The 72089-nt window shown below is 36.6% G+C and overlaps 1 protein-coding gene across 4 annotated transcripts; it reads right to left on the bottom strand.

Annotated features, from left to right (window-relative positions):
• Positions 1 to 32290: 32290 nt before the first annotated feature.
• On the bottom strand, positions 32291 to 47378 carry LOC149217459 (protein CELLULOSE SYNTHASE INTERACTIVE 1-like). 4 transcript variants are annotated; one of them, XM_089392995.1, is made up of 8 exons: positions 47110 to 47378; positions 43990 to 44099; positions 39149 to 42215; positions 35809 to 38353; positions 34155 to 34609; positions 33720 to 33836; positions 33479 to 33618; positions 32291 to 33377 (listed from the first exon to the last, which is right to left on the bottom strand). In XM_089392995.1, exons 1-8 carry the CDS (start codon positions 47140 to 47142, stop codon positions 33353 to 33355), a joined length of 6492 nt encoding a protein of 2163 aa, XP_089249121.1. In that variant the 5' UTR covers positions 47143 to 47378; the 3' UTR covers positions 32291 to 33352. The 4 variants fall into 4 exon arrangements, with proteins under 4 accessions (XP_089249121.1, XP_089249122.1, XP_089249123.1 ...); XM_089392996.1 differs by having other exon boundaries at positions 43990 to 44096; XM_089392997.1 differs by lacking the exon at positions 32291 to 33377 and having other exon boundaries at positions 33475 to 33618.
• Positions 47379 to 72089: the final 24711 nt, after the last annotated feature.

Below are 72089 nucleotides of genomic sequence, written 5' to 3'. Positions count from 1 at the left end.
GCTCTACTGAACTAGTCTATAATCAAGTCACTGTGGGAGATTTGGCATAACTCTTCCCTAGAGAATCCAATTTGGATCAGACTGGTGGCATTTGAAAGAGGACACAGAGGCTATTGCAGGTCACAATTTCAGAACTAGATGATCTGAAATTACAGAGATACATCAGATTCAATACCAAGCTCCTACAAAGTGAAAAAAGGTGTAGTTTTTTTTTAATTTTTGCATAAGCTTGGTTTGAAAAATTAGTTTGAAGGAATTCAAAGGACATAGTAAAGCATTATTATCGGTAATTGATGCCCCGAGGAAAGAAAATGCAAACACCTAGTAAGCAACTTGAAAGCTCTAGCATGACTCATGAAGAAGAGGAAGAAATGCAACATGATATGTCAAAAATATGAGACCAAGTGCAACAAGTGTCACTTGCACAAAAAGTAACAGAATCTAAGATGGATGGTTTAAAGAAAGATGTAGAAGCTAAGATGGATGGTTTAAAGAAAATGTAGAAGCTAAGATGGATGGTTTAAAGAAAGGCGTAGAAGCTAAGATGAATGACATGGAAGCTAAGATGGACGATTTGAAGATAGATTTGAAGACAGACATGGAAGATTTGAAGACAGATTTGATAAAGTTTCTACAAGAAATGCTTACTAATGGTGAACAGGTAGTAAAGGAAACTCATGATGAGAACAAAAGAAATGTTAATCATGATTTCATAGACTCTAATGTTGGACCGAATACCCACCATATTCCAAAAAACGATATGAGGAAGTTTGATGGCAAGGATCTCGAAACATAGATATTACAGATGGAGCAATTTTTCGATCTCAATAATGTGCAAAACACACAAAAGATACGTATTGCAACTTTATATTTGGAACCAAATCAGTTTGTATGGTATCAATGGCTTTGCTCTCGTAAACAAATTATCACTTGGGCAAATTTTACGGAAGAATTGATAGCACATTATGAGGATACAAAAAGCAACACTTTTTTTAGCCAATTGATAAGTCTCAAACAAAAGGGTTCAATAATGGAGCACATTGAGGAGTTCCAAAAATTAAACATAAGGGTAAAAAATATTCCAGAGGAGCATAGGATTGATGTGTTCATAGGGACTTTAAAGGATAATATCCAACATGATGTTCACCTTTAGGAACTTGATTCATTAGAGAAGGCATTCAGGTTAGCAAGAAAAATGGAAAGCAAAATTATGGCAACTAGGAAGCATACCACTCACAACTATAAAGATGGAAGTGTTGTTGCCCCTAGTCTTCCACAACCTATAAGGTTGACACCACAACAATTGGAAGAAAAAAGAGCAAAAGGGCTTTGTTACAGTTGTGATAGAAAATACACTAAAGGTCATAAGTGTGCTGAGAAGAAATTATTCTACATAGATTGTGAAGAGGAAGAAGAAAAGGAGCAAGAAAGGTCAAAAGAAGAGGATATACTCCAGGAACAAAGCCTAGATAAAGAAGAAATGAATCCGACCATATCTTGTAATGCATTGGCTGGAATTACCACTCCTCAAACCATCAAGATAGAAGGACAAATCAAGAAGAAAAAGGTAATAGTGTTGATTGATTCAGGAAGTACCCACAATTTTATTCATTGTAAGATAGCAAAAGAATTGAATTGCTTCCTATATCCAGCACCAGAGTGTCAAGTGATGGTTGCAAATGGAGGAATGATAAATTGCTCTAGAAAGTGCCATAATATCAAGCTATCCATGGGAGAATATGTATTGACTAGCCCAATGCTTTCCATTCCAATGGGAGGTGATGATGTTGTACTATGAGTCCAATGGCTACAATCCTTGGGTACAATAGCTTTTAATTTTCAAGAACTTTTCATGAAATTTTCTGCGGAAGGAAAGGAAGTTGAATCAAGGGGTATTGTATGGAAACCGGGAAAGATAATCAGCTCTAACGGTATGACAAAGCTTCTAAAAAAGGAACAAAGAGGTGTAATTGCAAAATTATGTTCGCTAGATGTTTCCACATCAGAATCATCTAGTTCTCTAGATCTCCTAAAAATCTTGGACAATCATTCCAAGGTATTTGAGACTCCCAAAGGTCTCCCACCTATTCGTGATCATGATCATGCTATTCATCTGATTCCAGGAAATGTTCCTCCAAACATTAGGCCGTACATATATCCCTATGCCAAACAGAGTGAAATTGAACGTATGGTTGCAGCAATGCTAGAGGCTAGTATAATTGAACCTAGTCAAAGTTCTTTCTCTGCTCCAGTAGTATTGGTCCACAAGAAGGATGGATCATGGCGCATGTGTCTGGATTATAGGGAGCTCAAAAAGCTCACTATTAAAGATAAGTTTCTGATTTCGGAAATTGATGAATTACTGGATGAATTGCATGGATCAATTTACTTCACCAAGTTGGATCATCGTTCAGGATATCATCAAATCAGAATGAAGACTGAAGACATTCCGAAAACAGCATTTAGAACTCATGAGGATAATTATGAATTTTTGGTCATGCCTTTTGGCCTTACCAATGCACCTTGTACATTTCAAGGTTTGATGAATTCCATTTTCAAACCCTTCCTTAGAAAATTTGTTAGTATTTTTTTATGATATACTAATCTATAGCAAGTCTTGGAAGGATCATGTTGAACATGTTGATAGGGTGCTACAAATATTGGAGGAGAAACAATTATATGCAAAAAGATCCAAATGTTTCTTTGGAGTACAAGAGGTGGAATATATGGGTCATATTGTATCTCATGAAGGAGTTAAGGTAGACCCTAGCAAAATTAAATCCATTAAGGAATGGAAAATCCCCACATCCATAAAGCATCTGCGAGGATTTCTCGAATTGACAGGGTATTATCGCAAGTTTGTTAAGAATTATGGGAGAATAGCAGCACCTCTAACAACATTATTGAAGAAAGATGCATTTTCATGGACTCTAGAAGCAACAAAGGCCTTCGAACATCTTAAAGAGGCAATGTGCCAAGCACCGGTCTTAGCGACACCAGACTTCACAAAAACCTTTATTGTGGAATGTGATGCTTCAGGAAATGGAATTGGTGTTGTTTTAATGCAAGATGAAAGACCCATTGCTTTTGAAAGTCATCCAATCAAGGGAAAGTTTTTACACAAAGCTATTTATGAGAAGGAAATGTTGGCAATACTACATGCACTTAAGAAATGGCGACCCTACCTAATGGGAAGACACTTCAAGGTAAAAACGGATCATGATAGCCTTAAATACTTTTTAGAACAAAGATTATCCTCTGAAAAGCAACAAAAGTGGGTCACAAAGATGTTGGGTTATGAATTTGAAATCATCTACAAAAAAGGGAAGCAAATTGTGGTGGCAGATGCACTCTCAAGAAAGGATGAGGATGTGGAAGCATTGTTGTGCACCATTTCTATTATCCAACCAAATTGCATAAATGAAGCAAGGGAGGAATGGAAGAATGATGAAGAAGTGTGGGCACTTATTCGAAAGTTACAACAAGATTCCAGTACATCTGATACATTTAACTGGAAAAATGATTCGTTATGGCACAAAGATCACTTATACCTCTATAAGAATTCCCAACTCAAACAAAAGATTCTTATGGAATTGCACACTTCTCCCTTAGGACGGCACTTAGGGTTAAGAAGGAATTTTTTTGGGATGGCCTTAAATCGGATATTCAAAAGTTTGTGGCGGAATGTTTGGTTTGCCAACAAAATAAAGTTGAAACAACTAAGACCCCGGGTCTATTACAACCTTTATCCATTCTAAGGCAACGTTGGGAGGAGGTTTCGGTGGATTTTATCACAAGTTTACCCAAGTATGAGGGAAAGAGTGTCATCATGGTGGTAGTTGACAGACTTACCAAGTATGCACACTTTTGTGCATTATCACATCCATTTAAAGCTAGTACAGTTTCTACTGCATTTATGGAAACAATTCAAAAGCTACATGGAAACCTAAAGATTATTGTAAGTGACAGAGATCCCATTTTCACTGGAAATTTTTGGACAGAATTATTTTCTTGTCTTGGTACTCAGTTACCTCATAGCTCATCTTATCATCCTCAATCTGATGGGAAAACTGAGATAGTAAACAAATGTTTGGAAGGATATCTTCGTTGCTTTGTATCTGATAAACAGACACAATGGGTCAAATGGTTGCCTCTGGCTGAATGGTGGTATAACACTTCCTTCCATACAGCAACAAAAATGACCCCATTTATGGCACTTTATGGATATCAGCCACCATCCATCACATCATATTTAAGAGAAAATTCTAAGGTTCAAGTAGTGGAACATCACATCGAACATCAACAACAAGTCCTCCAACTCTTAAAGGATAACCTCGTGTTGGCACATAATAGAATGAAACAACAGGCAGATCAACATCGCAACGAAAGAAGTTTTGATGTAGGTGATTGGGTATTCCTACGGTTACAACAATATAAAAAAATGTCCCTCAAGCAAGCTAAGAAGGATAACAAATTATCGCCAAAGTATTATGGTCCGTACAAGGTGTTGCAAAAGATTGGTACTATGGCATACAAATTGGAGCTTCCTGCAGCTTCTTGAGTGCACCCAGTTTTCCATGTTTCATGTTTAAAGAAGGTTATAGGCGACAAGCTCCCAGTTCAAACAATATTGCCAGAACTTGACGAGGAAGGAAAAATTATATTGGAACCAAAAGCAATCACAGAAACAAGAACTCGACAGCTACGAAATCGATCAATTTCGGAGTATCTCATCAAGTGGAAGAACTTATCCGCTAAAGATTCCACATGGGAGGATGAGAATTTTATACAAAAGCATCCAGAACTACTCAAGCGTTGAGGGCAACACTTTTTTGAAGGAGAGGGGCATGTTAGGTCCCTATAATACTAGTGATTACCCCATTACTATTGTATTTGTATCCCTTATTAATATTGTTGTGCCCCTATTGTCCCCATATTGTTATTATTGTGCCCCATAGAGTCCCTCTATTGTTATTTTTGTGGCTTTATATTATTATTGTTAGGGCAGTTGGTTTATATTGTGTGACTCCTTAGACTCCTATATATAGAAAGGAGGTTTTGTCATTTGAATCATCCAAGAATTGTTCATTTATGTAATGTAAAGGAGGTTGCCCCCTCGAAGAGGCTGAATTCTAAGGCGTTGATCTATCTTCTCTATCTTTTTCTGAGTCGGTTTCATAACAGATGTAATATTGTATTTTTGTCATGTATAAACAATTGGTATATCTCCACTTGGTTGGGTGGATGAGTCAAATTTGGTATATCCCCATTTGATTGGGATATTGATGTATGTATGAGTCATTGGTGATAGGAAGGTCAAACTCACATAGTTGAGTTATAGAGTCATGTTATTCTTTTGATTCATATCTTTGCAGACTCGGCATGTACTTAGGGGTAGCATGAACAGCATAATGTATATCAGAGGAGGAAAGTTACTTGGTCCGCCCTTTGCCCTTGATGTCAAAGGGGGAGAGTATTTTGGTGTTAGTATTTTGGTGTTGCATGTTATCTCTAACAGTTTCTATAGCTTGCAGTAATCAACACCATCATGGTTGCCATCAAGTCCAAAGGGGGAGATTGTTGGCATTATGATACAAGTGTTGTCCTTGATGGCAACTCACTCACAGGTCAATTCAATTTTGGTAAAAGGCAACTCACAATACAACAGGTATATTCAGAGGTAACAGGGCAGTGGTACAGAAGAACAGGAAGATGGAACTAAGGTCTACTGATCAGAATAAAGAAGGTAAAGGAAAAGGCTGATGAAAAGCAATTTAAGAAGTATACGCAAGTCCACTTAGTCAAAATATTGTATACACGTTGGTCCACTTAACAAAAAGATCGTATATGCATACACGCACTCCCACAGGAAGAAAAGCGCATACATGTTGGAAAACCAAGGTTTTGGTCCGAGGTATTTGATCCATGGTATTGACCCTAGGTATTTGGTCCGAGGTATTTGGTCCGTGGTATTGACCCTAGGTATTTGGTCCAAGGTATTGGTCCTAAGTGGTTTTGGTCCAAGGTATTGACAAAGGATCTAAGTATATAAGGAGGAGAAGATCAAGGGCTAAGTACCGATGTAATGAATATCTTATGAAGTGTTATGTGCAATTGTATGGGTCTCTAAGGAATACTTCTATCTGAAGTGTATTTTATGTTGCAGGGGCTATGTCTGTGATTTGATTTGAAATATTTTGTGCACCTTGAATTCAATATTGGATCAGGATCATGAGACCTGAAATGACTTATTATTGAATGATATGATATTGGGCTAGATATTATTATGTACACCTATTTTATTCCTTAAATATTGTGATCTGGCTTTTTCTGAAGTCCAAAAGTGCAGCGAATTTATGAAGTATTTGCAGATCTGTACGTTGGTTTGCCTTAGTGAAGGTGCATATACACGCTGGTTCGGCTCTTCCAAGTAGCGTATGCAAAAGAAAAGCTTGATGTTCAAGGATGACTAATCTATCAAATTAGTGTTGTTGTTTTAATGTTGTCTATTAATGAAGTCTTCTTAGATCTGAATATAAAACTGAATGAATAAGGAGTTTGATATTTGATATATTGATTGTATAAGTGAGAAGAGGTGATCCCGATTGTTGCCTGTGTAAAGCTCTGTAAGTTGACAGTAGATGTTTAGTATATTGTTGGTTGGTACAGACTTGATTCAAAAGTTTGTGTTTGCAATAGCTTTGGAGGTATACGCAAGTTTGATTAATGGAAGTAGCGTATACACACAGTTTGGGTTCAGCCAAGTAGATTATACAGTCTGATGCATGGTTTCTGAGGTTACAGCTGGTTCTGAATGATAATGCAAGTTTTTGGGTTCAGCACAATGTACTAGTGTCAGTGATCTGATTGTTCAGATTAACTGAATGTTGGTTGATGCAATTTAAGTTTAAAAGTTGTTGATGGGTCTAGTATGAAAATTGGATGAAACATGGCCTTCAGATTGTGGTGTTGTGTTCCAGGAGTATCCAGTCTGAAAATTCATGAAACGTGGTCCCTAGAGGAAGAAATAAGGTCGTAGTCTTCTATAGGTCATTGCCTATGTACTAGTAAACAAATTAGCTAGTACAAGAGCTAGGGGGTTGCATCTCCCTTGTAGTAGAAGCTAGAAAATGAGTGAAGTTTGTAGCCTTCTACAAGTGGGTTCCTGCGTACTGGTGTGAGTCTGCACTAGTACAAGATTCTAAACAGATTTTCTTATTATTAAAAGAAGATAGAGATGATAGCAATAGGTGGTTTTCACCCACATTGGGTTTCCACCTTAAATCTTGGTGTTCATGTGTGTTGCTTATGTGTGATGCTTTATTCTATTTTTATTGCATTGTCTAATATGTTACTGATGCATTGGTTAAAGATCAACACATGATAATTGTCTAAATCACAAGTTCTCTGGATATACGCTGGTTTCTCTAAACACAGTTGTGTGTACACGCTAGTTCACTTCACTAAATTAGCATATATAAATATATTTGGGAAATAAAATTATTGATTTGATAATATTGATTCACCCCCCTCTCAGTATTATTTCCAACTATAGGACATTCAAAACTAATGAATCTACTTGGCATGATATTTTTGGATTGTTGGTGACCAAAAAGAGCAATTCGAATTTGATAGCAACTCTTATTTGATGAGGTGGCCTCCAAGTCACTAACTGTGTTTGAGCTTTTTCCTCCCGAAATTCTGAAAAATAGGGTCTTGTAATACCTTTGTATATCCAAAACCATAATAGTTGTTAGAAAAATAAGAGATATTTTGTAAATGATGATGTTTTCAACAAAAACCTCTTTCAGTTTTTGAAAATTCATTTCCACCTATTCAGAAACCGCATTTGAAAACACTGACTAAAAACAGAAAAATTTAGGAAAATATACCTGCAAGTATTCATCTGAATCTCACAAACCATAATAGTTGTTACAAACTTGAGAGAGGTTTTTGTGCATGAGGATGTTAGAAACAAAAACCTCTTTCCAATTTTTAAAATTAATTCTTAGTTGTTTGTAAACGATGTTTGAAAGTATTGTGTTGTATAGGGAAAAAACATAGTTTTACTTGGCCACGAAATGGACGTATGACGTGGAGGCGAGAGGTGACATGGAGGTGAGGGATAATATGGAGGTACATGGTTGGTGAGAAGGTGATTAGGTGGCAGAATAGGAGTGGAAGATGAGGAGGGACATGGTGGGTGGACGTTGGCGTGGGAGTAATTAGGCAGAGGATACATGGTGGTAGTGAAGTGGCGGTTGAGTGGAAGTGGGGGGTGACATAACCAAGAAGGTGATTTGCAGCAAGGAGTGGATACCGCTTTCGAAGGGGGGTAGAGGCGGATTGTGGCATTAGTGAAAGGGGGTCTGAAATACTCTGGGCGAGACACGTAACAGCAGGGCCCGGGGGTAAAACCACTAATTTCATACCCCCCCCCCCCAACCGATAAAGGGGGATAAGGCAAGGGGGTCTGAATCAGATCGGGTGTCGTCAGATCGGATGTGTGCTAAAGATCGGGCGCGGAAGATACGTGCATTTTAACCACATACGACAAATCTCCTTTATCGTTATCAATTTTACAATAAATTCAAAACTATAGTATTGAGGCCTTATTACAATTTATTTAATCACATTTACATGACGTGATTAATTTAATCTAAACACACTTAATTATTCTCTGATGCTGCATTTCGACTTGCAAGCATATTTTTTTATTTTCTCAAGGTTTTGACCTTTTTTGGAAATAATTTACAACATCGAATATTATTTACACTATGAGATTTTTGAAATAAAATGATCAATCACCTTGAGATCCTATAAATTATAGGACCCTAACACTTCGCATAGTAAAAGTTCTGCACATGGAAACATAATAATATTAATTGGAGAATTATGTCTCATCAGAGCTCCCTCAACTAATCGAAACTTCGAAATAATATTTTTAGAAAATTACTTTTGAATTTATGGAAAAATAGAAATATTAAGAATTTACCTTAAACTTTAGTTAAAATTACAAAAACACAGCGAAACAATGCAAAGTCAACACACTTTGACTGTGAGGTGAATGTTATAGTCCATTGTGCCTATTACATTTTGAATAAAATCTCCTCCGCCGTACATACCCCATCCTCCGCACATCCTTCATTCCGCACAAATTCATAGCTCTATGCAACTGCTCTCCCACATAGCCAAATCTGTAAAAGTTTTAAATGGAAAAGAATAAAGTTCCATCTACACCCTCGTTCTCCTACACATACCCTACCCTCCACACATAATTTCCACACAAATTCACATCTCTATGCAACCCCCGTTGTTAGTGCCAGATCACTTACCGAAGAAACGCCCCACCCCCACCTATGCAAAGGACCCCCTTTCTCTCGCACATACTTCGTCCTCCACACAATAAAATCCCTACACAAGGAAACATATTGGAGATTTGTTCAGCACTCCCAGCCCCCCCCCCCCCCAATCGAGCAGTATAAATGCAATATTTACACCAATATTTAAATTGTCAATCTAGATTGCTAAACTTATAGGCGTAGCACAATATATGCTAGAAGAATACCTCGAGGATCTGTGAAATAAAAATCAAGCTCTTGAAAACAATTCAAAGGCATCATTGAGAAAAAGGAACAAGACTCTTCAAAGCAAAGTAAACACACTGTGAACCTACTTTTGGTTCCTCTTCTAGGTTGAGTGACTCCTGCAGCCATTAGGGGATTTTTGATGTCTAAAATGGGCCTCCTAAGAAAAATGTACAACCAAAATAAACTTTATAAGAACCAATAGGATTCAAGATGATGATGTGAACCATGGGTGATGATTCACCATTTTTGGAGTAAAAAAGTACAAATATTAAAAAATAATAAAATAATAAAACTACTTTTTCAACTTGTATTTTCAATTTATCTCCTTAAGTTTTTACTCAAATTTCGAGTGGGATTACTCGTTGGATGCAAAATTTAATTCTTCATCCAAGGAGTACCCATGTTGCATACTTTTGATGGACCCTACTACACGAAAATGATAAACACATGGAAAACGTGATTGCAATCATGCTTTTCATGTATTTCTCATTTTTCGTGTAACAGGGTCCATCGAAAGTATGCAACATGGGTACTCCTTAGATTATTAATCAAATTCTGCATCCAACAAGTGTTTCCACTCAAAATTTGAGTAACCCATGAGGAGATAAGTTGAAAATACGAGTTGAAAAAATAGTTTTGTCTTTTTTCCCTCTAAAATTTGATGATGTAATCTAATCTTATTTTATTATTTCCACTATTATTTTATAATTTCCTTAGGAGGCCCATTTTAGACCTAAAAAATCCCCTAATTTGAAGTCTACCTTAGTTTTCCAGGGAACAAGGGAATGTAGATTCCACTCAAATTGACAAACCATCCAGGAAATAAAGAATGTGATTTAGTTTTCAAACCCTCGCAAAGGATTACTGGTGTTGGGTGTGGAACCTGATTATCTTCTGTATTCAAATGTCTCAGCCGGATGTATACCCCAGGAAGACTATACACCCCTCCACGCGGAGGGGGTGTGGGGGGGACTTGACCCCCCGCGGGGGTTTGGGGGGGCTAATCCCCCCCACCTGGGGGGTCCGGGGGCCAGCGGTCCCCCAGTGGGGGTACGAGGGCAGCGCCCTCGAAGCTAAAAATAGATCTAAAATTTCCTTGTAAAAGTCTAGCAATTTCTAGTCAATCTGGGCCGTTCATTAAGCGGATAATCTGACGGTAGAAGTTATATTTAATTTAGGGTTTTTTTTCCCTAGAAGGCAACCCCTCATTATATATGAGGGAATTGTATTGCGTCTATGTACATCTGTATTCTGAGTGAGGAAGAGAGAGGAGATTGAGAGTGAAGAGGGTGTTACAGCGGATCTGCTGTAGGTTGTATCTCTTCAGTTTGCTGGATAATATAATAAAGAATGACTAGCTATTGCTCCGTGGATGTAGCCCAAACTGGGTGAACCACGTATATCTGTGTCTCTATTGTTTTATGTGTTTTCTGTGTTTATATTTCTGCAATATTTTATGTGTTCCATAGCTCTGTAATATATAATTTTCTAACAACTGGCAAAGAAGGAAAGCATGAAGTAAAACTAGGAATGAGAAGACAAACTCATTCCCAATTGATTTAAGGCTTATCCTAATTTGATAAAATCATTAAATACTTCCTTTCAAATGTAAAGGTATTGCTTCTTAGAAGGAATCACATGACCATTGTTTCTCTGAAAATAATGCAGTGTTCAATCAAGAGTTTAAGACATCAATTATATCCTTTAACCAAGGGTATTTCTCAAGGAGTTCTGTTGGACACTTTACCATGCTAATGAAACAAGGATAAAATCTCCTCATACTAATCCTGGCATTTAAATTATAAGAATAAATATTGTTCTCTTAAAGCTCCTAAGATCAGTTTTATATGATAATGTAAAGTGTTCATAAATGCTTAAATAATATGGATAATAAATCAAATCAAAACTCTTAATGACCATACCCTGACTCCATGATAAACAACTATTATCTCTATCATTGAACCCCTGCAAACTGAAAGTATATTTGGTTATCTGATAAATTGAATCAAAGTAAATAATGCACTAAGATTTTAATAAATGAAAAATGCAGTAAAAAGACACTCACTAAATATACTACGTTTTCAATTTAAATTTAGGATCTCAATATGTTGAACTGTAATGAATTCCAAGAAAGTAGCCATACCATCAAACTCATCAATCAATATTGTGCAATTTAACATCAAAGAATAAAGGATAATTATGAAATAAGATTACAAACTTCTACTTTAATCACACTCTCACACTTATTCATTGATCAAACGAAACTCAGAAACTCCTAAGAGGTATGGGGCAATGGACTGAATGGTGGACCCAAACCACCTAGCTCGTTGCCCTTGTAAAGGCTAAATCACAATCCCAGCAGATTTAGAAGAAATGCAAACACAAAATCAAATTCCAGATTATATTAATACCGAAATCTTGTTACATAAGCATTAAACAATGTGGAGCTTGGCTCCAGTGGTCCCCATTAGGGATCATCCCACTGGGCACAGACTCCTCCCTTCCTTTCCCAACGAAATCAACCTATGTCTCTCAAAATGAAATTTACATAATACAACTATCTCTCCTCCTACTATACGCAGCCTTCATATTTATAACAACAGCGCCTCTCAACCACCCAGATCCACAGTTACACAATGTATAAGTTTAGAGTCTGCAAATCGATTCTGAACCAAAATAAGGAGTTCGATTACTGACTAGATCTCCATTGGTATGAGGTTCCATATAAGCACAAAAACTGGTATCAAATCATGGAATCCTTGCCATCATGTTGATGGGCATATCACATTGTTATTAAACCTCGTGGCTTCTAGAAATAATTTGACCGCATACTTTGACCATCGTTTTATGAACAATATGGAAGACCTAGGTGTGATCAAGGGAACACATCAGCACATGGACCCTCTGCTCTTCAAAACCCATATGCTTGTTTTCCATCATGACATCTCGATGTATGAAAATCGTGGAGGTGAGAACAAGATTTGCACTATTGGAACAGGAATTGTGCTGTTAGAATAGGAACTGTACACCTACCATAAGGAGAGCCTACTATTAACAATATTTTCACATCAAATCTTTTTCAAATTAAAAACCCAAGAAGAATTCATAGATCAATAACTTGTCACCTCTGAATGCCTCTAGATAATAGCCTAATATTGCATAAAAAGGATAATAATGACTATAAACATCTAGTGCAGCCATAAGAGTTATTCAGCAAAAAGTATGAAAATATAGACAAAATGGAGGCTCAACACTCCCCCATGCTGATCTTCTTGCACGTCCTCATGCAAGCCAAACCATAGGATGGATTTCAAAATTTCAAAAATGCAAGGTTGTGGCCTAGAGCCCTGCTATATTAATTGAAATGTTCAGGTTCTTTCCCTTTGTGCTTCTGACCATTTTAATTTCACTTTTTAAAATCTTGTTATGGGCAGCATAATACTTATCTCGCTCAATCCAATCCCTGGCCAACTTCCGCAACTTCTCATTCTTAACACTCAGCCTGTTGTTTTTATTATGCATCTTAATACAGAGTTTCTCCAAATCTCTTTATTTCCCTTTTAATTTTTCCTCATGAACAATAAACTTTTGTTGGAAATAATACTAAGAGCAGGGGGTGAATCAGTATTATCAAGTCAAATATTCCCTTTTTCAAATCCAAATAGTATACGCTACTTCAGTTAATTAAAACCGTGTATATACGCAACTATGTAGAAGGAAACCCGCGTATACAATGCAACCTTATAATTTACTTTTTCTTTCAGAAGATTATTAATCTGTGTATCAGAATCAAATAACCAGTAACAAGAGACAGTAAAATAGATCTGAAGACTATCACACACACAAGAACACAAGATATAAGGTGGAAACCCAATGTGGGTGAAAACCACCTGCTGCAATTCATCTCTATCTTCTTTTAATTAGAAACTTCTTTTTACAATGTACTGGCGCAGTCCTTTACCAGTACGCAGGCTGCAACCTGCAGAGAGCTACAACCCTCTCTCGTTCTCCAGCTTCTCCTGGAAGGGAGCTACAACCCCCTTAGCTCTTGTACTAGCCAAGATACTAGTACGTAGGTGCTGGCCTACTGAAGGCTACAACCTTCTCTTTCTTCCAGGGACCTCGTTTCATAAATTTTCAGACTGGATCCATGAACATCAATCAATCATCAAGTATATCTGCATCAAACAATCTCCTTTTCCCCAATTAGCACTGAATCAAGTAAACACTTCTCTGACAGCTGTACCCAGAACACAGTAACAGTAACCACACACCAAATTCTAAACCCAGAATACTGCAGCAATAAATAGAGACAGCTAGATCATAATTTAAAAGATATACGCTACTTCAACAACCTGAAACCTGCATGCATACGCTCTTGTGTTTGGACCAACCTGCATATACGCTGTTTTCATTCGCTGAACCAGCGTGTATACGCTCTTTCACTTCACTGAACCTGCGTACAGATCTATAAACGATAATTCATTCTTTCAAATATTCAGACACTAATTAACCCAGATTGTCATATTTATAGATCAAGCATGCGCTTCATATAACAGATCAAAATCATACAAGGATACTATTATTCAAGCTTAAAGAATATGACCCATCAATAGAACTTATCCTTCTTTATGCGCTAAGGTTCCTCCTTCATTCAGATCCAGATCTGCACCATAACCCCAATCACAAATATTTCAGATCTAGCACTTATTAGATATTCAATTCATTCAGATTGATTGCCTTGCCAAATGATCTCCTTCCTCTTTTATAGTCTTAGGCCTTTCACAATACCACGGTCCAAAACCATAATAACACAATACCATGAACCCAATACTTGGGGTCAACACTTTTGGATGCAATACCACGGACCAAAACCATAGGATCAAAAACTTTCGGACTAATACCATGAGCCAACCATGAAAGTGCGTGAACTTTTCTCTATATGAAAGAAACTTTTCTCTGCATGAAAGTGCGTGAACTTTTCTCTACATGAAAGAAACTTTTCTCTGCATGAAAGTGCGTGAACTTTTCTCTACATGAAAGAAACTCTTCTCTGCATGAAAGTGCGTGAACTTTTCTTTACATGAAAGAACCTTTTATCTTCATGAAAGTGCGTGAACTTTTCTCTACAAGAAAGAAACTTTTATCTTCATGAAAGTGCGTGAACTTTTCCCTACATGAAAGAAACTTTTATCTTCATGAAAGTGCGTGAACTTTGTTGCACTATAATTTATCATCTGAGATGAGTGGGTTGCCATCAAGTACAACATATGTATCATAATGCCAACAATATCCCCCTTTGGACTTGATGGCAACAACAACCAATCACTCTCCCCCTTTGTCATCAAGGGCAAAGGGCAGACCAAGATAATCTCTTTCCTAGATAAACTTTCCACTGCCCATACTCCCCCTGAGTACCTGCTGAAATCTCTGAATGAGCTCCCCCTTTGTATATGCCAAGGTGTACCACTCTGTCCATGCTTCCTCTGAGTACATGTTGAAGTCTCTGCTCTGCTGAAGTGTGCTCTTCATGCTCCCGCTGACTATAAGCAAGGTCTGCAAAAAGATGTTTTACAAGAAGAACATGACTCTATCATAAATGACCTTCCTATCACCAAGGACTCATACATACATCCATTTCCCAACCAAGTGGGGATATACTAGAGTTGACTCATCCACCCAACCAAGTGGGGATACATCAAAAGTTTACACATGATAAAACAAGAACATTACATCTTCATCCTAGGCATTATGGGGAAACCAAGATAGGCCGTTACATGACCTTGACACCATAAAAGAGATACATGACATAGAGACGAAATATCTAGAGCAATACTTATGAAAGTCACCAGTAACTAATAGCAGCAGCATCTGTCAAACACCATTCAGATCAGCAACCATGATTTCCTTCTGTTCTCCCTTTGCATTTGTTCCACCTGAATCCAACAACAGTTGTGAACTAGAACCAAAAGCTTCTGATATAATGCCAACAATGCATCATTATAAGTTTATATGCTCCCCCTGAACCTGTGCTAGATGGTCTCTGTCAGACCCATACCAGATTATCTTCAACCAGAGCCTATCCCTACTGATATCCATCAAACCTCCATATGCGCGACTATCTCTGCACAAACCTGCGTATGTACGCGAATCCTCCTTAGGCAACTCGCGTACCCCCATTTTCTCTAAAACAAACAAGATTTAACGGAAAGATGATGCATCAACTACACCCAGCTTCTGTCTGAGGTATTCAAAAGTTTCCCTGGGCAGTGGTTTGGTGAGTATATCAGCAACTTGTTCCTTAGAGGGAACATACTCCAGCTTGACCTTTTTTTCCAGCACTTGTTCCCAGAGGAAATGATATTTGATAGGTATGTGCTTGGTCTTTGAATGCATAACTGGGTTCTTTGAAATGCTGATTGTGCTTGTATTATCACATAATATGGAGATAAGTGGTGTACAAGTGATTTGAAAATCCTGCAAGGTTTGCATCATCCAAAGGAGTTGAGTGCAACAAGATGCAACAGCCACATATTCCGCTTCAGCTGTAGATAAAGCAATCGAACTCTGTTTCTTGTTGAGCCAAGATACTAATCTAGAACCCATAAAGAATGCTCCACCACTTGTGTCTCTTCCTGTCATCCATGCTTCCAGCCCAATCTACATCTGTATAAGCATGTAGAGTGAGATCTGTATCTCTAGGATACCATAAGCCATAGTTTTGAGTTCCTTGAAGATACTTGAAAATTCTCTTTACTGCCTGAAGATGGGTTTCCTTAGGATTTGCCTGGAATCTTCCAACTATTCCCACTGCATGCATGATGTCCGGTCGAGTACCTGTCAAATAAAGAAGACTTCCAATCATGGATCTATAGGTTGGTTGATGCACTGTTGTTGATTCATCATTTGCACTGAGGCTGCATCCTGTAACCATAGGGGTACATACTGGTTTTGCATCTTCCATGCCATATTTCTTCAAGATCTGCTTGAGATACTTGGTTTGAGACAAAAAGATACCGCCTTCAATTTGTTGGATTTGCAATCCAAGAAAATATGTCAGTTCTCCAAGCAAAGACATTTCGAATTCTTTCTGCATCACCAAGGCAAAGCTTTGACTCATAGCTTCTTCATTGCTGCCAAAGATAATATCATCTACATACACAACAAGTATTAGCAATTTGTCATTTTCAATTTTTATATAAAGATTGCTATCTGCTGATCCTTTCGAAAAACCCTGTTGATGAAGATATTTGTCCAAATGGTAGTACCAAGCCCTTGGAGCCTGTTTAAGACCATAGAGAGCCTTTTTTAGTCAGCATACAAGATTTGGATCATTCCCAAGGATGAAGCCATCTGGTTGCTCAATGTACACTTCTTCTTCTAAGTCTCCATTCATAAAGGCTGATTTTACGTCCATTTGAAATACTTTGAACTTCTGAAAGCTTGAGAGAGCAAGGAACATTCGGATGGCCTCAAGTCTAGCAACGGGAGCAAAAGTTTCTTCAAAGTCTATATCTTCTTGTTGAGCATACCCTTTACAAACAAGTCTGGCCTTGTTTCTAATCACTTCCCCATTTTCATTCAACTTGTTTTTAAAGATCCATTTTGTCCCTATGACATTCTTATCTTTTGGTCTAGGAACCAACTCCCAAGTGTTATTATTTTCGATTTGCTCAAGTTCTTCATCCATTGCCTTGACCCAGCATTCATATTTGCATGCCTCTTTTACATTTTGTGGTTCAGTGGAGGAGAGCAATGCCAAATAGCTTGAGGCTTCTGCAATTGTTCTTCTTGTTTGTACACTTGCCTCTTTCTGCCCCAAAATCTGAGACTCTGGATGATTCTTCTGAACGTACCTGGATGGAGTCTTCTCTTCTATCCTTATCTGTTCCTCTGGTGCCTCTTGAGGTTCTTCTTCATCATCAGTCTGATTTGAAGGGTAGTCTTCATCCTCTTCGATATTTTCATAATTTACTTGCCTAAGAATGTTTCCTTCTTCATCAATCACTACATCAATGCTGTCAACAATTCTTCCAAGTCTTTTATTGTAACACTTATATGCTTTGTTGTGGGGAGAATAACCAAGAAGTATGCCTTCATCTGCTCTAGGTTCAAACTTTCCAAGGTGTTCATCATTATTCTTAATATAGCATTTGCTTCCAAATATTTTGAAATGTTTTACCGAAGGAGTCTCACCATACGAGAGCTCATGAGGAGTTTGAGTGTTGTTTACACGGACATTTGTTTTGTTGAGAATAACAACCGCAGCAAATTCAACTTCACCCCAGAAGGTTGTGGGTGTTCCAAACTCATCAAGCATAGCACGAGCCATTTGTTGAACCGTTCTGTTCATCCTTTCCACCACTCCATTTTGCTGAGGAGTCCAAGCTGTAGAGAATTCCCTTCTTATTCCATGTTCTTCACAGAAATCGAAAAATTCATTTGAGGTAAACTCCCCACCTCTATCAGACCTGAGGCACTTAATTTTGTGATCTGATTCGTTTTCTGCCAAGGCTTTGAACGATTTGAATTTTTCGAATGCTTCGTCTTTGTGCTTCAAAAGTCCTATCCAAACCATCCTAGAGAAGTCATCAATGAATAATATAAAGTATTCTTCTCCTCGAGGTGATTTTGTCCTAGATGGACCACATATATCTGTATGGACTGGTTCAAGAGACCTGCTCACTGATCCTTCCTTCTCAGGGAAGTTAGTTCTGGTTTTCTTACCAAACTGACATGATTTTCATATTGTATTGTCTGGAATTCTGATGTCTAGAAGACCACGAACTGCCTGGTATTTGCATTCTTTCCTTATCTGTGAAAATGTTAGATGCCCCAACCTCCGGTGCCATAACCAGTGTTCATCATTCTTGCTCAAATAGCATTGTTGTTGTCCTTCTTCAAATATGTATAAATTATTTGGAGTTCTTATGCCTTTGATCATTGTTTTTCCTGTATCAAGATCACGAACACTACATCCATTTGATCGAAATATTACCTCAGTTCCTTGATCGCACATCTGACTAACACTCAGTAGATTATGCTTCAAGCCATCAACATACAAAACATTTCCATCTTTGACTTTTTCTTTCAACTGAACAATGCCTTTTCCTTTTATGACTGCAGGGGTATCATTTCCAAAAGAAACTTTCTTTCCCTTTTCTAAAGCACTATATGATTGAATTTTTTCCTTCTCACCTGTCATATGCTTCGAACATCCACTGTCGATGTACCATTGATTTTCTTGTCCTTCTGCATAAAAGGCTATCCCACATCTTTCTGGTTGTGGTTCCTTCATTCTCCATGTTCTGGCACTTGAGGCTTGTTCCTTCTGAGTTGTCTGCCGAAACCTGCTCCTGCATTCAGAATCTTCATGACCAAAGTTATTACAAATAGAACATTCAATTTCATTTTCAAGGGTGGAAAAGTTGTTATAGGTTCTTTTCATAATTCCAGTCATACTTCTTTGTTTTTGAGCTTCTCTAGTCATGATTGTCTTATAGGCAACACATTGAGCTGCTTTGTGGCCAAAGTTATGGCAAGAGAAACATTGGCCATTGAAGAAACTCCTGCGATTATCAAATCGACCAGCCAAATGATTGTAGTTTCTATTGTCATCCATTCTTGAGGCAAATTGAGAATATTTTACCTGTGGTTGGTTGTAGCTTTTGTTCATCCTTAAAGTGGATTGCCCCCGATTTACCTGGTAGTCTTTTTTTATTCTTGATGTAAATTGTCCTTGTTTTACCTGGTGATCTCCATTGGGCTCTTGCTCATTCCTCCTTGCTGCATCAAGATAACTTTTTGAGGTGGATGGTTTCTGTGCTTGAGATGCTTCTTCATTATATCCTAGACCTGTCTTGATTAGTGGGGAACGATACACATTGATAATCTCATCTAGAGTTTCAGATCCTTTAACAAATTTAAGATTAAGAGCCTTTGTTTTCTCAATCTCTTTTCTAAGACCAACAATTTCACATTCTAACTTCTCAAGAAATTTTTCTTTTTCAGCAAGTTGGAATTGCAGAGTATCAATGATCACATTCTTCTCTTCTAAACATACTTTGAGTCTAGAAATATCTTCATAAAAACCATCTTCATCTATAGCATCCATGTAATTATCATCTTCAAAAGCCATTAAAAGTTTATAATTCTTACCTCATTCATCTTCATCACTATTTGAAAGACCATCACTGTCTTCATGAGTGTAGTAACTTTTCTTAGTTACATTCTGTTTCTTGTTCCATCTAACAGGTTCCTTCCCCTTGTCAATCTTATCCTTATGAGGACATTTGGCAGCATAGTGACCGACTCTTCCACAAGCAAAGCATTTGAAAGGCAACTTACCTCTGAATCTTCCAGTACCCCGTTGAAGGTTCTTGACAAAATTTGATTCCTCCTCTTCTTCAGACACGTGTCCTGACTCATAGTAATCTCCTCTGCCTGAAGCCTTGAAAGCAACTTCTCTCCTGTCTGATGGTCCTCCTTTCCTCATTTCATAAGCAATCAGAATTCTGTGCAGCTGAGACATGGTAAGGTTTCGTAGATTCTCTTTTTCTTCTATTGCAGAAACTTTAGATTCAAACCTAGGGGACAAAGATCTTAGAACCTTTTCAACCACAACAGCCTCTTTTATTTCTTCACCCAAATTTTTCATACAATTAACAATCTCATCTACACAAAGGAAATAGTTAGCCACACTTTCATCATTGTGCATTCGTAGATTTTCATACTGAATTCTGAGGGTTTGAAGTTTTGCTCGTTTTACCTGTTCATCTCCTTCATAGCTCAGAACAATCTTGTCCCATATTTCTTTTGCGGATTTATACTGCATAACCTTGACGAATTCTGATTGAGATAGACATCCTAATAGGGTATTGACAGCCTTTGCATTTGTTTCATATTTCTTCTTCTCAGCCGGATCTATAGGAGTTGTTGATGCAAAAGTGTACCCTGTATCTATGATATCCCAAACTTCTATACCAAGAGATTGAAGATAGGCAGTAACTCTTACCTTCCAATATACGAAGTTTGTCCCGTCAAAAATCGGTGACCTGATAGATGCTTCTCTCTCGTAGTTGCTCATGATGATGGATCTTCCTCCAAGCGATCAAGCTTCTTTAGAAGGACCTACTCTGATACCAATTGTTGGAAATAATACTGGGGGGCGGGCGGTTAATCAGTATTATCAAGTCAAATATTCCCTTTTTCAAATCTAGATAATATACGCTACTTCAGTTAATTAAAACCGCGTATATACGCAACTATGTAGAAGGAAACCTGCGTATACAATGCAACCTTATAATTTACTTTATCTTTCAGAAGATTATTAATCTGTGTATCAGAATCAAATAACCAATAACCAAAGACAGTAAAACAGATCTGAAGACTATCACACACACAAGAACACAAGATATAAGGTGGAAACCCAATGTGGGTGAAAGCCACCTGCTGCAATTCATCTCTATCTTCTTTTAATTAGAAACTTCTTTTTACAATGTACTGGCGCAGTCCTTTACCAGTACGCAGGCTGCAACCTGCAGAGAGATACAACCCTCTCTCATTCTCCAGCTTCTCCTGGAAGGGAGCTACAACCCCCTTAGCTCTTGTACTAGCCAAGATACTAGTACGTAGGTGCTGACCTACTGAAGGCTACAACCTTCTCTTTCTTCCAGGGACCTCGTTTCATAAATTTTCAGATTGGATCCATGAACATCAATCAATCATCAAGTATATATGCATCAAACAATCTCCTTTTCCCTAATTAGCACTGAATCAAGTAAACACTTCTCTGACAGTTGTACCCAGAACACAGTAACAGTAACCACACACCAAATTCTGAACCCAGAGTACTGCAGCAATAAACAGAGGTAGCTAGATCATAATTTAAAAGATATACGGTACTTGAACAACCTGAAACCTGCGTGCATACGCTCCTGTGTTTGGACCAACCTGCGTATACGCTGTTTTCATTCACTGAACCAGCGTGTATACGCTCTTTCACTTCACTGAACCTGCGTACAGATCTATAAAGGATAATTCATTCTTTCAAATATTCAGACACTAATTAACCCAGATTGTCAGATTTATAGATCAAGCATGCGCCTCATATAACAGATCAAAATCATACAAAGATATTATTATTCAAGCTTAAAGATTATGACCCATCAATAGAACTTATCCTTCTTTATGCGCTAAGGTTCCTCCTTCATTCAGATCCAGATCTGCACCATAACCCCAATCACAAATATTTCAAATCTAGCACTTATTAGATATTCAATTCATTCAGATTGATTGCCTTGCCAAATGATCTCCTTCCTCTTTTATAGTCTTAGGCCTTTCACAATACCACGGTCCAAAACCATAATAACACAATACCATGAACCCAATACTTAGGGTCAACACTTTTGGATGCAATACCACGGATCAAAACCATAGGAACAAAAACTTTCGGACTAATACCATGAGCCAACCATGAAAGTGCGTGAACTTTTCTCTACATGAAAGAAACTTTTCTCTGCATGAAAGTGCGTGAACTTTTCTCTACATGAAAGAAACTTTTCTCTGCATGAAAGTGCGTGAACTTTTCTCTGCATGAAAGTGCGTGAACTTTTCTTTACATGAAAGAACCTTTTATCTTCATGAAAGTGCATGAACTTTTCTCTACATGAAAGAAACTTTTATCTTCATGAAAGTGCGTGAACTTTTATCTACATGAAAGAAACTTTTATCTTCATGAAAGTGCGTGAACTTTGCTGCACTATAATTTATCATCTGAGATGAGTGGGTTGCCATCAAGTACAACATATGTATCATAATGCCAACAGCTTATTTATCTTCCTTTTCAATCTTTTTATCGTTCTATCTTTCTTCCTTAATATATAACCATCGATGGAGCCTTTTGATCTATGTTTATTGGTGGAGTGAAGGTCAACAGTTTCCGCTCTACGAGGATTGAATGGGAACTCAAACCCTGATTCCATCTCTGTCATAGGGCTTTCGAATTGAATTGCTTCTTTTACAGGGATTTCTATTTGATCTACTCCTATAATTAGTTTATTGACTCGATCAGTTATCATATTCCTAATCTGGGACATGAATTTCTTAGTAAATTCTTCAAATCTCGGAGTTTATCTCTTTCTCCACCAATGGCACCTGTATGTTCTTTTATTATTTCTTCTTCCTCTGGATCCAAATCAACGATTTGAGGCTCCAAGTTTCAAAAAGGAGGTCAGGTGGTCTTCATCATGCTACGTGTAACCATTCGTTCAACAACGGGGGTTTGAGGTTCACATGGTAATGTTGCAGGGACAGTGGTGTTTAGCTTTCTCCGTCTCGACTTCCTGGGATGTGAGGAGAGTATATCGTTCATTCGATTTTCCTCTAGAGTATTCTCTACCTCACACAATTCAACAGGAAGATGGGTGCTTGATTTTTCGATGCCTGTTATAAACCCATTCTACTGAAGAAATTCATCCCAGCTATCATTTCTTATACCTAGCTAATCCACAATCAATATTTTGATAAGCCCGTAATGATAAAGGCTTGCCCTAGGGTTGTTAACAACTCTACAGACTCCCTGTGACATTTTTTGTAGTCTTTTTAACAAGAAATAGGGGACATTTATCTTTTTCTCTCCAGTGAAATGTAGTAGCAAACCAATATGATATAGGAAAGTTGTTGCACACCTGCCTTCACAGGTCAAATATTTTTATAGGATGAACAAAGGAGCGCATCATTCATCTCTAGTATGGGAACGTGGTATCCCTTTTTCCCAGTTAACATCGTGGTGCCCTGCTTTGAGAAATTGCATACTTTGTTGTTTATCCACTCTTTTGTTCTTGAACCACTTAATTCCTTCCGACGGTAATCCAGTTGCTCGAGCAATAGTTCTCTCATTCACTTTCATAGTCAAATCCCCAATTCAAGTTACCTTTCCATCGAACCCTTGTGTAAACCTCAATGCAACCTCGTCTTCAAACCCATGAAACTTAGCCATGAATTCATGCCATCCTTCCTTAACCAATATATGTTTGCATGCATTGCATTTAAGGGTTTTCTCAAGCTCTTCTATGGATGTTGGCTCGTGATGGTCATATTTCATTTTCTTCATGTTTTGAGAATCAATATACACTCAGGGGTAAACAAAGAAAGGAAAAAAACAACCTCAACATGCTCCAGTAACGTATTTAAATAGCATATGAAATCAAATTATCAAAACTAGGCAAGTCGATTCATTTGTTCATTAATAAACATAGCTACTTATGATGGACACTCGATAAGATGTGATTCACCTAGTACTTGAGGGAAGAACGTAATAATTGTATGGAATGATGGTGACACAATCCAAGAATGAGTTTCATCATAAAAGTGATTCCGGACAACCTCCACACCATAATTACCTTAATCCATAAGTGTTATATGTGCATGTGTAATATCATAAACATTCGACAGATATTCTGAGAGAGAAATCATAATTATAAAATTAGGGTATCTCTAGCACAGACACTTGTCATCAAAGTAACAGACACATCAAAAATATCTGCGCATATACCATTATCTTTATTGAAAGTCTAAGGCATGGAGTACCGAATGAAAAATCATGGAAGATGGCAGGGGGGGATTACTTAAAGATTAATAATCAGCAAGACATTGATACATCCTTTTAAAGTTTTCATCAAGTCTGCAACATAATTATAGTGTCTACTAAACCGTGTTACAGCCCTTATGTAAGCATTGAGTGCAAGAATGATGAAATTATCAAGAAAGCAGTACTTTGTACAAAACATTATGGAAAAAATATTGCACCATTATCATAGATATTACATACCTGTTGTCCTGTCTCAAATGAACTCCCTGTTTGTCATAGATTTATTTTCATAATTCTGTTATTTTCTCAGAGTCTTATTAACATATATATATATAAATAAATAAATAAACTAAATCTTTTTTGAAAATGTGAAATTTCAAGCAGACTACCACAATATTCTTGCACCTACTGTAGCAATCCTGTACTTAGGCTACGTAGTGCTTATTTAGAGGAAGCCGCAATCATCACACATTGTTTCCCATCAAAACCTTGTGATTAATCATCACTGAGTAATGCATCACTCTAAATACCATGAAAAATTGAAGTGAGTTATGATACCAGAAGAGGGAAACAAGATGACGCCTTCCTGGATCAATCAGTCTTCACTGGACACTCTAAATTTTGTTTTCATCCAGATGCAAAACTAAATTTCTTCTTAATCCGGTACGAAGAATTACCTTCACTAAGGGTACCACATTCATTAAAGATTCCTAATTTTCGAAAAAATAGAACTCAAAGCATCATGCTCAAATCATCTTAAAACCATTGTCCAAGAAATAAAATGATGAATTTTAGGGAAAGAGAAATATAACCAAGTAAATCATAGTGTGAAATTAACTTTAATACCACAGACATGGCCTTACTGCCTGCAGGCGTCTATAGCCTCGGCAAGGATGTCTTTTGACCTGGTGAAATGCATGTGTCCCACTTACTAGATATAGATTCAAAGTTATCTTATTTAATTTTAAAATTTAGATGAAGGCCACTGTCCTGGCTTGGTAACCAACTGATGGTAGTGCCACTCACAAGAAGTAACATGGATGAACAGGCTGACTCATGATGAGACCTCTTGTCTTCTAGATTTTCAGTTGAAAGCCATTACTCTGGCTTGGTGACCAATAGCAGTAATTTCATGCATGTTAGATCTCATGATTGTGGTAGGTCGGCTCATCATGAGACCTCCTATCCTCCAATCAATCCTTTGTAAACTCTGATTATGATTAACTTCAAAGGTTACTTAATAAGTGGGGAGGTAGATCTACTCCTTAAGAGTATGGGATGGCGTGAAAAGTTTTAAATGACTAATCATTATTGGCTAGTTCCTCTACCCTAAAGATTCATTTAAATAAGATGTCCCAGATAATGACTGAAATATTCTTTGAGTTAATAATGCTATTGTTCTCATGAATGGCTCATTATGATCTTTACAAGAGTGGTCCACCATAGGAGGTTTTCCAATGATACCTTCTAAGGGAAATTGAAAATATATATCTTAGATGAAAACTCATTAGAGTGATTAATCATGGTCACTTTTGCAAAATCATGAGGTATTAGAGTGAATCATACTCAACAAGACTTACCACAGATGTGTGTGTTAACAACCAATGTGGATTAAAGCAGTTTTAGTGGCCATACTTTGGAAGTCAGAGCCCTAATAGCATTGTTGTAACATCTTTATTCATGGCATTGATTTATTCTTCTATCCTACTCTACCCTAAGAAGCAGAAGACTTCCTCTTAAGTATAGGAGTACTTCCAATGCAACCATGTGTGCAACAAGAGGATAATCTTACTCATGTTCAAATTTGAAAAGTATATTCGAGAAAATACCAGAACATGAGGAACCAATTGCATTAACTGATGTGATGCTACAAATTGTCAAATGATAAAGGAGGAGTGGATACTGATAGTCATTTGAAACCAAGATTCAATGGGATCCATATACTCTTGGTCATCATGCAAATCCTCCAAATTTATTTGTTTATCCCCTGAAGTGTAGGCTAGATCAGATGGATGTTCTTTAGTCTCTGCTTCTGATGGCTTCTCCTCATCAAGCATGATCCATAACTTCTCATTTTCCTTAGGAAAATCTTTTGGATCTTCAGGAGTCTTTTCTTCCAAGGGAATAGACCTATTTCTAATTGATGCCAATATGTGTTCTTTCTGTGAAGCAGAGACCCCAGCTTTTGCTAGGATTTAAGATAATTCTCGGAATAGCATCACACTTCCTGGCATTCTCCTGCTAGCTTAAAGGTCTTTTTAGCAAATATATTTAGAGTAGGGGGTTCTTACAGCACCAGAAAAATAAAAACACCTTAACTTAGAAGTTCAATTGTAATTAAAAGAAACAAACCAAGATTGTCAGCTTAGCGAGAAAGTCACCTAAACGCTAGTTTGCAATTAAATAAACCAGAAATTAAAAAACTCATTTACAGTGAATAAAATCACACTAAAAACTTGCTTGCAGTAAAGGAAAACAAACCAGGCATCATACTTTGTAGTAGTAAAAATCACTCTTAAAAACTCAATTGCAGTAAAGGAAAAAAAACGCAATTGCAATAAAGAAAACCTTGCTTGTGAGCTCTCTGGCAATACAGCCCAATATGCTCCAGCAAGGAAGGGGAATCTCATTAATCTAAAAATTCATTTTTAAAGGAAATGGAAAAGCATGACAAATCGTTGAGGCCTTATCCTACAACGTCTCCTCGGCAACGGTGCCAAAATGTCGAGCGATATAAATGCAATATTTACACCAACATTTAAATTGTCAATCCAGATTGGTAAACTTAGAGGCATAGCACAATATATGCCAGAAGAAGACCTCAAGGATCTGTGAAATAAAAATCAAGCTCTTGAAAACAATTCAAAGGCATCATTCAGAAAAAGGAACAAGACTCTTCAAAGCAAAGTAAACACACTGTGAACCTACTTCTGGCTCCTCTTCTGGGTTGAGTGACTCCTGCAGCAAGTCTACCTCAGTTGTCCAGGGGACAAGGGAATGTAGATTCCACTCAAACTGACAAACCATTCAAGAAATAAAGAATGTGATTTAGTTTTCAAAACCTCTCAAAGGATTACTGGCAAAGAAGGAAAGCATGAAGTAAAACTAGGAATTAGAAGACAAACTCATTCCCAACTGATTTAAGGCTTATCCTAATTTGAGAAAATCATTAAATGCTTCCTTTCAAATGTAAAGGTACTGCTACTTAGAAGGAATCACATGAACATTGTTTCTCTAAAAATAATGCAGTGTTCAATCAAGAGTTTAAGACATCAATTATATCCTTTAACCGGGGGTATTTCTCAAGGAGTTCTGTTTGGACACTTTACCATGCTAATGAAACAAGGATAAAATCTCCTCATACTAATCCTGGCATTTAAATTATAAGAATAGATATTGTTCTCTTAAAGCTCCCAAGATCAGTTTTATATGATAATGTAAAGCGTTCATAAATGCTTAAATAATATTGATAATAAATCAAATCAGAACTCTTAATGATCATACCCTTACTCCGTGATAAACAATTGTTATCTCTATCATTGAATCCCTGCAAACTGAAAGTATATTTCATTATGTGATAAATTGAATCAAAGTAAATAATGCACTAAGATTTTAATAAATGAAAAATGCAATAAAAAGACACTCACTAAATATACTATGTTTTCAATTTAAATTTAGGATCTCAATATGTTGAACCATAATGAATTCCAAGAAAGTAACCATACCATCAAACTCATCAATCAAGCTTGTGCAATTTAACATCAAAGCATAAAGGAGAATTCTGAAATAAGATTACAAACTTCTACTTTGATCACACTCTCACACTTATGCATTGATCAAATGAAACTCAAAAACTCCTAAGAGGTATGGAGCAACGAACTTGCTAGTGGGCCCAAACCACCCAACTCATTGCCCTTCTAAAGGCTAAATCACAATCCTAGAAGATTCAGAATAAATGCAAACACAAAATCGAATGCCAGATTATATTAATACTGAAATCTTGTTACATAAGCATTGAACAATGCAGAGCTTGGCTCCAGTGGTCCCCCTCAGGGATCATCCCACTGGGCATAGACTCCTCCCTTCCTTGCCCAACGAAATCGACCTCTGTCTCTCAAAATACAATTTACATAATACAACTATCTCTCCTCCTACAGTACGCAGCCTTCATATTTATAGCACCATCGCCTCTTAGCTACCCGGATCCACAGTTACACAACGCATAAGTTTAGACTTTGCAAACTGATTCTGAACCAAAATAAGGAGTTTGATTACTGACTAGATCTCCATCAATCTGAGGTTCCATATAAGCACAAAAACCGGTATCAAATCATGGAATCCTCGCCATTGTGTCCATGGGCATATTAGACCTTGTGGCTTCTAGAAATAATTTGACCATAGTTTTATGCGCTATCTAGAAGACCTAGGTGCGATCAAGGGAACACATTAGCACATCGACCCTCTGCTCTTCAAAACCCATATGCTCATTTTCCATCATGACAACTCGATGTATGAAAATCGTGGAGGTGAGAACAGGATTTGCACTGCTGGAACAGGAACTGCATTGTTAGAACAAGAACTGTACACCTGCCACAAGGAGAGCCTACTATTAATGATATTTTCACATCAAATCTTTTCAAATTAACAAAACAAGAAGAATTCATAGATCAATAACTTGTTACCTCTGAATGCCTCTAGATAATAGCCCAACAATGCATAAAAAGGATAATAATAACTATAAACACCCAATGCAAGCATAAGAGTTATTCAACGAAAAGTATGAAAATCTAGACAAAATGGCGGCTCAACACCGCCCGCTCCCCCACCCTTCCCTTCTCGTCTATGCAAAGGACCTGCAACCGCGTCAATTTTGGAATCATTGGACAAAGTTGTAACATAACAATGTCAATGTCAGAACACTCACCAACAGAATGGCCACTCACAAAATCAGATTTTTTTTATTATTATTGAATTGTCAAGCGCTAATAAATACCAAAAATAAAATGCCCTCCACCAGGGGAATTATGTCCCATCAGAGCTCTCTCAGCCAATCAAAAATTAGACATAAGATCTACAGAAAATTAGAAACTTATTTTTGAATTTATGGAAAAATAGAAATATCATGTATTTTCCCAAAACTTTGGTTAAAATTTGCAAAAACACAGCCAAATAATGTAGATTCGATGCACTTTGACCGCAAGGCGAATAATAAATATGGTTGCTATAATCTAGCTTCTATGTTACCATCACAAGCAAACCTTTAATACTCTACTCCAGTGAAATTACCTCTGCAATTTTGAGTGGATTTTAAGGAATAAGAACATATATTTTCAAAGCCACATATTTAATCATTTTCCTTCTTTTCTAAATAAATTTTAAAATTATGGTTGTTGCAATCCATTACATCTGCTATAGGTATAAACATGCCTTTAATACCTCCATTAAGGTTATATCTACAGGCTTCCATTGTGTACCTCATATGCCATTGTAGGTGTAGTAGAGCTCGAGGCTTTGTAGTAGGTGGTATTGCAATGAGATGGAAACATCATCCAAAGATGGTTATGCAATGATTCCACCACGGAGCTTATGAATTAGCAGCCATTATAATAAACTAACACCTATTGTCTCTGCCATAATCATCTGAACTTTATTTATTGATAGAGTAGTCATTATTATAATATTTTGGAAGTTAAGCGCCTAATTATAGCGCTTAAAATATATCATCTTTCCACGTTTATGTAAAGATGGACTCGAACATGATTGAAACTATGAAAAATTAAAAAGGAATAAAATAAAATAGATTTTATGTAAACAAATTTAACTCATCGTTTAAAGTACAACGTTGAGCAGATTTAATTATAAATTCAATTTCGTATGTACATAGATCTCTCACTCAGAATCTGTTAAAACAGGAAGGAAGGACTGATCAACATTTTGAATACTTGTATCATAGCATATTGTGGAAAGTCATGGATGCTTGAAGATCTGTTCACTACATGTATTTGTGTTTAACTTACGACGATGATATATATATATATATATATATCATTTTTGTTCAAATGATAGGTGGGACTTGTCAATGGGGGCAAAAATGTTGACATACTTACATTACGCCTACACATCCCCCCATACTAGGTTGTAGAGCACCTCTCAACGCAATTATCATAAATTACTCAATTATGTAATTTCAACCTCATAATATCTAATAACTTATAACTCTAAGGGTTAGCTCAATTGGACGAGTCCCCGTCATTAAAGCACATTTGCTATTGAGAGGTCACGGATTCAATTCTCCATGGTTGAGGGTTAGCTCAATTGGACGAGTCCCCATCGTTAAAGCACATTTGCTATTGAGAGGTTACGGAATCAATTCTCCATGGTTGAGGGTTAGCTCAATTGGACGAGTCCCTGTCATTAAAGCACATTTGCTATTGAGAGGTCACGGATTCAATTCTCCATGGTTGAGCCGACAAAAAGTGATCCCTTCAGGTGGATCTGCTTAGTACAAATATTTCGTGAATGTCACAGTGATCGATATCAAGTGTCAATGAACCACATAGAACAAAAACATCTAATAACTTATTTGTAAGACCTATGGCGACAAATACAACTATAACAAAACAAAGGCAAAAGGTGCTACTAATATTGAGAATCCCAATATCGGCAATGGTTTTGATGATGTGTAGTTATTGGTTGTACCATGATGTCTTTTAGACACTAGAGGCCATTTAGACCCTCAAAGTTTATGTATCTAGTTTTGGATATGTATTGTGATTCGCACTTGGTGTCATCTTGTCATATCATGCTTAATACACATGCCATATACATGATGAAACTTTGGATATTTATGTCTCATGGTTTAGATAAATCATAAATTTACATATTATGTATTTTTCAATAAAAGGATGCACAAATCAATTCAAAGATCTAATTCAATTCTAATAACTTCACTCATGATAGTGAATAATGAAATACACATTGTTTTGTTTATATAGTTTTGTATTAGTGTTTCATAACATGGAACTTACAACAAATTAATTTAGTATCAATGTGTGATGGCACTTACACATTTTAGATTAGAGTTATTTCATATTTATATGGCAATGTGTTTGCTTGATAGCGTTACGTTAATTGTTTTTTTTAATATTTATCATATCTTCCGCAAGCATGGTATAATGCATCCAATTTTGTCTTTGACTGGGTATTAGTTTGTCTTTGACCAAAAATTTATGACGTTTATCGATAGTTTAACATTAGGAATTCAATTTTTGTTATTTTTCTTATTATTTAAATTTATTTATTTGTAAGGTGATTGGTTGAGGTCTTATTATTAATTGTTTAGTAACTTCCATTTCTATTAGTTATTATTTTTTAATTTTTTTTCCTTTTTATTTGAATTTTTTATTTTTTATTTTCATGAATTATAATTTTTTCACAATATTTTCAATTTGAAATGACTTATTATTATATTAAAAGCATATTTTAATACATTAAATTATAATAAATTATATACATTAATAAAAATAGAACACACATATGTATGTTAATATAAACAATATTATTTAATCATATTTCTTATTTTTTGTTGATGGAATTCAACAATACAATATTTTATCAGTTGCTTTATTTTTGTGATGAAATTTTTATTTTTGTTATTTTATTTGTTTAATTAAACTACATTTAAGCGAAGCCATGTACTACTTACCACATAACCTTTGTTTCCTTTGTTTCTTAGTATAGTGTTAATTGTTTTTTTTTTAATATTTATATGAAGTTTGACCATATTTCCAAAGTAATATAAATTTTATTCCCAATTTCAAATTTACAACTAAGAGATATTTAAACCTATAAATCTTTACCGATGAGGGTTTATTCTTTTTTTCGAGGGTTATTCTTTTTCTGATATCTTTCTTTAGAATATTTTTCGTCAAATATATAAATTTTTTCAATTATATTATATTAGAACATATCCCTTCTCTCAATTAAAAAATGGAAAGTCAATTATATTTTTACTGTTATACCACGACCATTTTTAGTGTCCTTTGTGAACGATTACAAGCAACAATTTGTAACATCATTATATAGTATAGTCATTCCTTAAGAAGTCCAATATGGCAAATTTACATCAATAAAATAAGCGATAAAGACACTGTTCGTCAGTCCATAATAATACATTTCCTTTCCTATTCATTGTATAAAGAATTACAACAGATCAGTATTCATTCTTAAAAGCCAAAACCAAAATAGCCACTGAGCCATTTTTCCCCTCACAAGGATTACTGAAGGAAATATGCCCATTGACTTTGGTATTTCTTGAATTCAGAGTATGCCTATAATTCTGAAAGCACCCTGAATGGTTGACAGACACAATGTCAGTTCTGCTCTTTTTCTCAGTTTCGAAGCTGAAGAGTAATCCTGCACAGATTTATAATGTGACCTGAAAATGGGCTTTTACATGGAGAATGGTCTACTTTTTTTTTATTTTAGACTTCAATGTTCAGTCGACTATGCTGTTATAGTGGCTCGAACGACTCATGTGCCATGTTCAGTCGATTCTGCTGTTATAGTCGCTCGAATGACTCATGTATGATGATAGGCCTCAATCTGAAGATATAGGCACCCATGATACAGCAAGGCAAATATTTGCCTCCAGATGTTATTATTATCCAGCATCTATTGATCAAATCTTGCAAATCTCGAAAACACATGCTCGAGCATTTACACTCCTATCCAAGGTTTACTGCTCTACTCTGCAAACATATGGCAAACATATAGCTGTTCTTCTCAATTGAAATCCCATTGTTTGAATCCTGAGGCCTATCCCTCCTCCTTGGTTCTGTTCTTTAACAAAGTTTCTTTGTAAGAAATCACCATACGGCTGTTAAGTAGTCCAGATCCCACATAAATGGGGCAAAATAGATCTAAAAATATGCCACATTAAAATAGAAAAATGGCTTGCTTTGCAGAGCACAAGATCATTCCAAGGACTTTGTACAGAAATAATTCCCTCGAGTTTATCACTCATGGCATCCTCGTGCATTACTAGTAATAATATGGGATGACTTTGCAACCTTAAAACATCATCATCTCAGAAGCAGCAGTTACTGCTGGACAAAGCTGAACCCATTTACGACCAACAATGTCCAAGAACACAAAGCGCTGCCAATCTTTCCTAAGAACCGGAGATGTCGGGATCCCTGTTATGGCAATCACCTGTTAGACCACTGAAATTCTATTTCAAGTATTCGAAAAGTACCATATCAGTTAGTATCAGGGACAAGAGTATACTGGTAATCACCTGTTAGACCAATGAAATTCTATTTCAAGTATTCGAGAAGTACCATCTCGGTTATTATCAGGGACAAGAGTATACTGGCCACTGATTGTTCCAAGCATTACCACTTTGTCAATCTGAATGGTTACTTTACCCAAAGAACCCTGCCAATAGAAAACATAACAATGAGTACCGTCATAAATCTAAATTTCTAGATAAGCCCAGGTTATCATTGAATTTTATATAATAAAATTAAACTATTTACCTTTCCAAAAGTGTTCTTGCTCTTGCAAGCTATGTGCAGTTTCTGACCCTTAGGAGGCATGTCAAAGGCCCATCCAAACCCCTGTTTCCATTCTGGAGATGTGCTGTGACTTACCACCTGTACACAACGCGCATTCATATACCTGATTAATACAATTCAATAAACAAAATTCCAAACTTATTCACTAGTATATCAGCATTCCCAAGCTATGTGACTTTCCACTCGTACAAATGTTTGACAAGGATTTACAGATATTTATTGTACTGGCAAAGAAGCAAAAGAGGTGAATATTTTAATCATTTGCATTTCTCCAAAATTGAATAGATTATAAACCTATTCCTATCTCAAAACCAACAAACTTCAATGATATTACTTATTCACGTGCCAATATGCAGGCCAATAAGACCAAAAATAAAATAGGGTCCTGCAACTCACTTTTGTGAGCCTTGGTGGACCATTACCAAGTGTCAATTTACAGAATGCATTGGTGCTTCCCATAGCCTGCTTCAAGTTAATCCCACGTTTTATTGTTACCGTCAAGCTTCCAGGTAAACATTGTAACAAACTCTCAGCGTTCTCCTGGAAATGAGGTGGGCCAGAACGTATTAGTAGCTGTAATATAGGAATAGCTTCCGCTGCAAGCATGGCTTGTGCCTTGCCAGATTCAGCAGGAATAGATGGCCACGAATTCTTTAACACGCACAACGCATCAAGAGCTGCTTCCTGAGCTGGTTCTGTTCCAGCCTTCAGTGCACCAACTAGTTGTGAGATACAAAGAGTAGCTGCTTCAGAGCCCCGAAGCTTTGAAAAGTTACTGAACAGTACGTGGATAGCTTTCACAACCTCCTCATTGATAGTACCGGTAGCCCATAATTCCTTGTCCAAAGCAACTACAATAGCAAACCATAAATAATTTTGTTTTATTTTGAAGTCAAGCACATCATAAAAAGTACTTTATACATTTTATTAAATCAAAAGTGCTTAAAAAGCCAGTCTAAAAAACAAAAAATAGTACTGTAAAATATTGGTGTATCGCATATAGAAACGCACAGCAAACCATGTGAGCCATGAGTACATAAAGGAGATGAATAAATAAAATCCATCTTGATTCGAAACAGGGTATTAACTATCTTAAAATGCTTTTATATCTCCCCTCTTTAACAGGCAATATTGGGAATGGTAACTTCCATAGAAGAATACATTAAATATAAAAGATAACAGTAACTGTGCACCAACATTTCCGAGGAATGGGAGGAAAAGATCGTTATTTGGGGCTAGGCTGAGGAGAATTTCCTGCGAGTTTCACGTCTAGAAAATCAATCAAAACACGATGATGATATGTTGTGGACATTGTCGAAACTTAGAAATTGGAAACTCAAAACTTTTTGAATGGTAAGTGCCTTCTTAAGGGTCCATCAAAATACAGGATATAGCTATTACCATATCGAATGCACCACAAAATTGGTATACTTTACAGCCGTTCCCGATGGAAGTACAAATGCCAGAAAATTTCAGAACACACGAAATCAGTGCGTAAGGATTGCAAAGCAGAAAACCAAATAAATGAATGAAATGTCAGAGGTTATTTCGTAGTATAGCATAAAATGTAATAGAATGAATGGAATGTCCGGGCATAAGAGCCGGCCCCCAAAAGGAGATTCATCACGAAGTGCTTTCCATAATTGTCACTATAGTAGACGGGAATAAAAAAAGCGTTTCCTTTCCACTCTTCAGGAACTTTCCTAGAGTTCAAGGATGTTCAAGGATGTAGAAAGGTAACATTTGACTCCACAAGAATATGACTGCAATGTAAAAGACTAGAATGAATCTTGATGATCCATTATCGAATTAACAATTTTTACCACAAAGAAAACTGTGGCAATAACAACACATGGCTAACATCTACATTATTTCAACTATATGCACTATTGGGTCAACATAAGCGATAAACATGGAAATTGCAAAAGACATTGAAATCATCACAGTAACAATAACTCATAAATGTTTGAGAGCTATAAATACTAAAAGATCTTAAAGCGCAAAAGAGAGATTAAATTATTCATTTCTGTGTTAACTATACGTATTTTACCTGTCAAAGCCCTTACAAGCTCAGAGGATGCATACTCTTGAAGAGTATGATTGGAGAACAGAAGTTTGATGAGCAATGCCGCTTGTCCAGTCATCTCTGGATTGTGTGAACCAAGAAGCTCTTGCACAACTAGTATACCACCTGCTTCTGCAACAGCTCGCCTGTTTGTCCTACTGTGCATGACTATGTTCTGCAACGAACATACAGCCACCATTGTCATTTCTTCAGTTGGCTGATCCTCAAGCAAGCTAACCAATGCACGGCAAGCTGTCACCGCATCAGTCGTTCTTGCAAGCCCATCATGCTGGAAAAGATCACCCAGTGCAAGAGTCGCCAATAATTTAGCAGGCTGGACTCGGGTCTGAGGGTCAAGGAGATACTGCGATAAAGGAGAAATAGCAAACTTCGATACTTGCATGTCTCGTACTTTGATATTATTAAATAGAGCTTCAAGTAGTCGGGCCGCTGCTTCTTCACATTGATGAGACCTTAAAAGCTCCAAAAGTACTTCAACGGCACCAGCCTCTGCCATTAGTTCAGCACTTGACGCATCTTCTTTCTCTAAAACAATCAATGCACTAAGAGATATTACAACTATCTGCTCACTGCCTGATCGTAACAGCTTCACAAGAACTGCAAGAGGCACTTTCAAATAGTACTGAGAACTGAAGCGCAAAACGTTTGAAAGCACTAAGGCAGCTGATTCCCATAAAGCATGTGGTGGCTGTGGATCAACTTGTAAAATGACTTTAGAGAGTTCAATAATGCCACCGGCGTCTACAACTGCATTTGGCCAACTGACAGAAGCACTTTCAAGTGCTTTTATTGCTTTCTGCTGTAAGTTTGGAATTCCAACTCCTGCAAGCTGTACAAGTGGAACTACAGCTTGCTGCGTTGTAATATCTCGCTGAAAATACTCTTGAGAAAGAAGATGCGAGAGTAATTCAGCCCCAAGTTGCTGTACGGAATGGGAAGGTGATTCAAGAAATACAATTAGTGGCTCAATGGCCTGGCTAGGGGTGAGTTGCAGGTTATCAAGAGCTTGAGGTTTCTCCAAGACATTAATAAGTGCTTGCAATGCACTATGCTGTCCCCATGTACTTAATTCTGGACGGGTCAAACATAGAAAAAGAGGCTCTACAACTGCAGCAGCAGATGCACTCTTTGCAATAATACTATTGTTTGTTAGGATGCGTAGTAATTCTGCAATTAAAGAACACATAGAATCCGGTGCAACATGAAGAATTTCGAGAACACTACCAATCACCCCAGCTTTGACCATGTCAAGCTTGCAAAGGGGACGATCCTTTCCCAGCTTGATAAGAGCACTAACTACAGCCTCAAGCAGTGGGTAATTTGTTCCACCAACTAGTCCAACAAGAAGAACTACAGCACCATATGTCGCAACAAGCTCTGCCTGTTGTTCATCGTCCAACAAATTATCAAGGGCACGGACACTAGCTTCCTGAACTGTACAAGAATCTATATTAACAAGTTCCACAAGGGGTTGAATACAATCAGAAGCTGCAGGTGTGGCCCGCACTTTGGAGTTTGCAAATAACACAGAGCAAAGTACTGCCGCTTCTTCCTTTAAGTCCAAGGAAAGAGACGATGTCAGAATTTTGTATAAGCTTTCTACAGGATTTGCTTCAGCATCTGCAATAGCTAACGCCTTTGGAGGATTTCTTGATGACAATTTGATTAGTGCACCAATTGCAGCCTCTTGCTCTTTCTCAGACCCTACACTGAGCATTTCTACTAATGGTTGAATAGCTTGCCTTGCAACATCACTATATTTAATGTTTTCAGCCTCAAAGACGCTTTGGAGAGCCCGAGCTGCATTGTATCTGGCACCCCTTGAACCCAATCGAAGAACTGCTATAAGCTGGTTTACAGCACCCATTACAGCCTCATGGCGCCTAATATCAGGACTGCTAAAGAGGATTCTCAAGAGATCTGCTGCAGCCTCTTCTATCACATCCTGAGGACCTAAAGATAGATATTTAGTTAAGGCTTCCAAAGCTCCTGCCTCAACCATGGCTACTTTGTTCGCATTATTTCCATTTGCAATCTGAGTCAGAAGCCCCAGAGCAACTGGAGGTGCCCCTGGTCGATCTGGCATAGGTTTAAGCAGCTCCACTAAAGCAGGGATAGATTTACGAGCAGTTGCACCCACCCTTATGTCATCCACTCTAAAAAGACGTTCAAGAACAACCTGGTCAGGATTGCGCATCAAGGAAAATTCTTCCGTTAACTCTACAAGGTTTGATATGTCTGACTCCCCGCTACCAAGTAGTGGTAATAGACCTCCAGCTGCTCCTGAATTTGCAACTGCAAGAAGTGTTCCCCTGCTTCCATTGCAGACAAGACTAGCCAATGCTTGAGCAGCAAAATACCTATCAATCATTTCATCGGACCTCAGTAACATGGCAAGAGATGGTATTACACGCATTGTAGCACCAGCTCGAATAACATCTCTTTCTTGGAATAGAATAGCGAATAGCAATGCGCTGACCCATGTACCTCCACCATCCTCCGTTTCTATCTGTCAATAAAAAGCATCAAACCATTAATTTTGAAGGGTTAATTTATTTCCATCCATTTCAATGTACAAAGATGATGATCTAAGGAGATAGTAAGAATTCAAGGTTGGGGAATCCATGAAGTTGAGGAAATGAATATAGAGATGCAAATCAGAGGCAACATCCTCATACCCTTGAGTTAGTGAAGAGCAACACTATACCTTCATATGATTATTCTTACAAAGTTGTAATGAAATTCAGGTTGAAGGCAAAAGGAAGATGTATAAACCAGCATAGATCCATCTTAACCTTGGATCTAATAAGCACTGAGAAGGGTCAAAACAGATGTAATTTTCTTATTGCTTAAAAGATGGCTTAAGATGAATCTATGCTGGTTTATTTTATTATAGATTTTTATAATTATTATGGTCCATTTTTTGGCTTCTATAATTATGGTTGGCTATTTTTTTAAATTTTCATTTGATGGACTTCAATTTTATTCAATTTAGTTGACACATCTACCTGGGCTGTAGATGCACCTCCCCACTCTCAATGCAATAAGAGCTAGGCATAGAATTGAGCATATGAAGGTTTCCGACATTTAAAGGAAAAAAACGTTAAGTTGCCACTAGAAATGAGTTCAAAGCAAGAATATTGACAAAACAATGGAATAGGTAAATACAAACATAATAAACACGCATTTACAGGCGTATATATAGCAGAACTACACAACAACTTTAAGAATAAGCCAAGAATACCAAGCAGCAGATAATAAAAGAACAGAAGTTCACAGTTCAACAGAAGGAAAAGGGTCATACTTGATGTGCACTTGAAGAAAAATTTGCCAGTTTTTGAATTAACACGTCAATTGCACCTGCTTCCATGATGGCCACTTTACTTTCACTATTAAAGGAAGCAATTATTGATAGCAGCCACAGTGCAACTGTTCCTCCCAACACTGATGCAGAATCGTGCTCTGTGACTGTTTCTCTTTCTTGAAAATGCCCTCCCTGGTTTGTGCGACCTTGAACTTCTTCAAATTTATCATCCGTCAAATCCTTCATTTTCATAGCATGCTTCATCATGCGCACAAGAGAGTGAATAAGCTGTGCTAAGAGCCCAGATTCATTAAGAGTATCCAACGCTATTTTCTTGTGTTCCTTGGCAGCACAAATAAGAAGAGCGGTTCCTCCAACTTTCACTTCTAAGCTAGAAGAATATATGACTCGGTTTGCCAGAGCAACAATACATCTTGGCATTTCTACCACCAAATCTCCAAGAACTATAGACTGGTCCCGGCACAGTCTCCAAAGAACCTCAATTGCCTTTTCTTGAACTGGTGGAAGTCCAATGGCCAAGCACTTCACCAATGGTTCCAAGCTGTTAGGCAATTCAGCAAGGACTGCCCATGTTGGAATAGCAGGACCTCCACCTTGTTTCACTCTAGCCAATATGGCAAGAGCTTCTAAAGCATCTGATGACGTTACATTGTCTAGATCAGTAGAAGCCAAAAAAGTTACCAAAGCAACAACTGTACCACAGTGATGAAGACATTCAATAAGCACATCATCAACAGGCATATGACTCAGAAATCGAGCAAGAGCACCTGCTGCATGTCCCTTTCCCCCTTTTGTACCATCCCTGAGGACTCTTGTCAATGATGGAATGATATCCTCTGCTAAAGCCTGCTCAGCAATTTGGGCATCTGATAGAAGACTAGCCAATGCATTGATTGCCATTTCTGCGGCAGAAATGCTTGAAGACTTCCCAAGTTCAATTAATGGTTTGACTGCACCACTAGCAATATAGACCACATCTTTGTTGGTTTCAGTTGAGGAGAAAAGTGCTGCAAGTGCTCGAGCTGACTGCATAGCAATGCGCTCAGTTCCAATATTTAATAACTTGATTAAAGGGTTGATGATTTCTAGCCTTGAAAGATTTTCACAAATATCTTTTCTTACACCAAATACATCAGCAAGAACTGATGCAGCATTTTCTTGAGTTTCCTCTTCAGAAGAGCCAAGCATCTGAACTAGTGATTGGAGACCTTCACTTGCAGCACCTCCTTTCTGTATGAGCTCTTCATGAGATGCCACTGAAAGTAAGCAACCCAACACCATCATCACATGTGCTTTTGAGTTTGGTTTATTCCCCCACAGTAAAGCCACCAACTGGTTGACAACGGCAGCATCTGCATCTCTAATAAGATGCTTAAGCGCCTTAGCAGCAACTTCTTGTCCCTTTGGACCAGCATTTCTCAAGAGCCACAGGAGGGCTGGAACAGCATCTGCACTTTGAACACAAGCACGAATTTCTTCACTATGAGAACATAAATTTCCTAGCAAAAGTGCAGCATCCTCTTTTGCTTTCTGGGATCCAGATTCCAGCAGCTGGACAAGTGGAGGTATCCCACCTGCTGCTGTAATTGCCCATTTACTGTCCTCGACTTCTACAGACAAAATAGAAAGCAAAGCAACGGCATGCTCCTGTTGTTGCTCAGTAGATAGACCAAGGAATGAAATTAAAAGCTGAATTCCCTCTCGCCCCTTAAATGACTGCCAGAGATCTGAATTGACAGAACACAGGTTTCTTAATAAGTGCATGAGTTCTTCTTGTATCTCACAACTAGCCATAGTCACCAGCCCAACCAACATTCTTTTTGCTTCAGCGTGTAGCAAACCTCTGGAGAGATAAGCATTGCCATAGAGGCTAGCCAAAGCTTCAATTGCACGTTCTTGCACCAGCTGAGAGCTATGAGGTTTGAGTTGTCTGACTAACAGTCCTTCTATTTTTAATACATCAAGTGAGCCTGCAGTATATGAGTTTTCATTAAACACCATTAATGCATAGGCCAGAACACCAATAATGTCAGCCACTTGAATGTCAGACCGAAACGATTCAATGCTTTCTCCAAGGCTGAGCACAATAGCAGACATTCCACCTGAAATGTTCACTAAAGCACCCATTGCATGTTCCTGAAGGGCTTGAGCAGGTAGCCCTTGCATAAACTCTTTTGAAGGTGCGACGACTGAACTAATCAAAATGGGAATGCCACCTTCATCCACTATAGTTTTCTTTGCACTAATCAGTTTAGAAGAAAGTACCTCTAATGCACCAGCTGCTTCAGAACGGACAGAAACTTCATTTTCAGGACCTAAAAGTTTCAGTAGGTGCCGAACAGCACCAGCATTCAAAGCCTTAGTGCAACTAGCCTCTGAAGCCAACATCAGACTAGCTAAGAGGGAGGATGCATTCGATTGAGCAGCTGTACTCCCAGAAGAAATAAGTCTTACTAGGATATCTACTCCACCAGCTTCAAGGGTTGCTTGCCAGAAACCTTCAGTATTCGTACACAAATTTTTTAATGCTCCAGTAAGAAGATCATCAACTAACTTTTCCTGCTTGCGCTTTGGATGAAGCTGATCCCAGAGACTGGGCACAACACCCTCTGTCACAAATATCTTCATTCCAACATGATCTGCCACACCACCATGTGATACTGCAAATATTGCCTTCGCAGCTGCTTTCTGAGCTTCTGCAGTCCCAGACCTTAGCAGTGCAAGCAAGGAAGGTATGCAGCCTCCTAGCAATACTTTCACTCTCAAATCTTCTTCCTTACATAGAAACCCCAAGGTTAATGCCGCATTGATCTTTGCAGTGGTAGTTCCAGATCTGAGAAGTGCAACAAGCAAAGGTATTGCTTGCGAATGAGAACCAATTGCAACCCTCGCATCCTTACTAGACTTCGCAAGATCCAAAAGATGCTTTGTTACCACCTCCTTTTCAGCTGATGTACATATATTCGTCTGGAGTTGTTCAATAAATTGTGCAATACTCACCCATATCCCATCTGGATCTTCCATTCCTGCTGTTCCATTCAAGTCCCTAAAGAAAGAATACACAAACGTAGTTAAAATTAATGTTGACAACATATTTATTAAGAAACTAGAGCTGAATATAGCCATAGCTCTTATGATTGAAAAAAAAGGCTCTGATAAAAGGTCAGTTTTATTAATAAAGGTGTTATATCTTATAACTCCCGAGATATAAATTTTCTGCAACTAAAGAGCTGATACAGGTTATATATGATACTGGTATCACGACTTTCTATAACCATTTTCCACGAAGAAAGATTTCAATAATTAGACATTTGACATCACATCATCACTGTCTCATTTGGCACTAAATTGTGCAATACGAGAGCTTGATATAGCCAAATGCTTGGGAAAAAATATCAGATATAAAATCTGTTGTATAAAATTACAAGTGAAGATGTTCAATCTTATAACTCCCTGGATGCATATTTTCTGCAACTGGAGGAAGGTTTAAGTAATATATGACAATGGTATCACGACTTTCTATAACCATTTTCCTTGATAGGAAAAAAACTAAAGAATTCAACATGGTGACATAAGAAAATTCTAGTAATTATTTTCCTAACAAGGATAGTGGTTATAGAGAGTCGTGGTACCATTGCTCTTACTCGTTGATCCTTTTCCATTTAATAGAACTTTTTGAAGGGAAAGGAAGATGAAACCAACTTAATCCCAAAGAGGGTTGAACAGTGTCTCAATTTCCTTGATCCATGAAAACGAATCCAGAAAGTCACAAATGCAGTCAAAATCTTTACAAATTTAAACACACTTATATATGGAATTCTGAAGTATGCACCAGTGACCGGTAGGGTGGTGGTTAAGCAATAAACAGAAGCAAGATATTTCAGTGTTGTGAAAATCGTGATATTATCGCGATTTTATTGTTTTATCGCGAGTTTTTCATCAGAACGAGAATATCGCGAGTAGTACTCAGATTTTTTTTTTGCCCGATTTTTTCGAAAAAATCATGGGAAAAAAAAAAAATATATATATATATATATATATTTGAGGAGGAGGAGGTGACCCAAGCTACCCCTGTCACACGTAGAGGACATGGTCCACCTCCTGTAGCTCCTAGTTCTTCAGCTTCTAGAGCACAGCAGACTCCATAGTCTACTGCGCCCTGCCAACTCCACCGACATCTACCTCTAGAGGGGCAAAGGAAATCAGTGGTATTAGACTTTAGTTATTTGGTTCATTTCATTGTATATGACATTATGACTCATGATATGAGATACATTATTATATTTTTTGTTGATATTTTGAGGTTAAGTTGGGACTCAGGAGTCAGGACTTACTATTCAGGACATGATTCACTGTTATGTGTGATTTCAGCACTAGAAATGATATTAAACATTTTATATATTAGTTCTTTTATCATATTTATGTGTCAATGTATTTATTTTATGTTGTAGATGGTTTAGATATTAAAAAAATTGAAAAAAAATGAATATTTTTGTACCAAACAATTTTTTCCCAATTTTTTCCGATTTTTTCCCGATAATTACGATTTTTTCCGATTTTTTCCCGTGCTGATATTATCCCGATAACGATTAATGCAACATTGAGATATTTGATGAGGAAATTAATTTAAAAAGAAAAAGGAGCTCATATTAGTCAACTGATGTTGAAGAACTACTGTATGGAGGCATATATCCACGTAAGTAAGATTCACAGACATAATAGTTGCATTTTCCTAAACATTTTTTCCAATGCTTTTGTTAGCATAAGGGCTATCAAAGAAGTTGTAAAATGTTAGCCATGTCACTAAAGTTCAAAGTTACCTTGCCCTAGCAAGTGGCAATGACCACAGTGGTGTTTGTGAACCGCTCTTCGGAGATTTTGAAGTCAGCATTGATGAACGCAATCTTTCTTGCTCCCCAGATGATATCTGCTGAAAGTACATGAAAGTGCAGCATAGATTGTGATTTTATTAGTATGTAAAAGGTTGCAAAATACTCTACTCTTACTGTAAATAATTCTTGAAGTTTGACCAAGAATTGCAAACCATTAAAACAAACATCTTACAACTAGGATACCAAACTCTGTATCAATAAATTGTAATGGATCATACGCAGGAAGCATAGATATTAGGCAAAAGTCAGATTTCAGATGTCTGCAATCCCAGACAGAGTTCTTTCACGATCAAATTAGACAGTATGAGAACCAGAGATGTATCACCCTGCTCCATGAGATTCTTCACCTTTGGTATAAAACCCACAGAATCAAATCTTCTTACATTGCTGACTCCAGGCTCAGCAGCTCTTAGTTCTATCCTCTAGATGGTTCTGCTCACAAGAGGCATCATGAACAGATCTCCAATAATAGGTCAATCAGGCAGTGTGCAATCCAGGAGATGCACAACCAGTGGATGGCAGGAATCTCACCACCCAACTTCTTGCCCTTGGTTGTTGGGAGAGGTAACTGTTGGCAGCATTGTTGGTTAAGGGCTGCTTCTTTTATGCCATCCAGACCATGGTCAATGTTGTTATTTTGGGTTTCCTATCAATTTTATCTCTCTTTTGATGCTCACTTTGTATTATTTTATTTCTTTTGCCGTTCTTCCAGAGATGCTTTAGTTCTTCCAACATTCACTCATCTTATTTTGTACAGTCCTATTTGGCTAATTATGGATACCAATGGACATTAGTATTTAAATTAAAAATTAGATGGAATTGTCCTTATAAATAAAAATAAACAAGCCGTCCATGTATTTATACCAAGAACAGAAAATGAATAGCCTGATCAAGAGTTACCACAATTTAGTACCTACCAGCAACCATGCAGATTATTGCAGAAGCCTTCTAGTCCAGGGTGATGCAACTCTTTGATATCTAGGATCTTTTATTACCATCGTGCAGAAAACTGAGGCTAAAACTTTAGACATAGTTGATTAGGCAAAGCAAGATGGTAAGCACAGTGGCATTTACTTTTTGTCATATGTGGAGAGAGAAGGTAGGCATGCAGCTTTCGGCATAAGGTTTTTTTGCTTAACAAGCATACCAAATTGTTAGAATCTGCTGCCTATTCAGATTTTATTTCTGTTCTTGTAGCATTAAAGAAGAGTACATAGTACCATTGTATATAGCCTTCTGCCCTTGCTTTTCTTTGATGATGTAAATATATTCATGTGAATACAAGAAGTATTTTTACAACAACAAAAAGTATGTAGCACTAGCAGTGGAGCTACCTATAAAGCACAGTTTCCAATGATTATGACTCAAATAGTTGACTAGAGCTCTCAAGGATCTCAGTTAACAATAAGGGACACATAACAAGAGACAATTTTGTGAAAATAGATATAAGAGAACAACAAAATGCCAGAGCAACATATAAAACTAGTTTACAAGGTTAACATAGGCAACCCATTTTGTATTCCATGGCTACCAATGAACCTCTCCAGTTAGTCTTTGCATCAATAAGCTCACTTGGTAGTAAGAAACATGTAACAGGCAATAGCATTATTAAAAGGAACATAAGGCAGCAACAAAATCGAAAACCAGCATACAAATAGTCTGCAAGGTTAAAGTTGGCATGCCATCTTATATTTCGTTGCTATAAATGAACCTCTCGAGCTCGTCTCTGCATTATAAGGAAAGAATGCATCATAGGTCAACCCCTGAAACCAAACTATTATATGTTGGCAGTGCTCCTTAACAAAAGATTCCATGTTGCATGCATAAATTCTAATCCAACCCTGCCATCAAACTATTGTTCGTTGGCAGTACTCATCAACACAAGGTTCCATGTTCTAGCAAAAGATTCATTACGGTATCTATCTATCTATCCATCCACACACAAACAAGCTCAATTCGAAATGGGTTTCTTCTATTGTTGATTTATGTGTGGGTGTGTCTATGGGTTGTCGATTCGAGTCATGTACAGCACTCTCGCCTACTCACGCTATCTTCCTTATTCGTTGCCTACCAACACCCAAGGACAAAGGCCTCTCTTCCCGTGTAAACTAAAGCTTTTACTGTTCACCATCCCTGCCTTGGAGGGCAGATCATCTGGAGAGTGCCTAGAGTCACCAGGACCGCTATTTGCAAAATCATAAGCAGGTGAACGTCGATGATCAAAATTATAAGCAGTCGGTGCAGACCTCACAAACCACAGCGGGAACACGAGCTCCTAATAACCGCAGAGAAATGTTTGGGCCCTGAGCCTTACCAGCTCAAAGTCAAATAGGTCATATATACATCTTAAATAAAAGGCTGTATTTCGCAACAAGCCATCGCCAAACAAAACATTGCCCGTATAGAAAAACTCATATACAAGAGGGCAAAATGATGAAGCAAAGATTCCTGGACAAGACTAACGTAAAGCAGTTGTGCACACTTTGACTCTTCCAATTTGCTTGAAATACCATTAGTATGTTTTTCTCAAATATCATTTTTCTATGTTAAAATCTTATCTCATAACATTGGGACAATACAGTGCCCTGTTCTATCCTTTACTGCTCCCCATCTCTATCCTTTGGCAAAAGGCCTGAAACCATAAAATTTGAGTTTGGATTCCTTAGAAGCCTATTTTACATAGAGTTTGGAGTTCTCGGAAGCATATTTTACATATAAACAAAGGGCCGTCAATCATTTAATGAAAACTTGACACTGTCAAAAAAGAAAAAGAGGAAAAAGGCAGTTCACTGCCTGTCTGCCAAGTTCTTGATGAGAACGATGGACGTTGATCAACTCGCCAGTTATGCTTAAGCAACCAAAACTCCTCTGTATCAAATATTGCTAAAACATTCAACTCGCCATAACCAGCTGGATAAAACAATCATTTCACCTAAATTTTATTTCCGAGAGATTGAAGAACTTGCAGACAGACCTTCAGTCTTTAAAATCTAACCTTAACAGCAACCACAGCGGACATCGCTGCAATTCACGGACGATTAAACGTACCTTCGAATTCGTCACAGATGAGTCGCTATCCATGCCAGAGGGTGAAAAATCATCCCGCGCTTGTCTGACGAAAATTCGAGGCGAAGCGGGAGTCGAACTGTTGACCTTAGGGGCGTGCCAACGAACAAACGGCTATACATGTCCCCGGTCTACGAGCAACAATTGAAGGTTAGCGGAGCTGTGCTCCCTCATAATCCGTTGGTAGAGATAGAAAAATCAGATCCATCCTATGTAATCTATTGGCCGCCATATATTAAAAATGGCGAGAGAAAAATCAGATCCATCCTATGGAATCTATTGGCTGCCATATATTAATAATGGCGTATTATATTATGACGGTTATTTGTTTTCATAATTATGGGATAAATTACAAGTCAGCATTCAAACAATCCGCGCTGTCTAATCCCCGTGGTACATTAGTTGGATCAGCAAGTCGCCGCGTCGGATTTAGTTCCACGTGTATCTTGTTTTGGTCTGTACACGTGTAGGTCAAGAGCACTTGCTTCGCAGTCAACGTTCCTCACAGTGAGCGCCGCGAGTAGCGCGGGCAGTGGCCCATAATGAAACAGTGAAAGTGACGTATAAAGTGAGATATACATCAACGTCTCTTGCGGTGAAAATTGCGATTTTTTGTCGCGCAGTGACAGCATGTGAGTGGGCCCCGGAATCGAGCGAGAATGTGGAATGGGCTTTTAAAGAACTGCCTGTCTCCAGGCGTGATGGGACAAATGTCTATCCTCGGCCCCTAGGAAGGGGAATAATCCTCAATCCCAATGTTTCCTTCACCATGAAGGGTGGGGAAGGGAAATGGCATTTTTGTTGGTTTATTATAATGATCTTCCCATAGAGGATATTGATCCCATACCACCACCTTAAATTTGTCCAATGTGTGGTACAATGTCTCCACAACCTTTAACGTAAGGGCAACTCTACACCTACACCTTCTTAAAAGATGCTATGGTTTACACTTTCTTAAAAGATGCTATTTAATTTTGTACGGGAAGATGATTGTTGTTGATTTTTTTGGGATGATCAATTGGTTGGTATAATGGGATGTTATTTTTTCTATTTGGATTCAAACCTTTGGGGAATATCTTTGGCTAATTGTGATAAGGCTCAAAGTGTAGGCTCCCTATCCTCGTGGAGTCTCGGCTCTTGGTAAATCATAAATTCCTAGTATATCTGGCTTACAAGATATTGGATATACTCTTAGTGTTATAGTGGCAACGAGTAAGTTTGATCTTGGGCTTTGCCTAGATTACTCCAATGGGTTACTAAATCACCATAGTAAAAAAAATAGGGAAAACGAAAAAAGAAAAAAATGATCGTTGTTGATTTTTGTTAGTGTATGAGCTTCATCTTAACCAGCGTAGATTCATCTTAACCACGGATCTAACATGCGCTGAAAGGGATCAAAATTCTTCAGGTGCAAACTTATTTTAGAGTGCAAAAAAACAATGTGTAATTTTTTATTGTTCAAATTTGTTTTTTGAATGGCATAGATATTGCATAACATGTGCATTGACTCATTTTATCAGCGCACATTAAATTGGTTTTTTTGTTAATATATTTTTAAGTATATATATGAAGTTGATATCATGTATTTAAAATCTTACCCACTTTTTCTTTTTTACTTCTAATAACTTTACATAAAATTATATTAGGTCATATGGACAACTAATTAAATATGCATAGCATATTTTTTTTCTTTTTTATTATAGCCGGCATTGCTTTTCTATTTAGACAATATTTTATTTTATTTTAAGAGTCACATACATACTTACACATCGCCTTCACACTGGGTTGTAGAGTGAGTCTCTCAACTCAATGAGCAAAACATGAATTGATGAACTAAAAATGTGAGTAGAGTCACTTTAAAGTATGCAAGTGGGATTGGGGTTTAAAAATGTATTTGATGTTACATTTTCACTTCTTATTTTGAAGTGTTGGTAAAAGTTTTTAATTAAGATTTAGTTTATGGAATTCACTAAATTTATTAAGGTCTATGATATGTACATATAAGTTGTCATATTTTAATGTTATAAGTTTAATATTTACATTTGGGGGTTTCAATAATTATATTAAGGCATTGGGGAAATCACAAAATTAGAACTTATTAGCACTCAAATCTATGTCACATAAAATATCAACTCCTCTTCAAAACCATAACACAAAAATGAAGTGATAACTAATAGGTAATCAACCCAAGGGACACTAGCTAATTGTCTCTCTATTTGAATCAATGCTTACCAATCTTAGTGGGGTGTCATGCACTAAAAATCATCTCCAAATATGTAAATTAGCATAAGAAATTAGCACATATCATGGATCCTTGGCATGCAATCAAAATCGAAAGATAAAAATTGTTGATTAATTTGAAATCAATACAAGAATTTTAACCAATAGTCAATAAAATATGGAAGAATAATAGAAGAGAGCATTCTCTAAGTGATTGATAAAATCAAAATAGAGACGGTACTATTTATATCACCATATAGAACATGAAATATAGTATCCACAAGTTAAGAAGCTAGAAGAAAAGCATGGTCAAACTTTATCTTTGTACTCAGCAAGAGACTAGTTGCATCATAGAGACAAAATATAAGATACATTGCGATAAAATGCCCTACACAAAGTATAAATAGGCATAAAGGAAGAAGAGAAATGATGAAAATGAAGCTATGTTGACTATACTCAAGAAAACTTAGCCAACCAATGGTCATTCAACCTCACTTTATAGATTTGTCCTCCTCCTAAAGGAGACGTCAACTTCGTGCACTACACTTTTTTTAACTCATGATGAAGTGAGGTGAAGTGAAGGAGATATCATGCACCTAACCCATGCATCTTGTTAGAAGTGATGAAGAGTAGAGTGAACTCAAACAAGTCCAAATCTAACTATCCCATATACTTGGTTAGAAGTGGAGTGAATATAGGTGATTTGGAGCTAAATTCATGCATTCTCCTCAAGTCCTTCATGCATTCTCTCTAGTGGATTGGAGTGAAGAGAGAGAGAAGGCCATGTTCTCTAGTTTAACTCCATCATGCACTTTGAGTGAGGTGGAATGAAGTGGAGAAGAGCCATGCGCTCTCTTAACTTAATTAAGGATAACTCACTCAAGTCTAACAAGATAGCCTCATGCAAACTCATATGCATTGAATTAAACTAAACTTGAAACTGGATTAGGGATGAATTAAGCTAAATTGAACTATATATGACTCAACATGAGTAAGGTTGAGTGAACTCTAATCCAACAAGACCCCATTAAATGAAATGACACATTTTTTGCATCATCGCCGTGTCATTGCCACATCGTACGTCCACCTATTGCAAGTTGTCACCTTGCATGGTGACCATCTATTATAAACAGACATGCCAAAAATAAAAATCATCTTAAAAAATAAGAAAACATGGAAAATATCTAGAACAGCTAAAAGAGTCTATCTAAATATAAAATGCTTAAAAATAGAAAGTTATTGCATGTTAATGAAATCATGCCCATTGGATTCAATTTTCTGCAAGGAACTTGAATATGCACTCAAAATCACCATGCAAGCCCCAAAACCTACAGTATTAAAAATAGCAATGACTTGCATGTTGCCCAGAAATAGTTTGTTGAAATCATGAACTTACAAGTATCTCAAATATATAATCGCCTCTGACAAGAAAGCCTTTGGCTACTAAAAACATTAGTGTCCTCCAAAACTAATGAAAGTGGTTATCTAACATTGAATTGGGCTCAAATCACTGGAAAAACATGTATTTCATCTCCATGATAACCATCTATGACCTATGTGGAAGCTGACTCTAATAACTCTGGAATTTGACTCTGGATGCTAGCTTGATGACAATTGGCTGGTTCTTAACCCTTTAGTTTGCAAAGGGGAAATTTGGGGGGTTAATAGAGTCCTAACCAAGGGTATAAAACCCCTCACTCCCCACCATTAGTCACTCACTCATTAAATGAAATTTTTTGGCATACATAAAGGAGAAATTCATGTGAGCTTGGATCTATAGTATGCACATGCTTATCATTACCCTACTTCTTGGTCCTACTTCTCAGTCCTCCTAAGATTACCCCAATTTTTCAAGGCAATTCTTGTGGGAATGGGATCTGATTAGTGGTATTCACTTTATGGAGAATATGGGAGCAAGGTTGGATTGTAATATGTTATGTTCCACAAAATTTTGGGGATGGGTGGCCACGATTGTGGGGAGACACATAAGGGGGACGTGTGAGAGAACCCCCATTTTTTTGTGAACTTCAAGGGGGGCGAGGGGATGGTGAGATCCCTAGCATAGTGGTCCTCATGTCTAAAAGTATAAAAATGAAAAATAATAATGATAAAATCCTAGCAATAACAATTCATCCCATGCAAATTAATCATTGTGCAATCTAGTGAAAACACTACAATCCCATAAATCCTACAAATTGTTAACTCTGTTGATTTCTAAAGGGAATATAAAATTCCAATTTGTCCATATGAAATTTTACGAGGTTGGAGTCACTCTCGAACATCTCAAAAAACTTAATGGTAGTGTTAAAAGTTTATGTAAAGCAATATATCAGTTTCTAACCTTTTACTTTAAGAATTCAATATTACCATTAATTACCAAGGTCATGGACTCCTTAAAGCTCTATTCCCCATTTTTGTTCTATCTTCATGAGCTCTTGACAAAAAATATGGGGGGGGGGGGGGGGGGGGGTTGTGGGCGCATCCCCATTTTGGGGAAATGTGCCCCCATGCTAGGGAAATGTCTCTCCATTTGTTTTGTCAAGTTCCCCCCAAAAGGGGACATGGGGAAATGTTTACACAAGTGTCCCCCTCCATCCTAGGAGCATGAAAAAAGTGGGGGCATGCCCCCCACCCTAGGGGACACATCCTTGTGGAACACAGGTAATACATACACAGAGGTCACCACTATCTAGGGCCATAAATTCAACCCCCACCTCCAAGGATCCCCATTGCTACCTATAAGTATCTAAGATGATCTTAGGCAAGAGCATGAAACTCCTCACTTTTTGGCTTTAGTGCTAAGCCTATTAAAAAACATGTTTTGACAAGGTAAGGAACATCAGGGTACACATGGGTTTGTAATATGTACATGTGAGTCAAAACTATCTCAGTCTAATAAGTTTAATCCCTACCTATATGTTTACCCATAATTAGTTCAGATTTCTCATACAAGTCTTTGGAATGTAATTTGGTTACCAATATTTGTATTAAAGAGAACGTGAGTGTGTGCTTGAGTGTATAATAGATATACATAGATCATAACTTTCTTGATGCCATAAATTCAAACTTCACTTGCCTCAAGGTATGATGTAAAATGTGTAACATGAAGGCTTTCCATTTCCATTCCCAATTCTATAACTCGAGAAATGACTCCCTATGAATATAGTTATATAATTGTATTCAAAGTTTTTTCAAAACTACAACTTTGACTTGTTATTCAGGAAATTGAAAATAATGATGAATGAGTGGTTGGCACATTAGGATGTTATCCCCTCCACTTGGTTTCAAATCCCATGGGGGGGCCTCTTTGGCCCGTTGTGAAGGCTCCCCCCATCCTCATGGAGTCTCGAATCTTGCTAAGTCATAAATCCCTAGCATATCCATCTTACGAGCTGTTGGATATTCTCTTGGTGTTATAATGGTAGCTGATAGATTTTGATCTTGGGCTTCAATCGAATTACTCCAATAAGCTATTGATTCACCATAGTATTAAGAAAAGAAAAAACAAAAACAAAAAACAAAAAAAAATTATATATGTATATATTAATTTATTGATTTTTAAATTTCACATTTATAAATATTTAATATATAAAATTTATAAACAAGCTACTAATTCACCATAGTATTAAGAAAAAAAAACAAAAATAAAAAAACAAAACAAACATTATATAGGTATATATCAATTTATTAATTCTTAAATTTGACATTTATAAATATTTAATACATATAATTTCTTATAAATTATTAATGAAAATCAAATGCCATTTTTCATTTTAAACGAAATTGTCAAATTTCCATATTAATAATACAAAATGCCAAAATCATTTTCAATTTATTGAAATAATATTAATTATTTAAAATATAATATTTTTATCAACATTTAAAAAAATTAATATATATAAAATTAATTAACATAAATATATATTAAATATTTTAATTTAACATTGGTAAGTTAATTTATAAAATATTTTAATTAACTTATAAAATTATATAAATATATATATATAATCTAATTAACCAAAGTGGTGTATAAGACCCTGTTTTGAACTTATGGTCTCTTAGGAAAAAACACATGCTCTTAACCATTACTTACTCTCTCTCTCTCTCAATTTAACATTGGCAAGTTAATTTATAAAATATTTTAATTAACTTATAAAATTATATAAATATATATATAATCTAATTAACCAAAGTGGTGTATAAGACCCTGTTTTGAACCTATGGCCTCTTAGGAAAAAACACATGCTCTTAACCATTACTCTCTCTCTCTCTCTCTCTCTCTCTATTTAACATTGGTAAGTTAATTTATAAAATATTTTAATTAACTTATAAAATTATATAAATATATATATAATCTAATTAACCAAAGTGGTGTATAAGACCCTGTTTTGAACCTATGGCCTCTTAGGAAAAAACAAATGCTCTTAACCATTAGTCTCTCTCTCTCTCTCTCTCTCTCTCTATATATATATATTTTATATTATAATTAAGATAAATAATATAAAATTAATATTTTATATTTTATAATAAATTTTAAATTTAAATAATTATATATATTATAATAATATGTTTATATATTTGTGATAATGACGATTAACATCTACTAAGACTAATGTGGTTTATCAAATTAAGAAAATAAAAGATTGATTGCAATTTTTTAATATTTTATTTTTATAATTAAAAAGAAAGGAAGAAGCGCTCCTAGATCACCATAGTTTTGCTAATTTAACAAGTCAAGAAGGTTGGTAGTGTGACAAATGTTTTGGAAATGAGAATGGAAGCGAGTAAGAGCTAGCTAATCCAAGAGAAAGTGGTTTTCATCTTCAACCCTCTTAGTATCGCAAATGTGATAGATTCTTTCGTCCTAAGGTGTTTTGGGAATAGGCCAACCCCCAATTTCACTTCAAAGCTCATGAGAATTAGTTCTTATCTTTGCAATGTTCATTTTATTCTTAACACTGGTTAAGATAGGAAGATAATTATGGTTAGCAAGAGTGGGGTTGATCACCTCCTTATTTTATATATATGTATACATAAACAATAAATCTTAGATTATAATTATACATATTCTCAAATTTTATAAATCTTAGATTAAAATAATTATACATATTCTCAAATTAAAGACCCCTAAACATTATCTGAAGCTCCCTAAGATTAGTGAAGAACACTGTGAACCCTAAAGATGGAAAAGGTGTTTATGCCATCCCTTGCTGCTGTGGGACTCCGTACATTGGTGAAATTGGCCGCTCAATTAATCAGAGGATTCTTGAGCACGCGACTGGCATCAAACTTGGAAGGTCTCGCTCCTCCGCTTTGGCAGAACATGCGGAAAAGACAAACCATCACATCTGCATTGAAGAGACTAGGGTCATTGCAATGATTTATCATTTTCATCACCGTAAGTTTAGGTAGGCCTTGGAAATTGAAAGAAAACCTATCAATGTGAATAGAGACGATGGTTGGGAAGGAAAAAATTAGCATTGAAATCAACAATAGCGAAAGTGTTCATATGTTTTGTTGATTCCTCTTAGCGGGCGAACAGCGGAGCGACAGCAGGAGAAACGCAGCGGCTAGGGTTTCCACAACGAGCAGAGTTCGATCCTAATGGAGAGAGGCAGGGGAGGGAGCTCGGCTCCCTCCTACAAAGATGCAATGTCCAGCAGAAGTAAATCACCAACTAGAAAACGGTAAAGATGGTATGAACTACAGAAAAAGGGACAATGAAAAGGAAACAGATGGGACCAGAACAAATGAGAACAACAGCACAAAGGACAAAGAGGAAGAAGACAAAATTCTGGGGTCAAGAGACAAAAAACAAAAAGGACCTTGCAAACCAAAAGCAGATATCACTCCTCGAGTAATATTAAATGATCCTGCTCTGCAGGAACACAGGGAACATATGGGAACCTACGCCATTATCTGTAAATTCATGGGACTATGGCCCACCGAAAAGGCTTTACAGATGTGGATCAAGTATCATTGGAAGCCTAAAGGAAGCATTGACCTACATCTTGGGTCAAAAGGATTCTTCACAGTAGTGTTCTCTAACATCGAAGATAAAGACAGAATATTCGAAGGAGGACCCTTTTTTTTGCTGTTGTTGGTCTCTATATGAGACCTTGGAGAATGAACTTTGTCCCCGAGAGGGAGACCTTCTCTTCGGTTCCTGTGTGGGTAAGGCTCTATTCTCTACCTCTTGATTATTGGCAAACTGAATCGTTGGCCGCTATTGGCAATAAACTAGGACGCTATGTCAAAGCTTCAAAAGCCACAAGAAGGGGAAAATATACCTCCTTTGCTAGAATCTGTGTGGAAATGGATCTATCAGGAGCACTTTCGGATGAAATCATCTTGGAAGTGTTTGATGAGGAATGGGTGCAGACGGTAGACTATGAACATATCCCCTTCAGATGCCGAAAGTGCCACGAACATGGGCATCTGTTAAGAGACTGCCCTCTCAGCAAAGAAAATAACAAAGAAAAATTTAATACTACGAAGGATATGGAAAGCTTTCAGAAAGTAGCTAGCAGAGGAAGGGGAGGAAAAAAGGAATCAAAGCAACAACATACTGAGGGGCAAAAGGGCAGTGAGAACAAGTTTCAAGTTCTAGAAGAGCCGGAAGAAGTCACAAGAGAGAGTCAAGATTAAGAGGTAGATGCTAAAGAAAAAGAAAAAAAAGAGGACACAGAGTTTTCCTCGGACATTGACTCCCAAAAAGAAACCATGAGAAGTGAAACAGAAATGGAAATGGACCAGGAAATGATCCAAAGCGAAACGGATCTGGAAGACCACGAACTACAAGAAATACTCGACAAGGAAAACTTGGATCTGGAAGGATTTCTGATGCAAGGAACCAAAGGAGGAATAGACTCTCTACCTCAAGAAGAGTGCAACAGAATACAACAGTTGTTTTTATGGAAAATACAGGAACGAGGAATGGAGAAAGGTAAAAGCATCCACAAACAGGAGCAAAGAGGAGTGAATACAATGAAACTAAATCCAGGATTAGCCACCAGAAATCCAGGAAAGAAGAGAGGCAGAAAAAAGCAAAATGAGCTCCTGATGGAGTGTGGAAAGCTGATGATAGATTCGGGTAAGATGAAAGATCTAGCCAGTTACTCATTTACAAATCTTTAATTATGAAGTTTATATCCTGGAATATCAGAGGTCTAGATAGTAAAAGAAAACAAAGATTGCTAAGTAATAAAATGAAACTAGCAATGTCGGACATAATCTTCATTCAAGAAACAAAATGATTCTTTCAGAAAATAAAACAAATCCATAACAAATGGCTCAGTAAATTTGAGTTTCTAGAAGTCAAAGCAGAGAATACAACAGGAGGAATTCTTACCCTTTGGAACCCCCAAAAAGTCAGCACTGTAGATGTGAAGGCAAAAAGAAATTACTTATCAGCTACCATTCAACCAATGGGGATGTCTGAGTCCTTCCTGGTTACGAATGTCTATGGTCCTCAGAGAATAGATGAGAAGATTAGATTTCTGAACTCTCTGGAAGATCTCAGAAGCAGACACAAAGAAATCCCATGGGTTATTGGAGGAGACTTTAACATGATTAAATCTCTTTCGGAAAAAAAAAAAGGAGGCACCAGAATCCTTAGTAGAGATTCAGTTGAATTCCATTCTTTCACTGAAGACATGAAAATGGTGGACTCTAAAATGCATAACGGTCTTTTCACTTGGAACAACAAAAGAGGAGGTAATGCTCAGGTTGCCTCCAAGTTAGACCGATTTTTAATCTCTGAGAAGTTGATGCTCACAAACACAGAAATATCTGCTAGTGTTCTCCCTTTTGGAGGCTCTGACCACTGGCCGATTCAATTAGAAATCAAGGGAATTGATGCTCCCAGAAACAGACCCTTCAGATTTGAGAATATCTGGCTCTCCCACCCAGATTTCATCAGCAACATTGAAAAATGGTGGTCCGAAGATCTACAGGTTCAGGGCTCCAAAATGTTCCTCCTCCACAAGAGACTAAAGCACATAAAAATCAAGCTCAAAGAATGGAACAAGAAGGATTTTGGTAACATTTTTGTAAACAAAAAATCAGTAGAGATCAAAATGCAGGAACTCAATCAAGCAATGATCACAGATGGTTTTGATAAAACAAAAAGTGAGCAAGCTGAAAGATACAACCTTGATTGGGAGAATTTATGCAAACAGGAGGAAATCTTCTGGAGACAAAAGTCTAGAGTTCAATGGCTCAAAGAAGGTGAACGAAACACTCGTTTTTTCCACCGTTCCACCATAGCCAATAGGACACATAATAGAATCTCCTCAATATTGAATGAAGATGGGGAGCTTCAGACCACTCACAAGAATATTGAAGTTGTGATGGTTCAACATTTCAGAGACATCACAAATGAAAATAATCTAGATAGAGATCAACACATCAAGGAGATTATAAAGAATATTCCCAGGATGGTGTCTAGAGAAGACAACTTTAATCTGAACAAACCAATAACTGAAGCTGAGGTCAGCACGGTGATCAAAGACATGCAGAATGGCAAAGCCCCTGGTCCAGATGGTTTTAATGTGGACTTTTTCAAAGCCTGCTGGAATGTTGTCAAATAGGACATTTTGGAGGTGGTAGAGGACTCCAGAAGAAGCAGATCCATTTTGAAAGCCCTCAACACCTCCTTCATCTCCCTGATCCCCAAACAGGACTCAGCCCTGACTCTTGATAAGTTCAGACCCATTGCTTTATGCAATGTTGTTTACAAAATTATTTCTAAGATCTTGGCCAATAGACTCAAACCTCTTCTTCCTTCTCTGATTTCTGGGGAACAGTCTGGTTATGTGGAAGGGAGGCAAATCCTGGATAATATTATTCAGGCCCATGAGGTTGTTCACTCTCTCACTAGCAAAAAGCAGGCCGACATGATCATGCAATTAGACATTGCAAAAGCGTATGACAAGGTGAACTGGATCTATATCAAAAAGGTCCTTTCTGCTTTTGGGTTTAACCATGACTGGATCAGATGGGTTATGGCTTTGGTTACTTCAACCAACTTTTCAATTCTGGTGAATGGCTCACCCTCGGAGATCTTCACTCCTTCCAGAGGCCTCAGGCAGGGAGACCCACTCTCTCCCTTTCTGTTCATACTCATGATGGAAGGATTGGGCTGAACCATTAAAAATGCTAAAGTCTCAGGAAAGATCAAGGGCCTTCAACTAACAGAGAACGGTCAAACCTTGACACATCAACAATTTGTGGATGACACCATGCTACAGGGTATCCCCACAGTCAAGGAAGCTACAACATACAAAAAAATCTTAAATGACTTTGCCTCGGCTTCAGGTATGGAAGTCAATCTCTCCAAATCAATTTTTTTTCTTTAACACTTACATTGCTATTCAAAGGAACATCTCCAGAATTCTAGGCTTCCAAAGGGAGGTCCTCCCTTCTAAGTATTTGGGAATCCCCCTTACGGATAAACCAATGCACAAAAGTATCTGGGAACTGGTGCTCAACAAGATGCAAGACAAGATCAAAAGATGGACCTTTAGAGCATTGAACCTTGCTGGTAGATTGATTTTGACGAAGGCAGTTCTTCAATCTACCCCCATTTTCTTTTTATCAACCTTGCCAGCTCCCAAACGGGTCTTACAACAATTCAGGAACATTCAGAGAGACTTTCTCTGGGGCAAGGAGGAAACCAGAAAGAAATGGGCCCTGGTTTCTTGGGATAAAATCTGTAAACCTAAAAGTCATGGAGGCCTAGGCTTAGACGATCAGGAGATTCTAAGTAATGTTTTAGGAGCCAAACTCTGGTGGAGATGGGTTAAAGAACTAGGGGTGGATTGGGCTAAAACCTGGAAAGAAAAATATGCAAGCTCTTGGCAAACGAGTGATCTTATTAGAATGTCAGGAAACATAAGAGGCTCTCACATCTGGAATAAAGCCTGGGATAACAGGAGCCTAGTACAAAACAATAGCTTCTCGGAAATCAGAGCAGGAGAACAAGCTCTCTTCTGGGAAGATAAATGGCAACAAGAACCAATATTGTTAAGGGAGGACTTTATGAGTATCAAGCAGGAAACTGATTCCCATGGTTTAATAAAAGTTAGGGATTTCTTGAATCTCCCCCATGACACTGAGAAATGGAGAAGCTGGAGGAAAATAGAATGCAGAGGGGACAGCCCCATAAAAAAAAAACATAAGAACTCATGAAAATATTAGAACAAAGGAAGATCTTGGCTACAGAGGGGCAGGATCAGTTAAGATGGGGCCAAAACAACGAAGGCATCTTTAATATCAAAGAAGCAAAAAGAATTACCCTTAACCTAGAATCCTGCAATTTGGCTAAGTACTGGCATAAACTTTGGAGCCACCAAGGATGGATGAAGATCAAACTGTTTATGTGGTTAGTTCTTCACAAGAAAATATTAACTTGGGAGAACATTCAGAAGAGGGGGGTGATCAGGCCTTCTAGATGTCAATTATGTGAGGCTCAAGAGGAGACAATGGAGCATATTCTCAACAGCTGCACCTATACCACCCGATTATGGGATTCTTTCAACATCATTTTTCAGTAGACAGACAGAGACAAAGGAAGCATCATTAACACCCTGAACAAGTGGAGAAATTTTTTTTCAGAGCATGAGATCCTTAATTTAACCTGGACCTTGACACCGAGCTTCATTATTTGGAATGTTTGGAAGGAAAGGAATAAGAGAATTTTCAAGGATGGAAAAACTACTCCTCTTGGCCTGATGAAACTAATCTTAAGGAAGATTAAGGAAACCGTTTCCACCACGGTGCATAACTATCCCTCAAATCCTCCTACTATGCTCGAATTGAGAACTCTCAAGTAGCTGGGCATGCATGAGATCATCCTCATGCATCTTAGTAAAAAAGAAAGAGTGTTGGAAAAGGAAAAGGAATACTGGTATCCTCCACCAAAAGGTTTTCTGAAATGCAACATTGATGGGGCTTCAAAAAGCAACCCGGGAATTGCGGGTTATGGAGGGGTGTTAAGAAATGAAGAGGGAAAAATAATTTTCATTTTCCACTGTCACTTAGGTAAAGCTACCAACAACATGGCTGAATTAATGGCTCTGGAACAATGCCTGGAGCTTCTTAAACTCAATCACAGCTCAAATGTTCTCATCGAAGCAGACTCTGAGATTTCTATAAATGCAGTTAAGAAAATCAGCTTTGGAACAACGCCTGAAAGGGTCTCAAAACATTGGAGACTTATACAAGTGTACCAGAGAATCCAAAAACATCTTCAGAGTCTTCAAACAGTCAGCTTCAATCATGTTCAGCAGAAGGCCAACAAACTTGTAGATCTACTGGCCAATCTGGGAGTGATTAATCCAGACTGTAGGATTGAAATGAATTGGCAAGATATTCCTCCAAGCAGGTTAAAAGCTCTCTGCGATGCTCAAGGCACAGAGGACAAGGAAATTTTTGACTTTTGGGCATGAGAGGCAGGCCATGTTTAAAGCTCTCTTATGACTGTTCTTTCTCTTTTCGATGGTAGGTTCTTTGATACAGGGCTTTCTCTGCTTGGCGATAACTTCCTTTGGGGTAAGGGAACTTATCTCCTTTGTGATGGGTATGGCGACTCAAGGTTACATCTACAGTTTCAGAATGCCTCGGTGGTGAGCTCTGTTATCAGGGTCAGCAGTTTGAAAGGTTGGAGTGATCCCCCAAAGGAAATTCCACGGCACATTACTTGCGGTTCGGAAAACCAGGTGTTAAGCGGTTTTCTTTTGATCGCGAGGCTCACAAACGGTAAGTGGTTTTGGCCCGTTGAGAGCGATTCCACTCAGCGCTCAACACGTGGCAGGGGGGGTTGCCTTACCACCCTTCATCGCGACTTAAATACCTTGCATCTTGGCGCTCTGATATCTCTTCGCGCCGTCCTTTTTGGCGGGGGCAACCAACGGTCAGATCTGGTCGGGGTTAAGCGGTTTTCTTTTGATCGCTAGGCTCACAAACGGTAAGTGGTTTTGGCCCGTTGAGAGCGATTCCACTCAGCTCTCAACACGTGGCAGGGGGGGGTTGCCTTACCACCCTTCATCGTGACTTAAATTCCTTGCATCTTGGCGCTCCGATTTCTCTCCGTGCCGTCCTTTTTGGCGGGGGCAACCAACGGTCAGATCTGGTCGGGCTTGTTCATTCTTTGAGCGGGAAGTGAGCTTGTTCATTCTTTGTGAGTTTTGGATGGGGGGTTTGTCGGACTTTGACTTTGGGTTAAACTGTAATCGCAGGGACATTTTGATTGGTTAGTTCGTTCCTTTTTTGGTTTAGAGGGTCACTTCCTCGATTGTTCGGTCTCCTCGGTTTCGTAGGCCTTGAGTTTTTCAGGCCTTTTGTACTTATTGTAACTTTACTTTTGGGTTTTTGAAATAGAAGGAAAGTCTCTTGCTTTAGCAAAAAAAAGGAATAGAGACGATGGTTGGAGTATTTGCAAGCATTTGATCCTTCCCTTGTATTCCTAAATTTTTATAATATTTAATTAATTATTTATATATTTATTTTAATCAAAATTTATGTTATTCCTTTATTTCTTATTTATTTACTATTCATTCATTCATATATATATAGATAGATAGATAGAGAGAGAGAGAGAGAGAGAGAGAGAGAGAGAGAGAGGTTGGACCATATTATTTTATTTTTTGGATTTAAATAATAAAATTGAGTTAATTCATTATTCTGATTTATATTTATTTTATTTATTTTTTCATTTGCTTATTACTATTTTTAGTTTTATTTTTTAGAATAGTTAAATTTGACCTTATTATTTTTATTTTGTTTCTTTATTTACTTAATTTTTAATAAAAGACTTTTGTGATCCATAATGATGTTTGAGATTTTCTTTCGGATCAATCACATCGAAATAATTTTATGGTCAACGTTTTGAACCTTCTTTTTTCAATTTTCTTATTACTATTTTTCAGTTATATTATTTAGAATAATTAAGTTTGACCTTATTAATAATGATGTTTGAGATTCTCTTTCGAATTAATCACATTGAAATAATAATTTTATGGTCAATGTTTCGAACCTTATTTTTTCCATTTTCTTATTACTATTTTTCAGTTATATTGTTTAGAATAATTAAGTTTGACCTTATTATTACTCACATTCGTTTTGATTAAAATAATAATAATAATAAATTAATTTAATTCTTTATTTACAACTAATTTCCATCTATTCCTTTATTTTAATTAAAAAAAAGTGTTTATTAATTAATGATAATTCTTTAATCAAAACTAGTTGTTATATTCTAACGGTTAGAAAACATCTCTCTTTATTTATATAATCTAATGCCACGATTTGGTTCTTCATCTTGTTTTGAAGATAAACCACATTAGTTGGTTCAAAACGCGTGGAATTATAGTTTCTTTATGTGATTTTTACCCAAAAATTTCTCAACATAATCATAAATATTAAAAATATATTTACATATGTAATATATATATATATATATATATATATATATATATATATATATATATATATATATATATATATATATATATATATGCTTGGCAGGACCATCCATTTTCTATTATATGTATAAGGCAAATTTACACCACACAGTTTTACCAGGTGGCCTCAACTCGCCCCGAGGGGAAACCGAGTCTGTTGGCCACCGATCAGCATTATACGCCATCCAAAAACAAAACTTCTTCAGTATTTCTAGCAAGGCTAGGTAAGTTTCAGTCTCATGACCACATACTGTATAACTATGACAACTGACATAAACAACTGGAAATTTAAATGTTATTCGCATAAACAAAAACTAAGCATAGGAAGACTAATCTTTCTTGACGTTCTGTTCCTCAGAGTCTGAGGCTACTGGGGCAAGATATTCAACAGTTGCTTCTGGCATTCCATACAGCTCCACAATGGAACGGATGTGTCGGTCAATACGGTCCATCCTGATGTCTTTTTTGTGCAACTAAAATAGGATTTTCTCCATGTCTTTTTTGTAATTAGGAAGACCCTGCATTGTAACTACCATCCCCACAGAAATTTGCTCCATTACTTTGCCAAGCATACTTTTCATTAGGAAATATAGGTACAGGGTGTGATTGAAATGCGTAATTCTCCCTCGTGTAGTCCTCGGGTCAGGCACCATTGCTCTGCATACTTCTATCTCATCATCCAGTTCCATTTCATGTTTTACCTGATCTTCCCAGTTGTCAATCAGCTTACAGATACCCTCATATGTTTCCTCCTTGTATGTCATTGTTTCCTTATCTATGAATTGCTTAGCTGGCTTGCGGCCCCTGCGACCTTCCGTCTTGCTTGGTCGTTTAGTTGCCTGGGGGTCTGGGCCCTTGCTGCCATGGTCACGTCCATGTTTTGTTGGAGCCATACCCTATTGCTTTGTGCCCTATGGAAAGTCCAACACCGTTATCTTCATCATTTCATTCACCTCAACCCGACGCGACTGCACATGCCTTGCTTCTCTGCCCTGCCTGGCCTGCGACGGGCTAAGGTATCCTTGTGCCCATAAGTGACCAGTGGAAGTGGGTTCCAAGCAAGGTTTCCTCAGCTTTTCACCATGCCTCTCCTCCTTGCCAAGGTGCAGTGGTTGGTCACCCCCTTGCGGCCATAGCCTAGACTTCAAACCCATCTGGAGCCAAGCAATGCAAGTGCTGTCATACTCACAGGCCCCTCCCTCTGTTGGCAATTTCTTGCCTAGGTTCTGCTCGCCTCTCTGCCACTCATGCTACCTAGGGTCCCTAACTACAATCATGCTACTCTGCATATCCATATGCCAGGGTTCGCTAAGCAAATTGCCCACCCTGCTAGTGTCCCATTCCCCTGCCCGTAGCTCTCCCTTGCCTCGCTCGGCTACACTCAGTCCCCCCGGCGTGGCTTGCCCTTTAGCCCCCATACCCTCGGACTAGCCATTCAGTTAGGGTCTTGTATATAAGCTCCACTCAGTGTTAATCATGCCATTGCCAAAACTTTTGCTTGAAAGCAAAGAAAATACAACACAGAGCCGAGCCATAGCCCCCCCTTGCCTCCCCTAGTTTCTCCCTGACTGAGCTAAGCCCCGTTGGGGTGGCCTCTCGCCTCTCCCTCCCCCTAGCGAAACTCCCACCAGCTCATGGAATTACCACTTGAACCCGACCAGAACATATGAATTAAACGAGGGCGAGACCAGACTACATACCAGAGAGCCGTCGCTAGCCCGCAGATGTGGTTTCTTCGCCTCCCTTCCACTCTGCACTGCCTTCTGTCTCCGCTACACAATTCACCTACCTAGCACGTCGAATACCCTTTCCAACTCTGCCACCCTCCCTTATTCCTCCCTCTACCACCTTGCCAGCCCACCTCCCATGCATTCAAGGCAAAGGACACCGCACTCCCTACCTTGAGCATGTGGCTGTAATAATCGCGGTTGTACTGACCATGTCAACTCAGGCTTGTCGCCTCTGACACCTTCCCTCATCCTGATTGGGAGTTCATATATAATATTTATAAATGATTTAAATTTTTATTATAATTTTTTTATTAGAACATTAAAATTAATATATAATTTAATATTTCATCATATATATAATAAATTTTAAATTATAATAAATTATAATATTACAATATTATAATTTCAAGTTAATAGATATTTACTAATTTTTGTAGAAGCTTTTGGATAAATCATATAAGCATTGATTGATAGCCAACGTTTCAAACTTATTAATAAATTCCATTTTCACAAGTAACATTTATAAATAGAAGTTACTAAACACAAAATACTGCATATAAGTAGAGTTGTAAAAAAAATCAAATCGAAAAAGACATAATTACGAGAATACATAACAACAATTCTTAATATGAGCATGCATAATGATATTCATTAATGTAAACATTTATCACTAACTTCCAATATAACATCATTTGTCTCAAAGTGATTGTAGCGTTGGATGTTACTATGTTATAATTCCTTCCAATTTAACATCGTTCGAAGATAGATTCTTTCATTACAATGCTACCTAACTTTCAACAATTCTTAATATGAGCATGCATAATGATATTCATTAATGTAAACATTTATCACTAACTTCCAATATAACATCATTTGTCTCAAAGTGATTGTAGCATTGGATGTTACTATGTTATCATTCCTTCCAATATAACATTATTCGAAGATAGATTCTTTCATTACAATTCTACCTAACTTTCAACAATTCTTAATATGAGCATGCATAATGATATTCATTATTGTAAACATCTATCACTAACTTCCAATATAACATCATTTGTCTCAAAGTGATTGTAGCGTTGGGTGTTACTATGTTATAATTCCTTCCAATATAACATCATTCAAAGATAGATTCTTTCATTACAATGCTACCTAACTTTCAACAATTCTTAATAATGATATTCATTAATGTAAACATCTATCACTAACTTCCAATATAACATCATTTGTCTCAAAGTGATTGTAGCATTGGATGTTACTGTGTTATAATTCCTTCCAATATAACATCATTTGAAGATAGATTCTTTCATTAGAATGCTACCTAACTTTCAAGAATTCTTAATATGAGCATGCATAATGATATTCTTTAATGTAAATAGATAGATTCTTTCATTACAATGCTACCTAACTTTCAACAATTCTTAATATGAGTATGCATAATGATATTCATTAATGTAAACATCTATCACTAACTTCCTATATAACATCATTTGTCTCAAAGTGATTGTAGCGTTGGGTGTTACTATGTTATAATTCCTTCCAATATAACATCATTCAAAGATAGATTCTTCCATTACAATGCTACCTAACTTTCAACAATTCTTAATATGAGCATGCATAATGATATTCATTAATGTAAACATCTATCACTAACTTCCAATATAACATCATTTGTCTCAAAGTGATTGTAGCATTGGATGTTACTATGTTATAATTCCTTCCCATATAAAATCATTCAAAGATAGATTCTTTCATTACAATGCTACCTAACTTTCAAGAATTCTTAATATGAGCATGCATAATGATATTCTTTAATGCAAATATCTATCACTAACTTCCAATATAACATCATTGGTCTCAAAGTGATTATATAGTGTTGGATGTTACTATGTTATAATTCCTTATAGATTCTTTCATTACAATGCTACTTAACTTTGTTTTTAAAAAACTAGAATGTTTTTGAAAATATTGATTACTGTGGTTAGGGCTTAAATTCTCATCAATCTCATCTCGCATTTGATACATATTTTTATGTGTATCATTTATAAAAGAAAATAATAATAATTATCTATATCTATATATATATATATATGTAATTTTTTAGTAAAAATTGTAAATATTAAAATAAAAATATATTTTTTATTTAATTATATTAAATTTATATTTATATTATATATATATAGTGTTAAGGATACTTCAATTAGTTGAATTTGGATTAGCTCAATTGATTGAGAATTTATTATTAAAGTACATCGTTAATAAAAAGTCATAAGGTCAATTTTCCTCAATGCTCAAATTAAACTCTACTATAAACCAACAAAATATAACCCCTTTGAATAAACATTAAACCTAACAAACCACCCCTACCTTTCATCCACCTACCTTACCTTATCTGTAACTAACACTGTTTTACCTTTTACCTATCACTCTACCTATTCATTAAATGATTGAAAAGAGTTCTGGAGAGTTTGTTGCCAAGTTACTTTCATGGAAACCTCAAGGTTCATGTCTCCTTGGCTTTGAATATTACACCAACCAACCGACCTGCTTCATGGATTCTGTTGGATCGTTTTAATTCCAATGAGGAATGCCGTGGTAGCGTGAATTGCCAGCGTGGTACCACCATGCGTGTAGAGGTATATATCCACGTACACAGTGTGTTTGTTATAGCCTTTTGTCTCGATCACATGGAATTATAATGGCGACAGTGAAAGATTCTGACACTGAGGAATTTGAGAGGGCAGACATAATTGAATGCCGTTCCCACCCTCATCCGCCTTATGGTTATCATTTTGTCGATTGGTACACCCTATTCGGTAACTTTTTGTTAGCCTTATCTAATATAAAGAATAAAATGAGAACCATGTGACATACTATCAACCAGTTGGTTCGAGATGTTATTAAAAATATGATTGGTAATGTTTAATGGGAGTTGGTCTGTAGATTGCGTGGGGGTTGGTTTGTAGATTGTGTGGATGGATGGTGGGGTCCTCTGTCAAAACCTTAAATTTGTCTTAGTTATACTTTTCCATCCTTAAATCATATATTAAGTTGTTGAAAAATTTAATTATATATATATATAAAATGTAATGTGATGTAATGTGATGATAAAAAATTATTTGTTATTATTGTTATTAGGTGATTTTTTTGTTTGTCAAGTAATATAATTTTTTAGAGATTATGTCGGTTTGATATGTGGCTTGAGAAACTGCGATCTACAGGTATCTAAGTCGTCAAAATCACCTACGGATCACACTCAGCTTGGGCCACACCAACCCTTAACATGACTAGATTTTTGCCCATAGAATTTCGAACCGATAACCTTCACATCACTAAATGACTTAATATTACACCCATCACCGTTTATTCTACTTCATAAACTATTATTATATAAATTTATCATTATTTTATAAATAATTAAAATTTTCAACTCAATTTTAACACAATGTTTTAACACAAAAACATTGGTTTTTAAAATTTATACAAATAGAATGTGTCTTTTTAATTAAATTATTTTAATTAAATTATCCTTAAATGATATATTAAGTTGTCCATAAATTTAATAAAATAATATTTTTTAAATGATCATAAATTTAATAAAATAATATTTTTTAAATGATCATAATAAATTATTAATTATGGTTATTATGTGAATTTATCATTACCTTTATAAATAATTAAATTTGTCAACTCAATGGTTTTTATTTTAAGATTTATACACATGGAATAGGTCTTTTAGTTAAGTTATATTATCATGATAGGTAATTAAAGGATTTAAGAGTTGTACAAATGGAATGGTCTTCTTTAGTTAAGCGATCCTATCATGGTAGTTAAATGATTTTATTATAGTAATTAGTTAAAGGAATAATAAATAAAATAATTATAATAATGAAAATAGTTGTAATTTGTCAAAAAGAATAATGAGTGGAATTATTATAATAATGAGAATAATTGTTCTAAAAAATTGAGTATCTGTAAAATTATTAATTATATGAGTTGATGTTATTAGTTATATGAGATGACAAGATAATAAGCATGTTGTGTAGGTGAGTGTTATTCTAATAATCATGATACGTACTCACTCACAAATCTAACAATGGTCTTGACTTTTTTAGTTAAGTGACCTTATCATAGTAGTTAAGTGATCTTATTATAGTAATTAGTTAAAGGAATAATAATTGAAATAATTACAATAAAGGAAATAGATGTAATTTGTCAAAAAAATTAATGAGTGAAATTATTATAATAATGAGAATAATTGTTCTAAAAAATTAAGTATCTCTAAAATTATTAATTAAAAATATATCTATTTAAGATTTAGAAGTTGGACTAAATTGCTTATGATATATGTTGTTTGAGTTGATGTTGGTGAAAATATGACAACATAATAATCATGTTATGTAGGTGGGTGTTACTCTAATAAGCATGCTATGTACTCAATCACAAGCCTAACAATGGTATTGACAATGTCATGCCACTATCAAAATTTTGAAAGGAGTTAGTGTGATGGATGGTGGAATCATCTACCAAAATCTTTTTGTTGTTACACTATGCCCCACTTAAATGATATAACATATATTGTTATATGAACAAATATGATAAAATAGATAATAAAAAAATTCATATTGATAATTAACTATTATGTGTTTTGAATTTATCATTTTCCTCATAAATATTCCATTTTTCACTTCAATTTCAATAAAAACATGTGTTTTGAACTTGTTATTGTCTTTGTAAAAACCTAAAGTTGTTGAGTCAATTTCTATGGAAAGATATTTATTAGCAAAGATGTGTAGAAAATGGAATGGACATGTTTAGTTAAGTTGGAAAGATATTTATTAGCAAAGATGTGTAGAAAATGGAATGGACATGTTTAGTTAAGTAGTTAAATGATCATATCATGGTAATTAGTTCAAAGAATAATGAATAAAATAATTACAATAATAAGAATATTTATTTTTATTTTTATTTTTTTAATGGGCAATTGGTAAGAGACTAATTAGGGAAGAGTAATTGGTAAGAGGGTGTTTTGTTAAAGCACTTCATATCCATGAATATGGGTTGATATAAAAATCGTTAATTAATGACATGTTTATAATGTTAAAATTTATTCATAGTTGAAAGCTTATGGGAGGTTGTTGATGACATATGTTGTTCAAATTGATTTCGGTAGAGATGTGATAACATAATAAACATGATATGTGGGCAAATATTACTCTGCAAAAAGCATTGAATATCAAGTGGCTATGGAAAAATGCTCAAGGAAGTTGTGGGTTTTCATTGTAGATTAGAACTACACGCATATCCTTCTTGTGTCACATGGCACTTTGCAAATTTTTTTTGCGAACAATATGTTAGGGGACGCTTTAGAATCATTGAGCACCTTCATGTACTTACACACAAGGCCAATAATGGTCTTGACAATGCAATGCAACTATTAAAATTTTGATAGGAGTTGGTCTTGATGGAAGTTGGTTCAAAGATAATGTGGTTTAATGGTGGAATAATCTACTAAAATCTTCTTCTTGTATATAATCTACCAAAATCTTCTTCTTGTTATACAATGCCCCACTTAAATAATATATTAATTTATCAACAAATTTGATAATTTTTTTTTTCTTCATATTGATGATCAACTATTAGCTATTATGTGTGCCCCACTTAAATAATATATTAATTTATCAACAAATTTGACAAAATAAATATATATTTTTTTCATATTGATGATCAACTATTAGATATTATGTGTTTTGGACTTGTCATTTTCCTCATAAATGTTCTAGCTTTCAATTCAATTTCAATATTTAATTATAAAAAAATAATGTACAACGTGTTTTGAATTTGTCATTATCATTGTAAATTGCTTAAGTTATCAACTCAATTTCTATAGAAAATATTTAGTCTAAAAGGGTTGTAGAAAATGGAAGGGACTTGTTTAGTTAAGTGGTTAAGGGATCTTATCATGGTAGTTACTTAAAAGAATAAATAATGAAACAATTGTAGTAAAGAAATAGTTGTTTTTTCAATTGGATATCTATAAAAATCATTAAATAATCATTTTATAATGTTAAAATTTAATCAAGATTGAGCTATTATGGGAGGTTGCCTTAGACCTTAGACATGTGTTCTTTTGTTGGTAGAGATGCAACAACACAATAAGCATGATATGTGGGCAAGTGTTACATTAAAAAAATCATTAAATATCAAGTGGTTATGGATAAATGCTCATTGAAGTTGTGGGGTCCCATTATAGATAAGAATTGAAACGTTATCCTTCTTTGTGACATGTGACACTTTGCAAAAAAATCCTATGGAGTAGAATAGGAAGACCCTTTAGAATCACTAAACACCTTAATGTACTCACTCACATGGTCAACAGTGGTCTTGACATGCCATGTGATTGTCAAAATCTTGATGGGAGTTGGTTCATAGATAGTGTAGATGGATGGTGGAATCATCTATCAAAATATTCTTGTTATTGTTGAGAATGCAACAAGATGATGGAGCTTAGTGGAAAGAAGTCGCCTTCACTAAGTGGGCCCGCAGGCTATTTTTGGCGCAAAGTCTATTTTTAGACATATGGATCATGGTCTATGAGTTGCAGGATGCTATTTGTGGATGATTGGTCATGTTGGTAAAAATAGATGGACTTCTATTTTTAGACATATGGGCGGTTTCTATTTTTAGACTGCCAGGCTAAAAATAGAACAGTCAAATATTATTGTCTCATAATAATATTTGGACTATAAACATTATCTTATCCTCTTGGAGCACTTCAGTTTGAGCTACAGATGTGGCACATGCAGCTGTCAGAAGGAAATACGCTTTCTTTGTGGGTCAGTTGAGCTATTGCATGCAGGACTTTAGTTAGAACTCATGTGGTTGAGTTTGGTGGAGTTGATGGAGTTGTATTCAGTTTGACTTGGTTGAATTAGTTGTATTTTAGTCTAACTAAAGAATACACTAGTGATGAGTTGTGTGAATTAAATTATAAAATAATTCACTAATTATTTACTCGTAAAGCAACTGAAGAATACATCAGTGAACTCAGTGCATGTACAGTTCAGTGGAGACAGGTGTTAGAGGTTGAGATTGCTATCAGTTGTGACTATAGTTGTGCATGAGATTTGCACATGCATGGATGGAGATTGCCAATGATGGCTTGCGTAGTATACCAAGGGAATTTTTTTTTACAGAGTGGATGATTTCTCTTGCAGATTGCGCAGTGGAGGCAGGCAAAGCAGTGGAGGAGATTTGAGCTGTGATTGATCAGATCTGAGCTAGCTTTGTGCGTAACAAGTGGAGATAGTATTGAGTACTTGTGAGGAGTATTGTACTATGTATTGTTACATGTTCTCTATCATTATAATATACAGATAGTGTGGGGTTTTCAGCTGTATGCTTTCCCCGAGTTACATATTGGTGTTAATGTGTGCATGCGATTGATGTTTCATTGTTTTTGATGCTGCTAAATTGATGATCAACGTAGAGGAGATTATGTATTGTGAATGTATTCCACAATAGTGCATAATCGGGATAATCTCTGTCAATA

Source organism: Pinus tabuliformis, chromosome 1_1 (genome assembly GCF_031772625.1).
Source record: "Pinus tabuliformis cultivar Carrire ecotype Pingquan chromosome 1_1, CPIR1, whole genome shotgun sequence".
Lineage (NCBI taxonomy): Eukaryota > Viridiplantae > Streptophyta > Pinopsida > Pinales > Pinaceae > Pinus > Pinus tabuliformis.
The sequence above is the reverse complement of the archived record's forward strand: the minus strand, read 5'-3'. Positions and strand labels throughout refer to the sequence as shown.

What these genes read in the sequence shown, in the direction of transcription:
- LOC149217459 (XM_089392995.1), bottom strand. Translation starts at nt 47,142, where the DNA reads ATGGATAGCGACTCATCTGTGACGAATTCGAAG. An exon ending in CATCTGTGACGAATTCGAAG is followed by an intron (nt 44,100 to 47,109) that starts GTACGTTTAATC and finishes ATGTACTTTCAG; the next exon opens with CAGATATCATCTGGGGAGCA. An exon ending in GCTTGTAAGGGCTTTGACAG is followed by an intron (nt 34,610 to 35,808) that starts GTAAAATACGTA and finishes TTGCTATTGTAG; the next exon opens with TTGCTTTGGACAAGGAATTA.